At 33.0% G+C, this 72,089-nt stretch overlaps 6 protein-coding genes across 6 annotated transcripts in view; 3 read left to right on the top strand and 3 right to left on the bottom strand.

The window, feature by feature from the left end:
- LOC133193518 (uncharacterized) overlaps positions 1–21,217 on the top strand; it is a 26,683-nt gene extending 5,466 nt beyond the window's left edge. The window contains exons 6-8 of the mRNA XM_061329483.1: positions 18,580–18,655; positions 18,969–19,116; positions 20,453–21,217. Coding sequence (XP_061185467.1) covers positions 18,580–18,655; positions 18,969–19,116; positions 20,453–21,217 — 989 coding nt within the window. The remainder of the gene's footprint in view (positions 1–18,579; positions 18,656–18,968; positions 19,117–20,452) is intronic.
- Positions 21,218–26,551: 5,334 nt separating this feature from the next.
- LOC133193517 (heat shock 70 kDa protein 12A-like) lies at positions 26,552–30,206 on the bottom strand. Its single transcript, XM_061329482.1, has 5 exons — positions 30,143–30,206; positions 29,386–29,465; positions 28,956–29,174; positions 28,110–28,260; positions 26,552–27,605 (listed from the first exon to the last, which is right to left on the bottom strand). The coding sequence occupies exons 1-5, from the start codon at positions 30,204–30,206 to the stop codon at positions 26,560–26,562; spliced, it is 1,560 nt and encodes a 519-aa protein (XP_061185466.1). The 3' UTR covers positions 26,552–26,559.
- Positions 30,207–38,453: 8,247 nt separating this feature from the next.
- LOC133193516 (neuronal acetylcholine receptor subunit beta-4-like) lies at positions 38,454–39,491 on the top strand. The gene has a single exon (XM_061329480.1). The coding sequence runs from the start codon at positions 38,454–38,456 to the stop codon at positions 39,489–39,491; it is 1,038 nt and encodes a 345-aa protein (XP_061185464.1).
- A 466-nt stretch (positions 39,492–39,957) lies between these two features.
- Positions 39,958–59,078, bottom strand: LOC133193775 (probable proline iminopeptidase). Its single transcript, XM_061329706.1, has 8 exons — positions 58,975–59,078; positions 54,054–54,204; positions 53,208–53,331; positions 47,260–47,435; positions 46,807–46,891; positions 45,248–45,435; positions 43,263–43,407; positions 39,958–40,392 (listed from the first exon to the last, which is right to left on the bottom strand). The coding sequence occupies exons 1-8, from the start codon at positions 59,051–59,053 to the stop codon at positions 40,282–40,284; spliced, it is 1,059 nt and encodes a 352-aa protein (XP_061185690.1). The 5' UTR covers positions 59,054–59,078; the 3' UTR covers positions 39,958–40,281.
- Positions 59,079–59,313: 235 nt separating this feature from the next.
- LOC133193774 (E3 ubiquitin-protein ligase HACE1-like) lies at positions 59,314–65,865 on the top strand. Its single transcript, XM_061329705.1, has 9 exons — positions 59,314–59,383; positions 61,223–61,456; positions 61,673–61,755; positions 62,528–62,632; positions 62,765–62,816; positions 62,968–63,084; positions 63,457–63,555; positions 63,650–63,712; positions 64,856–65,865. Exons 1-9 carry the CDS (start codon positions 59,353–59,355, stop codon positions 65,023–65,025), a joined length of 954 nt encoding a protein of 317 aa, XP_061185689.1. The 5' UTR covers positions 59,314–59,352; the 3' UTR covers positions 65,026–65,865.
- A 6,199-nt stretch (positions 65,866–72,064) lies between these two features.
- LOC133193773 (protein Fer3-like) overlaps positions 72,065–72,089 on the bottom strand; it is a 1,301-nt gene continuing 1,276 nt past the window's right edge. Inside the window, exon 1 of the mRNA XM_061329704.1 lies at positions 72,065–72,089. This exon is cut by the window's right edge and continues 1,276 nt beyond it. The gene's annotated coding sequence lies outside the window, so the exon portion shown is untranslated.

The raw sequence follows: 72,089 nt of genomic DNA, 5'->3' as shown, positions 1-72,089 counted from the left end.
CCTATTGAACATTTAAAATAAAATTTTCTTAAGTGTTCTTGCTCTTCTTCTTTCAACTACAGTCCCGCTGGGCACGTCTTTACCAGAGATATTAATACAGTTGAAAACGACGATCAATGATCGATTGATTGTATGTTATTTTAGGTCCCGTTCGAGAATTTTTCACTCATGAAGAGACGTCACCATATACCGGTGAGGAGCTTCAAATTTAGACATTAATTACTCGGCACTCAGGGCCATTGAGCAGTGAGGGTTCTTTATCATGCCAACGCCTACCGTGACACGGGGCCTCGGTTTGTAAGGTCTCAACCGAAGGACCCGCAACTTTCACTTCAAAATGCCGAGCGCATGGCGAAGAAACATTTGCTACCTAATTTTATCGACTTAAGTCTGTCGCTGCCGTGATTCGAACACACCACCTTCCGATCACGGAGCGTGCGCTCTACTGACTGAGCTACCGTGATGCCAAAAACGACGATCTAAAAGCAATCCTCTTAAAAGGTACTAAATACAGGGAGCCCCGATCTTTTGATTGGTAATTAATTGCTATTATTAATTCCTTCGACGATTATGCCAGACGTTGGACTAAATATGAAGGGAAAAAATCTAAAAACGTTGTCAGAATGGAATAAGTGTTTTAGAAACATACTAAAAAATCGTGTTGGAAAGTTAAAAGGCAATATATGAACCATCTCTCCTTCCCGTTTTTAGAAAATCGGAAATGATGAAAGAATTATAAAGATTACCTGGACAATTTGTTATGATTCCAGCAGACAATGATTGTAACAATATCGTCTTTGTTTATAAGACTCATTATACGAGGGTTGATCCAAAAGTTAATGGAATTTCTTTTTAAAATTTTATTGGGACGTATTTAAAGCAAACAAAAGACACATCTATAAAAAAGGGCCATTATACATCAATACTGGAAAATTTCACCACATTCCAATTACCATTAAGGTCACATGAGCTTTTTTAACATGGAAACCAGTAAAATTCGGGGGAGACTTTGACGTAACGTCAAGTTAGGTATGTCACGTTCTAGGAGCATCTCACCCTAGCGTTCAAATCGACTTAGCAATTCTACGAAACACTGCATTCGTTTCTCCATTTTTGCCTTCCAGGAGAGCCTGGGAACAATCTCGCACCCACTTTCTTCTTATTACAATAATTTTTCAAAATACGCTACGTCGTCTCATATGATGATCAGATTTCAGTACCAATGTGAAGCAGAGTGCATCAGCGGTCCACGTCCATTAACGCTCTCAATTTGTCTACGAGGAAAGAATGATCTTCCAAAAGGCGGCTAGACTTTTCATCATCATCGGAAGTTCTATTTTCCTTAAAATTATTACGTCACTTGAAAACTAGTTTGTAACTGTACTTTTGTTCTGCTTGTATCATTAATATATGCGTTCCAAGATTTTCACAAAACTTATTAACTGACCGAATTTCGACGCTGTCTAACTATGTTTTGATGATCAACTAATCATTGATATATAAACTAAATATCCAGTAAAATCGAAAAAAAATTCACAAATAGGTTTATAAGAGTTCAAGTAATCGTAATTATGAAATCATTTTCATTTTTTGTGACACGTAGCGCATCTTTTTCCACAGTGAGTATCAAGAGTTGAAGGAGTAATGAACAAATAAATGTTCAAACATCCGTTTCCATTGCAACTGCCAAAGTGTTACTCTCATGAATTTTTAAAATATTTTTTATTAGGAAAATTCAACAAGCGTATATATTTTCACCTGTTATTTTCAATCATCTCCATTAAAAAACAAAATATAAAGAAATTCCACGAACTTTTAGATCAACCCTCGTAATAACTTTATTTCAGAAGAACTTGGTATAAATTCTACGTCTGGATATCCAACTTAATCTCACAATTCACTTCTGAAGATAGAGTACTTCAAAATCACATTTCCGTCTTAAATACTTTTAGCAATCCAGTCAACCAAGGTGACTTCGATCTACCTTACCTATGCAGAATTCCTAAACTTCATAAAATCCTTACAAGGATATATTACCGTGTCCAGCAGATGCTCTACCAAGCTCTCATCATTACTTCTCAGAAAAATACTAACCTCATCTTCAGACGTTTTATATTAGCATATTATAGGCTACAAAGGGCTTCTTTGAAAAACTATTTAAAGGAATTTTGTATTGATCTAGATTAAGATTACAAATGGTAAATCAGCAATTCAATATTTCATTTTCTTTGTAATCAAAGTCCACGATTTATGAACTGATACGTTATTAAAGCTCTTCATGAGAGATTTTTATTCAGATGATGTAGCCAGAGTTTTGGTCCATTATGTAACTCCACTGTAAAAGAAAATATTCTTTTTAATAAAACTAAAGTGTAACAATCCATTTCTCAACAAATCAATCTTGAGTAACATGGCTCTTACCTTTTATGAGTACAATGCACTCCGTACGCATTTTGTTACAATATTTCAACTATAGGTATCAAAAACTCAAATATCTTTTTCGCAAGAATCGTTGAAGTTGAAACGTAAGTGAAAGTTTCATTTTATAGTGTGAATTCAAGTTTGTTCAAATCATGACTCACGACGGCAGGGTGGGACCGTAATAGGCGATCAATGTTTTTCATAGGAACATATACGAAGAAATCTTCTCAAGAACAGCAAAGTTATGATAAGGCTTTTTAGCTCACCTGAGCCGAAGGCTCAAGTGAGCTTTTCTGATCACATTTTGTCCGTCGTCCGTCCGTCCGTCTGTCCGTCTGTCTGTCTGTCTGTCCGTCCGTCTGTAAACTTTTCACATTTTTGACTTCTTCTCAAGAACCACTGGGCCAATTTTGACCAAACTTGGTACAAAGCATCCATGGGTAAAGGGGAATTTAAATTGTTAAAATGAAGGGCCAGGTTCCCTCACAAGGGGAGATAATCAAGAGAAGACAAAAATAGGGTGGGGTCATTAAAAAATCTTCTTCTCAAGAACCACAGGGCCAGTAAAGCTGAAACTTATATGGAAGCATCCTTGGGTAGTGTAGATTCTAAATTGTTCAAATCATGACCCCCGGGGGTAGGGCGGGGCCACAATGTGGAATCAATGTTTTACATAGAAATATATAGGAACAATCTTTAAAAATCTTCTTCTCAAGAACCACTGGGCCAGAAAAGCTGAAACTTATGTGGAAGCATCCTGGGGTAGCGTAGATTCTAAATTGTAAAAATCATGGCCCCCGGGGGTAGGGCGGGGCCACAATAGGGAATCAGAGTTTTACGTTGAAATATATAGACAAAATCTTTGAAAATCTTCTTCTTAAGAACCACTGGGCCAGAAAAGCTGAAACTTATGTGGAAGCATTCTTGGGTAGTGTAGATTCTAAATTGTAAAAATCATGGCCCCCGGGGGTAGGGCGGGGCCACAATAGGGAATCAAAGTTTTACATTGAAATATATAGGCAAAATCTTTGAAAATCTTCTTTTTAAGAACCACTGGGCCAGAAAATCTGAAACTTATGTGGAAGCATCCTTGGGTAGTGAAGATTCTAAATTGTTCAAATCATAGCCCCTGGGGATAGGGTGGGGCCACAATAGGGAATCAAAGTTTTACATTGAAATATATAGGCAAAATCTTTGAAAATCTTCTTCTTAAGAACCACTGGGCCAAAAAAGCTGAAACTTATGTGGAAGCATCCTTGGGTATTGTTGATTCTAAATTGTTCAAATCATAGCCCCCAGGGGTAGGGCGGGGCCGCAATAAATATTACAAAGGGGAGGTCTTGTGAAGAACAGCAGGGCAAAAGTAACTCAGGTGAGCGTTGTGGCCCATGGGCCTCTTGTTTTTATATAGAAGCATCCTCAGGTATTGTGAATTCAATTTTGTTCAAATCATGACTCACAGGCGTAGGATGAGGTAAAGTGGGCGATAAAAGATTTACATAGGAATAAAAATCTTCTTCACAAGAAAAACAATGCCATGAATAGTCATATGAAATGTAATGAAAGTAATGAAAGTAATGAAATTTGTTCAAATCATGACCCTTGGAAGTAAGTGGGACCACTATGGGCCATCAAGGTTTTACGTTTGAATGTATAGGAAATTTTTTTTTAAAATTTACTTTTCACGATCAGCAAGCCATAGTTAGTCAAATTTATATGGAAGCAATCTCAGAAAGTGTAGATTAAGTTTTGTTCAAACCATGGCCAGAATAACCTAAAATCACAAATTTGTGTGTGTGTGTGTGTGTGTGTGTGTGTGTTTTAACTGGTTCTTGGGGATCAAATTTCTTGATTGAAGAAGTGTTTATTTGTTATATATTTCGAGGGAGACAGGAATTCGAGGGTGTCTTCATACCTCGAAAACAACACCCCCCCCTTCCGACACACACACACACACACACACACACACACACGCGAAAATGAGTTATTTCACAGTACTTAACGAGGCCCAACCTACTCGTTTTAACGCAGCTTTGTTTCAGACGCGTCATAGTACCCTTGATTGCCGTCACAATTGAATACAATAACGTCACAGTTAAAGTGCGCTAAAATATTTTGCTGTTCTTGCATACCTGGTTGGTCTTGATTGTGGATGTTGAAAGCTCTTACATCCTGGCATTTTTATAAATTCTTTTGTTTTAATAAATAAATGTTTTAATTAAAAGAAACTTTGTTATATAATTTAATTTTGAGATATTCTGAATTTCTAATAATTTATAAGTTTTATCTAATCTTATTTTGATTTTTGGATTGAAAAACTACTTCAACCAAAAGTAAACACATGAAGTCTTTCTCCATGTAAATGTTTATTTACCAGTTTTGTTATTAACTTAAATATACATGCGTAGATTGACTTTTTAAAAAAAAAACTTTGTGTCATTTAAATGCGACCAAGAAGAAATATTTTAGTTTCCTACATAAACTTTGTAATTTTATTGCATTTTAACCCCCCTCCCCTTTTCTAATGTTTCCACGTAAAACAACGTTTTGTGTTAAATAAAATAAAGAATGTAGAGAAAATTCTTTCATAATGTAAGGGATATTTAATTTTGAGAAACATATCATTTGTTGATATTATGTAAAACTACTGCGACTTATAAAGTATATTAGATATAATTTTAAGTCCTATTTTCGTGTTTTGATATGCCCCCAATCACTACAATAAAGGCCATCCCCAATTATCTTTTCATTTTTTAAATGATGAATGGATATTGCATAATATGTGTGAAATGCAAAAACATTTCCCCATTTATTTTTTTTAATTTGTCAAATCCATTGTTTATAACGTAGTTTTAGTATATAATTGTGTTTAAAACATATTTATGAAATAGAGTCATCATGCAACAGAACTGGAAATTTTCACCACGCTCAAATTACTATTAAGGTCTTTCTCGAGCTTTCTTAACATGGACGGTTGTTAAATCCGGGGAAGCACTACTGGACGAAAAAAGTGCTGAGAATCCCAAATTTTACTGATAATGTTTGATAATTACTGATACGGTGCTGTTCTTGGTGAGGCGCATGCGTGAGTTTGGAGAAACACCGCTTCATTTCAGAGAGAAAAAAATTCAAGATTTCATCCAAAAAAGTGCATTAATACAGTCAGGACATACGTAAAGAAGGTATTTAAGGTGTTTACAAACAGTATAGAGCAGTTAAATGCCGAAATATTGTGTATTATTTTAGTATTTCTGATCTAAAATTGAACAATTCGGTGAACAATAAAAGGCACGAAGACACGATTACCATTCCGTCCTATAAATAGCACAGGTAAAAGTTAGGTGAATCTGTGATGCATGAGTGAACAGTATAAACAAACATGGCGTCGGACACGTCGAACATTATTGGTGAATGTAGGTCGGTACTATATGGCGATACACTACAAGAGCAAAATGAAAGTGGAGAAGTCACTATAGAAAAGTTGTACAACCTGATGAAATCCATGGGGAATACTATGAACCTAAGATTTAATCAAATAAACACAAATTTTGAACAAAAAATTTCGAACATAGAAAGTAAACTACAAAGAGTTGATGAAATGTTCGAAAAATTCATGAGTTTATCGGCAAAAGTACAGAACATAGAAGGGGAACTCCATGAAATGAACAAAACATCCAATGATTTCCAAGAAAGTCTCCAAGGGTTAAGCAATATATTTGATGGCGTAAAAGAAGATGTGTCGAATTCCAGTAAACAGTTACTAGACATGAAGTCTCGCATAGAAGAAATTGAAAACGATTTCAGTAAATACAGATTTGAAAAAGAAAAAGAAGTAAGAGAAATCACAGAGAAAAACGAACTTCTTTCGGAACAAATCACAGACCTGAGATGCCGTTCAATGAAGTATAATCTAATTTTCACAGGCATAATGGAGGTCGAAGGCGAAAACACTGAGGAGGTGCTGAGAGAGTTTTTCTTCCAACAACTCAGAATCACAGATTACATAGAAATTGCCAATGTACACCGATTTGGAAGGAAACACAGGAATAAGCCACGACCTATAGTAGCAAAGTTCATATACCAACGGGAACTGGACTTTATCATGAAGTCAGCGTATAAACTGAAAAACAAACCTTTCCAAATAAATAGGCAATACCCAGATGAAATAGAACAAGCCAGGAAAACTCTATACCCTGTAATGAAAGAACTGCGACAGAATGGCGAACGAGTGAAGTTAGTGAGAGATATTTTATATGTAAATGGGCATCCATACGATCCGACCGAAGCAGAGATGGAAGCTACCACAGGATCTGTGCAAGACAAACACGGGACAGTTCGAACTCCGGGGGCCCAGGGTTTCAAAAGAAGGCGTGTAGCATCATCACCGGAATGGAAATAGGGGCACGCAGGGGACCATGTTGACACTTGTGAGAACTATCCGTCTGGTGGCAAACTAAAGATCCTATCTTTGAACTGTTGCGGCATCAAACAAAAACTAAAATATCCAGAATTCCAAAACTTTATTGAAAATTATGACATACTTTGTTTTCAGGAAACTAAAACTGACGATTTAGACACACTTTATTTAGATGGTTTTGAAATTTATTTGAAAAACAGAAGTAAACAAGGCAAAAAGTGTTCTGGGGGGATTGCATTGGCATACAGGAAAGAATTCAGTAAAAATATTGTAATTCACAAAAATGATAACGATTTTGTTCTTTGGTTTGAACTATCAACAAAAATTTCAAAAACAAATAAAAATATTTTGATTGGAAATGTGTATATTCCCCCAGAAAACTCCAAATATAGCAGTAAAGATGCATTTAGTTTATTAGAAATTGAACTACAAAACATGTTAAAAAATGACAAACACTTAATTTTAACAGGTGATTTTAATGCCAGGACCGGAACAGGATCTGAAATCCATCCTGTTGTATACGAAACCACAGACAAATTTAATGATATTTTTGAAGAATCACAAAGTGAATTTAATTTAACATCAGAACATGTAGAGCGTAATAATGTTGATAAAATACAAAACTACTATGGCAAATTGTTATTAGAATTTTGTAAGACAAACAATTTATTAATAGTAAATGGTCGAATTGGAGATAATATAAATGGAAAACCAACATGTAAAAGCACAAGTACTGTAGATTATTTTATATGTAACTACGGCTTTTGGAATTATATAGAAACATGCAAGTTTTGGAGCATAGTTCACTGTACTCCGACGTACATAACCCCCTTGTTTTAAGTATAAATAAACACGAATTTATAAACGAAATGAAAACAAATGTTTCTACAACTGATCTAGAAATGATAAAGCCATGGGATCCGGAGAAAGAAAATACTTTTATTCAAGCTATCAACAAAAATCGCGTCGAAGAAATGATATCAGACATAGACCAAGCAATAAATTCCAGTGAAAACCCAGAGAAAATTGTCAACAATATTGTAAATGAACTAAATAAAAATTATATTAATGCAGCTAAACAAGCTTTAGGAGTAATTAAAGTGAACAAAAATAAAACGACTAAAAGCATTCATAAAAATAATAAGCCATGGTTTTCTACAGCTTGTCACAAAGCGAGAAAAAAATACCGAAATAGCAAAGTTTATTATTTCAGGAAACGTTCGCAAAATGCTAAAGAAAATTATAAAAACAAAGAAAAGGCTTATAAAAAAGTGTTAGACAGAGAAATAAATAAGTATAGTGAAGAAATGAGTAAAAAGTTACAAAATATGCGACTCAAAACTCCCAGACAATATTGGAAGATATTGAATAAAAACAATAAACAAAAAAATGCAGATCAAATCGATATTGAAAAATTATTTAACTATTTCAATGAGTTAAATAAGGCACCTGAAATACCAGAGAATATAGAAAAGATGCTAGATAATGAAATTAAAATACTAGAAATAGAAGAATTGAATCATAATCTAAACAAATACATTTCGCAAGATGAAATACTTAGTGCTGTAAAAAAATTAAAAAACAACAAAGCTTCAGGCGAGGATAAAATAAGAAATGAATATATAAAATCATCAATACAAATTATGCTCCCAATTTACGAAAAATTGTTTAATTTAGCTTTTTCAACAGGTAAATTACCCGAATGTTGGCTTGAAGGAAACATCCTTCCAATATATAAAAACAAGGGAGAGAAAAACAATCCGCAAAATTATAGACCTATAACAATTTTAAGCTGTATTGGAAAACTTTTTACATCCATATTAAATGATAGATTAAACGATTTTTCAAACGAATATGAAATATTGCAGGAAAATCAAACTGGTTTTAGAAAACAATATTCAACTGTTGATCATATATTTTCCATACATATTATATCAGAATTATTGAAACTAAATAAGAAAAAACTTTTTTGTGCTTTCATAGACTTCGAGAAAGCATTTGATAATGTATGGCGAAAAGCTCTTTGGTTTAAATTGTGTGCAAACAATATTAATGGAAATATGTACAATGTTATTACGAATATGTATAATCAAATCAAATCAAGGATAGTCTATGATAATAACGTTACTGATTTTTTTAATTGTGAAAATGGTGTCAGACAAGGTGAAAACTTGTCATCTTTTTTATTTTCAATTTATCTAAATGACCTGCAGAATTTTTTCCAACAAAATATGTCAATTGGTTTACCTACTATATCTGTTATGTTTGAACAACATTTAAATGTGTATTTGACATTATTTGCACTATTATATGCCGATGACACCGTATTGATAGCTGAATCTGCCGAGCACTTACAAGCAAAAATTAATTGTTTTGAAAAATATTGCAGAAAATGGAATTTGAAGATTAATATTAACAAAACAAAAGTTTTGATAATAAGTAAAGGAAAGAAAAAAGAAAAGCCTGAGTTTAAATACGGCGAACAGCTGATTGAAGTTGTAAATGAAACTAATTATTTGGGTATTTTATTTAGTACGTCAGGTTCTTTCAAGGAAGCAAAGCAGAAACAAGTTGACAAAGCAAATAAAGCAATATTTGAAATTCTTAAGAAAGGCCGCTTACATAATCTATCAATACGATGTCAGTTAGACCTGTTCGATAAAATTGTTCAGCCTATATTGTTGTACGGATGTGAAGTATGGGGATTTTCGAACAATGCAATTGTAGACAGAGTACATCTAAAATTTTGTAAATTACTTCTTAACCTTAAACAATCTACTCCGGACTGTATGGTGTATGGTGAACTCGGTCGACATCCCATGTCCATTGAAATACAAACGCGTATTATTTCCTATTGGTGTAAACTTAAACTTGGAAAAGAAACAAAAATATCAAGTCTGCTGTCTAAATTAAGTGATACCGTAAATCAAAAGACTAAGAAGATTACTTGGATAAATAATGTCTTAAATATCTTAAACGATTGTGGACTTTCAAATATTTGGAACAGTCAAGCCTTCAATCCAAATTGGTTAAGAGCGAAAGTAAAACTAACTTTAATAGATCAATTTAAACAAAAATGGAATTCGGATGTTCAAAATTTATCAAAGACCCTAAATTATAGAATATACAAAGACGAACTAAAATTTGAAAAATATTTAGAAATTCTATCACGAAAAGAAGCCATAAATTTCTGCAAATTCCGTACTTGTAATCATTATTTGCCAATTGAAACTGGACGTTGGTTAAATGAACCAAGAGAGATTAGACTATGTAAGAAATGTCAATTAAATGAAATAGGAGATGAATTCCATTACATATTAAATTGTACGGCAATGACACGTGAAAGAAATAAATGTTTAACACAAAAACAATTACGATTCAAAAATACAATTACATTTAGAGAAATAATGAATTCAGATAAACAGTCATTTTTAAGAAAACTGTGTATATTTATTAAAAAAATTACTAAAACGTGCTCCCCAAACTAGTAAAGACCTAAACCTATAATTGTACTATTTGTCTATCCTCATACTCACGCATGCCATATATGTGTTTTTATTTTTCATCATTGTAGTTTACATTTATATCTCGCTATACAATTGTAAAATTGTGAAGAGATCAATAAATTCAGTTCAGTTCAGTTCAGTGCTGATAAATACTGATATTTACTGTTATTATTACTGTCGTTGCTGATAATTTTAGTTGTTTCTGATAAATACTGATAATTACTGTCGTCTTTACTGTTGAGTCTGATAAATACTGATAAATACTGTTGATGTGCTGTCGATGCTGAGATTTACTGATAATTACTGTGGTCTTTGTTCTTAAGCTGGGAAGGGCTAAAGAAGAACTGAGGGCTGTAAAAACCTTCAATTATTTCTTTCTTTTAATTAAAAATTATCATTACGACATTTTCACATTTCTTTAAATGTTCTGCTAGTGACAAAAATTACGCTGATCTCATTTACTACAATACGGTTGTGAAAATGTTGACAAGAAATAAATGAAACCGCGTATATTAAGCAAATGTTTTCTTCCAATCTATGAAAATAGTATAATTTACCTGTAAGCAAGGAAAATGGAATTTTATTAATGTACTGTAAATAAAAAGAAAATAAGGCTATCTTTTAAAAAGATTCATCGCCGCCCTCTCCCGACTCCAAGATATTTGGGTAAGGAGGTCGGTGACGTTTTTTTTTCAATAATAAGAAATAGTTCTTAATGGGTGGGAAAAAAATCGGAATAAAAAATATTTCCTGCAGGTTAGAAAAGTTTGATTCGCACGGTTTCACTCCGTCAACTGGTCAAGAGAGGACGACATTTTTTTTTTTAAAGATGACCTTTCATATAGCTTTTTTTGTTTTTTCTTTCTCAAAGACATTTATTTTTTTTATTTTTAAATGTTCGGTTTTCTGGTCTCTGTCAAGATATTTGAAAATTTGCTCGAAAATGAGAAATTTTATGCATTTTTAAATTTAATAAAGAGATGAAAACAGATGTGAATATGTTCAATCTGGAGGCACAGATTATTTATTTATTTATTTATTTATTTATTTATTTATTTATTTATTTATTTATCTATTTATTTGAACGTAATATAGGCATTTTAGATTCTTCCAGAATATCTCTTCTACATCTACATGTACACGATACATACATGTGCAACCGGCAGATTGGGGGCTGATTAAAAATTAGTGCATGGTCAGAATCCCGTGTCAGAGCGAGGGTACACATGTGTTTATGTCATTTTGATGTTGGTCTCTTAAAATTTCATGACACGAAAAATTTTTATTCAATAAGTTTTAAAATCTTTTTAATTTAATTTTATGGAATGTGAAATAAGAAATGAGACCTAATATAATAAGTTCACTTAGTAAAGTACATGTACATGATGAAATTGATCGATTTTAATCTTGTGTGGTCAAAAATTACATGGAATAAATTGATCTTCATTGATCAAAAATCAAAGATCAGTCTCTGATTTGGCTGTATTGTGTACAAGTCTTCCGCCCCGGGGTAGAACGGGGTACAACTTGTATATTACATGTAAATTGTAGTGGTCAGCGTAACAATGGGCACTAATTACCTATTGTTCCTCGTCTGCGGCCACCGGTGTACATAATAAACAAACTACCTACACTGTATATGTACTTTCTTCTTTGAGCAGGAAAATCTTTACGGTCGCACGAAAAAAAAATTATCCTGTAATATTCAATTTGTTGACGAATAAAATTGAAAATTGAAAAAAAAAAAAAAAAAAACTAATTAGCAAAATAGGACATTGCAGTACTAAGATAAAAAAAAAAATGAAGTTATATGCATATACATTGTACAGATTTAAGATTCAATAATTATTTTAATTCACATAAATCTAAGTTTGCTCAGTATTTAATTTTATTTGTTAGTTTAATGCACATTTCCTGACATGCTTCAGATAAATTTAAAAGAAAATCCCGGGGAGGGGGCTACATGTATTTTCAATTCTGAACCTCGGTTAACGATGATTTGGGGCCCGTGAAACGGAGACGAGAAATTGATACGGAACATTTGACTTCATCTTATAATTAAAACATTATGCAAAATGTACATATAAATTTAAAAAAAAAAAATAGATGGTTTGGTGAAAGCAATCATTGAAATTATATTAGCATTAACTGTTCAGAATTCAGAAACAGGGAATTAAACTCCACATCGCTCAGAATCCGTGAAAAAATCTTTTATGAATTTTGAATGACAGTAACATGACGTTGTTTATCGCACTCAAGAATAAATGTTATAGTTCTGAATTTGATATCGTTCATTGATTCTCTAAAATAATTTTATTCATGTATATAAAAAATATGTAATAAGTAATTATAACATGTATGACTTATTAAACATAAAACTTAAGAATCAACCTTGCGCGTATCAGTTTTAAGTTAACAGTATTTCACCCCACCCCCCTTTTTGTGCTACAATAAAGCATAATCAAGTCGGTAAGCACCCAGCCTATACTGTTCGTTTATACAAAGGTCTCCGACAAGGAGAAAATGGAATTAAAAAAACATTATAATCTCTGTACAAAACTATTTTTAATTTTACAAAATTCATGTCGCTCGTACGATACACAGAATGTACTAATAAATGACCCGATCCTCAAAACGAAAGTAGAACTTTTACACGTGGTTGACCTGTGTGGTCCAGAAAAGCAATTTAGCTAGGCGGCATTAATGGACGAAAGTAACTTCAAGTTTTGTTTTATTTTATTTTGTTTTGGTTTTTTTAACTGACTGACCGCGTATAACATGTATGAGCAGTTATTTATTGATCTTCGCGTACGTCCATAGACCAAACGCAGATTTATGTACTATTAACAAAGAATTAAAGAAAGACGTGTATTTCATTGATTGAAAATCACACTGCATAAGATTTATGATTTATAGTGTACTGATGGCTTAACAATTAAAAAAAAAAATTAAAAAAAAAAAAAAAAAAACGAAAGATAGAAAGCGTCGATACTACACAATGATATCAAATTCGCATCGAGGACATAATCAGAGAACTAGAGCGCACTGGCTATATGTATAAAAAAGAGATTATTCTACAAATTAAAGATGTTTTGTTTTTATTATTTAAACCTGTCACATTCTTCAATAAAAGGACATAGTGTACACAACATAAAATCAGAATAGATTTTTTTGTGAGATATATTTAATACTGGCTAAAGTGTCTTCTTAAAATGAGAGTTGTAAGTAAATGGGGGGGGGGGGGGTCTCAACTTATAGAGCTCATACATGTTCAGTTCTCCACACGAAAAAATAAATTGACAATAACAACCATTGACTATATTAAAGATGCCCTCTAAAAGCTTTTGATGACAATACAAATACACGTGGAAAAAATATGAGATGGGAATTTTTTTAACCTTTAAAAATAAAAACTTGTTTTAAAAAGCACTTGGGAAGAAAAACCACTGCAATAACAACACAATTATTATTTTCCGCAGATATTGAAAACTTTGTGAAAGGAGAAATATAAAGGTAAAGAAAAACACAAACATTCATGATCTGATTTTAACATTTTGATGTAAAAATGATTATAATAAAATCAATACATGAAATATGAAAACAAATAAAATGTGACTTTTTTTCTAGAATAATTTTTTTTTGTTAGAATACTGTAATGAATTTGTTGATAAAATACTTTCTTTAAAATAATTAATCATTTCTTAGGCAATTTTAGTCCTTTCCCAGATTAAAAACAATGACCACAGTAATTATCAGTAAATCTCAGCATCGACAGCACATCAACAGTATTTATCAGTATTTATCAGACTCAACAGTAAAGACGACAGTAATTATCAGTATTTATCAGAAACAACTAAAATTATCAGCAACGACAGTAATAATAACAGAAAATATAAGTATTTATCAGCAAGAACAGCACTATATCAGTAATTATCAAACATTATCAGTAAAATTTGGGATTCTCAGCACTTTTTTCGTCCAGTAGTGAAGACGTTGACGTAACGCCAAGTTACGTATGTCACGCCACGTACTAGGAGCATTTCACCCTTATGTTCAAATCGACTTAGAAATTCTTCGAAACACTGCTTTTCTCGATTTCTGCTTTCGAGAAAAGTGTGGGTTCTCATCCCACACCCACTTTCTTCATATTACGACCATATTTCAAAATATGCTTCGTCGTTCCATATGATATTCCGATTTAAGTGGTAATGCCCATCACAGTACGTCGGCGGTCCACTTCCATTAACGCTCTCAATTTGTCTATGAGGAAAAAAAAAACAACCTTCCAATAGGCGAACAGTCTTTTCATAATCCTCATTGGAAGTTCTATTTTCCTTAAAATTCTGACGCCACTTGAAAAAGCAGTTGCTTACTACACTTTTTCTTGCCTGTATCAAAAGTATATGCGCCTAAGTCGGAGTGTTTAGGAGATTTTCATAAAACTTATTACCTGACCGAATTCCGACCTTGTATTACAATGTCATGATGAACAACAAATCATCAATCGAAATTACTATATATCCAGTAAAATGATAAAACTTTCACACAAAGATGTAGAAGAGTTCAGGCAATCATAATGTTGACATAATTTCGTTTTATATGACACTAAGCATGTTTTTAACTCGCAATGAGTACTAAGAATTGAATTGATAATGAACGAATATATGTCTCCCTCGCATTTTCAAGCATCCGTTTCTATGGCAACTGCCTAAGCGTTAATATCATGAATTTTTATAATATGTTCTATTAAGAAAATTCAACAAGAGCATATATTTTTAGTTGTAATTTTCAATTACTTCCTTTCATAAATAAATGAAACACAAGAAAATTCCACAAACTTTTGAATCAACCCTCGAATATCCAATATTCAAAAATATTTGCCGGTCCGATTAACTTCCAACTATATTGGGCCTCGTTAACAAATGGATCCTTGCGTCCTTTTTCGAGATATTACGTCACAAAATATATAAAGTGACGTCACAATACATGTAAATGAATTTTTGCACTCTTCAATGATATCAAAATTATTAACCTTCGTAAAACAGTCTAATTATCTAACTATTCTGAGAACTTTTCAAATGCCCCTTTTATAATGTTTAAGGAAGCGATTGCAAGGGTCCGTGAAAAAAATCCGCTCAATAAATTTTTCTCATTTTTATATATCATTTGCCTTACGTTAATGGTATCATAATATGAAAATTTCAACCATGGTCATCAGGGTTATAAGGATGATATGGTTGCCATGGTAACCGCAGTTTTTCAATATTTTGATATTTATGAGGTGAAATTTTATATATCCCATAGAGGTATCAAAATTGAAACAAAATTAAAAAAAATCCACTGGATATTAAATAATATGCTTTATATTCAATGAAAATAAAAATTGTATCGGAAATTATTGATATATGTAGTAATGCCACCGCTGCTTTGGGGAGTATTCCTTGTAAATTTGCAGTAATATTTTAACCTCAAGAGCAGTTCTCAAAGTCTTGACAAAAAAATTACCCAATGAATTTTCCAAAAACTATTATATTTTGTACAAATTATTATAAATGATTTATGGTTAAAATATGAAGTAAGGTCATCAGGTTCATTTTGAAGCTACATGCATTTCAATACCCCCCCCCCCTTCCTAAAAATATTATTAGATTTTATAAATTTTCGTATGATGGTTTGCTACTGAACCTTAAATATGTATAGTCTGTTAAAAGACTAAAGAAAAAACAATATGTATAGATTAATAAATACTTTTTTTTCTGAAAATCTTGCGTTTGTTGCTCATTTTATATGTAAATCAGAATAACAAAAGTAAAAAAATAAAATCAAGTACTCCAAAAAATAACAACATGCACATTTTTTTTTTTTTTTTATTTTCCCATCTCCAAAACATTCATTCCGTTATTACCTCAATATAAATATATATATTCTAAACCAGTAAACAGCAGTCCAAGGGTTAAATTGTTCATGCGCTGAACAAACATCGAGGTCTCTGCACTGTGACCTGGAATGGGGGGGGGGGTTGGTTGGTTGACACCTGTCTGAACATATTGAATAAATAGGGGTAATTTCATAGAACTTGTATCTGCAATAAATATATAAAAATCCTAATATCTTATTTGGCAAAAAATAGTGATTTGCTAGTGAATATTTACATTTGCTAATATTTTTCCTTCATATTCTTCGAAACATTTTCTCATGAACTAGGTACATGAGTACATGAGGGAGCAAGAATATCTCCATTGTGACGTCATAATTCCACACTTGACGTCAAAACTAGAAACTTTAGTTTCAAAAATAGGCCTAATTGTTGAATGACATAAATTTGCGTCGCTTCGCGCTTATGTGCTTCATTAAATATGCCGGCGTGAAGCATCTTTGTTCATGTCCTGGTGAATTTTCAAAAATTATTATTTTAAAAATTATTTTTTGCTAGATTTGTGAAAACTTTTTAAAAGAAACTTTTCTTTTCTGTCAGAAGAAGTGTGTTCAGTTTCAATTTTTGACAAAATACGACGCATAAAACATTTTACAACAAAATGTTTACACAATATGTACCGATGATTCAATGTTTACATGGCCGATGTAAGTGTTGAAAATGCTCGAGAAGATTTTACAGAGGAAAACAAATTTCCACTGCAATATTAAGGTAGTCCGATCCTCAGGTTCTGAAAATCAGGCATTGAATAATTGATAATGCATAGTTTATAAAGTGTTTCCTATCATTGCAAAACACCATAAATCATTCCTAATTTCATAGCATGCTAATACGTTCTATTTCCACTATGGAAGAATTATACTTAGTGCGCTCTTTTGTGAAAAAGTCGGAAAATGTACAAATCTCGCGGGATTTCTGGGACAAACGTAACATAATCATGTAAACAATATGTTGATTGTCGATGAACAAATCCTAAGAAAATGCAAATGAAATATTTTATTGTTGTGAACCTTATATACATCAAGAGTAGGAATGACAACAATATCAACTTATATCTATTGTTGATCGTATGTATCTATTCATTGCATGGTACCTCTAAATACAATACATATGCCTCGGAAATGTCGTATTTTTTATTAATGGATGATAGATTTAGGGTTCTCGCTTTCTTACATGTACATATGTCTTTTAGTTCTTCTATTCTTTAATTGGAATGACAAATACATTTAACATTTAAAATTGGATTGAGATTGGCATGTTTTGTATTATCCGCAAGCCATGCTGTCCCAGTCATATGACAAAACGCGCCTCTAATTTTGAAGAGTTCATTAATGGAAATAGAACGTATTAGTATCTAAGGCTAAATTAAAAGAAAGTCGATTTCTTTGAATCTGTATATTTAACATACCTCTATAGGGTAAAAATATCAACGTTTTAAAAAACTGTTTCTAAAACTTCAAAGAACCTTGAATCACATTGAGATGCATAAAATGAAAATTGTTGCATGAAAAGAATTCATATTTAAGCTTCATTCTGAGACTTTTTGAATTAAATAATAAATTAAAGAGTTATCCTTCCTGGCTGAGGATCGGATATCCTTAAGAAAAATGACGTTCATGTCCAGCATGCAACCTCAAACTAGTCTATAACGTATATATACTGTGTATCAAAATCGCATTCGTTCATCTGTTCATCCATTTTCATTAATTACTGAGAAAATTATGCCGTCTGAAGTTTCTAGAAAATGAATATATACGTTGATGTAGATCCAATAGTAAATTCTAATATTTTAATTAATTAAAACAAGAGGACATAAAGATCCGGATATAAATTCAATTTATTAATGAAATAGATTTCAATGTTCAGAATTTTATGTACACAAAAGCTAGACGTGTCAAAAACAAAACACGTAGATGGAAAAAAAAAAAATCTGCGTCGACACTCCCCAACACTCTGCAGCGTCACGTCCTATTCTTTCTCTGGTCATGAAATATTGCCACAAGGACTTTCTATCATTGGCGCAATCATATCACGCCCCTTATTCCGGAAATGGTTACCGTAAACTTTCTTTTTTTTAAACATCACAAGGGTCGATCACATGACGCCTTGCAATCACTTCCTTAAGCAATAAAATTCAAACAACATGTACATTTACTCTTCGAATTCAAAATCATATAAATTAAATAAATTCTACCTATTTTTAAAAATATGATTTCAAACGGTAAAACCATTTTTTAAAGATTGCTTTCAAACCAGAATATGCACTTTTAGAATTATATCGTTTAACAAACACCTTTCAGTTGAACGACGGCGTCGATACAACATTAACGACAGAATTAAAGAATTGGCAGCTCTCCTTCCAGCAAGTGTGCCTCAGTAAGCTTTTTCTTAATATAACAATTTTTTTTTCAATGTCAGACACTATATTTTCTTTTGAAGAAAACTCTCTGAATTGCATTATATGGCTTGCTTAGATTTCTTTTCCAAGTTATTTAGATTTGGTATAATGTATGTTTTTTTATGTTGTAGCATGTTTTATATCTCGATTAATTATGCTTGTCATTTGGTCATTTAAAGTGAGTGTTTCTGTCGAAAAAAAATATGCTAATCATACATAAGCAAAGTGAAAGTGGAATGTTGTCGTCAGGACAACGAATGAATAGAATTAAGGAATTGCATTTATTTGCAGCCATCTTAAACAGAACAAAGGATCAATTTTGAAAGCATCTGTGGAATATATGAAGGAATTAATAAGAGAAAAACGCACTTTGCAGAAAGTGAAAGAACACCAAAAGACAATGAATTCCAAATATCAAAAATTGCTCATCAGATTTTTGGTAAGGAGGCACTTACATTTATTCCGCGGGCAGGTCAAGGTTTCCCGTAAAATATCACACTACAGTGTACATTCCTAGGCAGTCACTTCTCTGAACTACCGAAATATTGATCATAATACAAAATATATTAACAACTACAATTTTACATCCTCGATTCTAGTAACATTTAATACAAAAAACGAAACAAAACATTTACAAAGTGACACAAAGCTAACACAAAGCACGCTATCACGCTAACGCAACTATACACAATTCTTTGTTTGTCGGCTTGACGTAAAGATTAAAGTTGCAATAATTTTGAGCGCGTGTTTTGTGTTATTGTGATGGCCTTCTTTTTGTTAGCGCGACGGCCCTGTGTGTTAAATTGCATCAGCACAACGGCATTCGCTGATTATAGTATCTTTGTAAGTCGAGGTTCCACATCAGCTCACCATTTTTCGTTAAGGTGAGCTAAAAACTTGTAAGGAAACTAACTACAAAATGATTTACTAGTAAATGATTTTTCCCGACTGTTGTAGCAGATTAAAAAAAATTCAAAGGTACTGCATATGGTCCTATCAAGACACTATACACATTTCATGTTGCAATATATTTCCCGTAATTTGGTCATTCGCCCCGGCTACTGGAGAAGAAACCAAACATGTCTTAATTCGGCTGTAACTTCCCATTTTCTACATTTGTAAGTTTATAAAAAAGGAAATATGTTAAATAGTTTTTTCACAAAGATCCTGTTAACTTAAGGTTTAACTATGGAATCATGATAGGGTCATGCAGTTCCTTATCCCATCATCGCACCAACGAGGTTTGGGTCGATAATGCGATGACGATGAAGCGATCGTGCGATGACGATGATGCGATCGTGCGATGACGATGATGCGATTGCACGATGAAGCGATAGAGCGATAGCGATGACACGTTGGTGCGATGAAGATGCCGCAATGATTAGATGACGATGAAGCGCTCAATCGTGCAATAGCATCATTGTCATCGCATTGTCGTGTCATTGTATCATGGTTCTTGGGTTATTGAACTGTTGCGTCTTCGTCAGCGCTCCTCGCTTTACCGTCATCGCGCCATTACATCATCGACCCTTTAGATGGTGCAAAAGTGAACTTCTTGGCTCTATTTTTAACCGATAATCCGGGTAGTTTATGTGCTGTTTCTGGACATGTACACTAGCACAAAGCAGTTTTCTGTTTCTCCGATATGTAATCTTTTATCGGAAAAACAAGTAACCCGCTTCGTTTTATTTTTTATAATTAAGTATTATTTTTGTAAACATTATATTTGTAAGAATTACTTATGAAATAAAATGTATAGTTATGTTTTCTTTTAGCATCTGGAATTAAAATTAAACCTTTATGGATTGTCAGAGGAGTTGAACTACTCTAGCTTCAAAAAGAAGAAAACGCCCAAGAAACGTTTATCCGAAATTGATGCTATAGTAGAGGATCACGTAAAACAATTCATTCCGAAAATTCTTGAGCAAACACCAAATATCTCAATATCCCCTTGTAAGAGAACCACAGATGGCTCTTTGCTGACCAAAAACAAACAAAAGCTTATGCTACCTACTAAGTTAAACTTACGACAGCATCTCAATAAGAAAATGTCTGACGGAGGACACTCTTCTGCACAAAGTAATGACAGTATATTAGAAGATGGATTCACTAACCAGTTTCAGCATCTGAAAAAACAGAGAAAAGAAGAACAAAACTCTCCTCCAACTCATTCTGACAATTTAATCGCAGAAAGATCTAACGCGCATAATGATTCTGTTTCATTTCCGTACACATTCAAGAATGACAAAGCAGATTCTGCTGTCAGTGATGAGGAAGGAATTTTGGAATTGTCGACAGAGCAATGCAACATTTTGCTCGATCTGTTTGAGAACAAACAAAACGAAAATGAATCTCTATTAAATACGAACTTCTTGCCTAATCCAACAGATGCTTCTGCGAACCTAGAGTGCTTTTCGCCAGTAACGTCTACCTGCAACATGTTGGAAAGTTTGCTGAGAAAGCAGGACACGGCATCCGAATCCAGCGCCACATCGAGTGGATTGGAGGATTCAACCGAGAGCGCGACGGGGTTACGTTAGAAAATTAGCAAAGAAATTGAAATACGTAAAACAGTTTATTCGTCTGAAGTACAATCGAATACCAAAATCATTGCAAAATTATGCTTTAGCCACCTGAGTTTAATCAGTTGTTGTCAATTTTTATACACTGTTGCTTTGATCAGGGAAAATGAAAAAAGTTTCTTTTATGTAGGTTATTTGAGAAAGTACCATTAAAAAAACAAAAAAACCCGTAAATACAACAGTTCACAAATTAGAACCACTTTAACCACAGTTCACACCACACTTTTTTCTCTATATCATAATCATAAATTTATTAATATTAGTTGATTGATTAATATTAGTTGTTACCCATGTATAATATTTGATATTTAAACATACTGTAACTCTCAAAATAAGCACTATTCAGAATGTATCATTCAAATTTAGCTGTATCACTTCAAATTTGATGCTTGCTTATATAGAAGGAAAATTTAAAATTTTTTGCATATATAACATGAAACAATACTATCTGTTTTTATATCTATGTAAATGATTCTCTAGAGTATCAAATATATCAATTAAATGACGATTTAGAATTTCAAAGTATTTTTTCCTCAGTTTTCTTTGATAAAATGCAATTTATATGGATTGCAGAAAATGAAAGGATTTCACGGGGCAAGGTGGACAGGGTTTTTTTTTTTTTTTATTTTCTTGAGTGCAAAGCACAAATAAATAAAAAAAAAATCTTGTCTCACAAGTACAATAAATTTCATATCAACTACATGACACTTTTGCAGCTCACCTGGAGCTCAAATGACTTTTTCTGGACGGAAAATGTCCGGCATTCGTTTATCTGTCTCTCTGTCGTGTATCGTGTATTGTATGCTTTTTGTAAACTTTTCAGGATTTTGACTTCATCTCCAGAACCACTAAGACAATTTGAACAAATGTGCCACATTGTATATCTATCTAAGGTGGATTCAGTTTTTATTGAAATAAAGGGCATTGTCTTCTTTCAAGGGACAATAAGTCAGAATAAGTTAAAATTTGGGGCATATTTTGAAAATTAAATCTCAAGAAACCTTAGCCAGAAAAGAAGTTAAAAATGTGAAAGCTTTATTACAAAGTGTAGATTAAAGTTTGTTCAAAACACGACTCCGTGGTTGGCCTTGACTACAATAGGAGATCAAATTTGTACATAAGAATATACAGGAAAATAGTTTTTAGGTCACCTGAGTCACTCAGGTGACCTATTGCTATCTGTTTTCGTCCGTCGTCGTGCGTCGTGCGTCGTCCGTCGTGCGTTAACTTTTGAACATTTTTAACTTCTTCTCTAGAACCGCTCAACCAATTTAAACCAAATTTGGTATATAGCATCTATGGGTGAAGGGGAACAAAAATTGTGAATTTCATGGTCCCTGCCCCCCCGGGGCCTGAGGGGTGGGGCTAAAACCACCAAAAATAATGCAATCTTTAAAAATCTTCTTCTTTACTCCCGGACATGAAGCAGTCAAACTGTTGGCATCATTGTAATAAGCATTGAGCCCTCTACCAAAATTGTGAAATTCATGGCCCCAGGGTCAGGGGTTCTGGCCCCAGGGTGGGGCTATATAGATCATATAGTGAAAGTGCATAAATTCTTTGAAAATCTTCTTCTCTGCTCCTGGGTATCAAATAAAGTTACTAAGTACATAGTTATGATGAGCAAGAGTGCCTCTTCCAAAATTGTGAAATTCATGGTCCCAGGGTCAGGGGTTCTGGTGTTAGGGCGGGGCTGTATTGATTATATAGTGAAAATGCATTAATTCTTTGAAAATCTTCTTCTCTGCTCCTGGGTATTAAATAAAGGAACTAAGTACATAGTTATGATGAGCAAGAGTGCCTCTTCCAAAATTGTGAATTTCATGGCCCCAGGGTCAGGGGTTCTGGTGTTAGGGCGGGGCTCTATAAATTATATAGTGAAAAAGCATTAATTCTTTGAAAATCTTCTTCTTTGCTCCTGGGTATTTAATAAAGTAACTAAGTACATAGTTATGATGAGCAAGAGTGCCTCTTCCAAAATTGTGAAAGCCATGGCCCCTGGGTCAGGGGTTCTGATGTTAGGGCGGGGCTCTATTGATTATATAGTGAAAATGCTTTAATTTTTTGAAAATCTTCTTCTCTGCTCCTGGGTATTATTTAAACAAACTAAGTGCATGGTTATGATGCATACGGATGCCTTTTCAAAAATTGTGAATTTCATGGCCCCAGGGTCAGGGGTTCTGGTGTTAGGGTGGGGCTGTATTGATTATATAGTGAAAATGCATTGATTCTTTGAAAATCTTCTTCTCTGCTACTGGAGACTATTTAAACGCATAGGGATGCCTTTTCAAAAATTGTGAATTTCATGGCCCCAGGGTCAGGGGTTCTGGTGTTAGGGCGGGGCTCTATTGATTATATAGTGAAAATGCATTGGTTCTTTGAAAAACTTCTTCTCTGCTACTGGAGATTATTTAAACAAACTAAGTGCATGATTATGATAGACAAGGATGCCTCTTCCAAAATTTTTAAATATATGGCCTCAGTTTTTTGGGTTCTTGAGGAGTGGGGGGGGGGGGGGTAGGGCAACAATGCTTCATCTATCAGTGTATTTAACTTCTAAATTGTTGTATTATACTCAGGTGACCGTTAAGGCCCTTTGGCCTCTTGTTTAAAATAATTTTCTCAAGAACAGCAAAATCATAATTAATCATATTGATGTTGATAAGGTTGTTTAAATCAGTGTCCATGAGGGCAAGTAGAGCCTCAAACGGGAATCAAAGTTTAAAATCTAAAATTTGACTATAAAAAACAAAATTTCTTAAAAACCACAATAGGACCATTAATTCGCAAACATTCCCCAAGTGGTGTAGATTCATTTTTCCCTCAAATCATTAACTCTGGTTTGGAGTAAGCTTAAATAAGGATGAGATTTTTCAAATTGCATGCTGGATGTCCCAAAATGTATGATATCTTTGAACTAACCGCCAAACCCGCCTTAATCAATTTCTTTGGAATGTGTTCATTTATATGGTGGCATATATCTGCCCCCTACATGCAAGATTAATTATGTCTACATGCAAAATAATTATATCGACATGCAAGTTACCAATCGTTTTAGGGAGTTTGATTTTAACATTGGTAAATTTACTTATTTACGCCGTCGCCCGCGTGGCGCAGTTGTTAGAGCGTCTGCTCCAGAGTCGCGGCGTAAGGAGTTGATCCTTACGTCGCGGGTTCGAATCCCACTGTGGGACGTGGAGACCGGTCCTTCGGATGAGACCGTATAAACCGAGGTCCCGTGTCGCAGTAGGTGCTGGCACGAAAAAGATCCCTCACTGCTCAATGGCAGTAAGTGCCGAGTATTGGACAAAATTTGCATCTCTCCACCGGCAAGTGATGGTGTCTCCATATGAGTGAAAAATTCTCGAGAGGGACGTTAAACAACATACAAACAAACAAACAAACAAAACTTATTTACGCCAGTATCAGACATCATTTGTCCGAGATGCAACATAATCATATAGACATTTGACTTATTTATGTCAACGTACGAAATAATTAGTACGCATGCACCTTATTTATGTGAACATGTCAGATGATTATTTGGAAATACGATTTATTTATGTCAGCATACTAGATAATTATGTTGACATGCGATGCCAGTAAATTATTCAACATGCAGGATATGTTTGTTGACATGCAACTGATTATCATGCAGGTTGACATAAATAACTTGCACGTAAACATATACTCGAATGTTGATACATGTATGAATGAATGGCATGTCATAAGTATGTTGCACGTCGACTTAATTACATATATCTGGCACGTTGATAATAATAAGCGCATGATAATATAATTATGTTGCATCTTGCAAGTATGATGTCATATTCTGGCGTTACAAAGTAAATTTACCAACATTAAAATCAAATTCTCTAAAAAGATTAGTAGCTTGCATGTCAACATAATTATTTTGCAATGTGGACATAATCATCTTGCATGATGACGTACTTTTCACGCATGTTGACAATTTTTTTTTCACGTAGGGGGCAGAAAAATGCCACCATACATTTAATTTTTAATAGGTACAAATTTTACCGACAAAATAAACCAGTGAAAAATTCTCATACATTTGAAATTGTCACAAAATTACATAAAAATGTGCTAAAAATGGCCATCAATCAAATTAATTTATCAAAAGAGATAACTATACCCTCATTTTGAAGCAGTAACTTACAATCCCAATCTTGGGTTAAAATGGAATATGAAGATAACGAACAGTGTTCATTCTCGAAAGTCCAATAAAACGATACAAATCTGGAGCAGAGCAAACACGGACCTAAAAATATAGAGGTGGGATCAGGTCCCATGGAGGAGTGAGCATCCCATGCCGACCGATCACACCAGCCGTGTGCTCCTTGTCATGATCTGGAAAAAAAGCCTGGAAAAATCCGTAGACAGTTCAGTGTATAAGTAATGGCCTACAATAAGTATGAAAAAATCAGTCAGCATTTGACTCAATAATAGGTTGTATGTGCTGACAAGGTCATTGTATTGACCGTAAAACTTGCAAAATGATGACACTCAAACAAGACTGTTGATATCCTTGTTTCATCAACTTGTTTGTCAAAAGTTTGCCTCATTTTAGAAAAATGTTCATACGTAGAGCATGCTCTTGCGTATCGAATCAACTGAGAGACATAAACCCCATATGCAGGTGATAAGGGTTTATTGCTACATAAATAAGGGAAGTTGACGATTGAAGAGTCGAAGTTATCACATTTATCCTATAAAAAAAAAACCCGAATCCTTAACGTATCTAAAAAGTTAAATTCTGATAAAAATTTAGAAGATAACAATCGAGACAAGTAAAAAATTACAATATCTAGACGTTGTCCATCTCAATAGGACGTCATTTATAAAGGCCATCATTTAAAAACCGTAACATTTTAAAAGAAAAACTAATTTTTTTTTTGTTTTCTTTTTGTTGTTTATTGCCCGTCAAATTATGTGAATAAAATTGGACTGTATATGTCATGTTTATAATGCACTGGTTATTACTCAACATTTATTACATGTCTCTGCATCACCCATAATAAAATATAAATTCATGATGTGTAATTTGCAATAGAAATAAAACTGTATTAAACAATTAGCAATGCATTCATGTGTACTAGGTTGTGAAATTTCTATTTGATGACAGAGTCATTGATTACAAAAGGTAAAAAAGAAAATTCTACATTTTCTATATACTGCAATAATCCTCGTATATGGCAAAATACAGCAAATTTGCTTCACAAAAACACATGAATTCAATTTTGGAAATCAAAATAAAAGAACACTCACTAAGTGCGGTAGAGTCACAATAAATCCAGAGTTCCTACTTTTTGAACTCCGGTTTCAATTACCTCTGAACAATATTTCATTTCAGTAAGCCCGAATGTAAACGTGCTTTTAACAATACGTGGCTTTCCATTATTTTCTGGAAGAGATAACTTATATCCTTTCAGAAGCTTACATTTTTCATCAACAACAATTGGATTTTCGTTGTCTGTGTAGTAGACTCTCTCTGCTATCATCATTTGTGTTGTGGTGACAGGTTCTGAAGTTCTAATTATTTTAACTCCAGTGGCAGAAACCTTTGTTCCTTTTGATATCAATATGCTAAAGGATCTTTTACATCTAAATTCGCCATTTTCATCTTTATATTTCCTTGCCTTGGGATGTATTCCTTCTTTGAAGATTGAGTCAGATGCAACACCATATGTGTATTTCATTATTCGTGACGTAATTGATAAGGGGCTGTGTCCATATAAGACAGCCCCTTTTAGGACAGCAAGCCCACATTCATTTGGAATAACAAAAGTTTTATCGGCCATTGCTTTTTTGATCTCTTCCTGTAGAAGCTTTGATTCACTGAAACCTCCAACAAGCAGAATACTTTTCACCTTCTCGTGCTCTTGAAGCAAATTTTGAAGATGGCTGATTATCCCATCGATTGGAGTGCAAAACAATCTCTTAATTGCAGAGGGCGAAAACTTTATTTTATCTCCATCTATAGATATAAGATCTTTCATTCCAGATTCGGCAATACTTTTCTTCATTTTTCTAGGTTTAGCCTTAACCCTTTTAAATAACGCTGCAGCTAATTTTACGTTGAAACTCTCAGAGTATTCTTCACATACCAGCCGCTTCTTTGTTTCAAAGTTTCTTGATATTGATAAGTATTCCTCCATATCCATTGCCTTTAATTTTTGCATGGTCTTCCATCCAAAAATTTTATTATAAAGTTTAATATACTCCTCATCCACGTTTGTTCCGGCGTAAGGTCCTCCAGTTGCCATATGGACTTCTGTTAAAGTACCATCTTCATTTACTTCGTGTACACTGAAATCCGCTGTGCCACCTTAAGTTAGTGAGAAAATTTCATTCAGAAAGAAATGTCTTTTAAAATACTGGAGGAAAGTGAGTTTTGACTTTCAAGGCATTTTCAAGTGAACCCCCCCCCCTTTCGTTTGCTTTTCGTTTACATTTTCATTATTTCTGTTTTCAGTTTTTCTGTTACGCTTGAGATAAAAACCTTTTTAAAGCATATTCCAAAAATGAATTACATGATTTTTGGTTAAATGTTTAAAAACCTTGCTTGAGATCATATTTTTCAGGGAATGCGATTTTTAAGAATTTAAAATTAATTGAAATTTAGAGGTCCTGTTCAAATTAAACATCCTAAATTTGATCGACAACATTTATTTATTTTAAATAAAAAAAAAACTGTTTAAAAAAAAATGAAAATTTGTAAAGCGTTGTTTTTTTTTTCAATATGACCATGATAGATCTTCAACATTTCAGTGTCATGTGTTATACTTTGAATATACTTATATTCATGAAAATTGAAGTGGGAATTTCTTACCTCCAATGTCAGCCACGAGATATTGGGTCCCAGGACTGTTAATTCTGTCATCTGTGCCGCATGACATGAACTGACTGGGAACCCTTTGACAATACAGAGACGCTGCTTCAGGTTCAAGTGCTAACACTAACTGATTTGTGTGTATACCAGCCTGTAAATCATTGCAGAAGTCTGATATTATGATTAAAATTGTTTTCCACACCCCAAGTAAAATAAGGAAAAGGCTGATGAATAAATATAAAACCATCCTCTGGTCATAATTTAAAACATTTCCGTTTAAGCAGTGAGATGTCCGTGTCAATTTAAACGATATATCCTAACAAAAAAATTATTAAATGTGCATTTTGAAATAAGAAATAAACTGATACGCTACTGTGTAGCAAATATATTAACACTTTGAGGGTTTAAATATACGAATAAATGTCAACCAGTAAAAAGAAATTGTTTTCTTTGTCCCGATTAAAAGTTATTTAGTATCCGGAGTGTGCCATTTTTAAAACACTGCCAATATTAAATGCACATTTATTTAACAAAATTATTAAACTTTTTGATTCAGAACAAAGTTTAAGGACATTTGCTACAATCAAACATATGACTCATAAAATTGGTATAAATTTTTGGGACTTGTTTGGTTGTAAATGATGTAAATGTCTAATTCCTGAAATTTTAAGAAACCTCTAAGATGTTCAAAATTTTCAGGTTTGCCATTCCCTTCATAAATCTATATCTTTTTTATTACTTTAAAGACTTTATAGAATAATATTAGAAAAAAAGAACTTGATATGGCTTAAAAATTTTCATTTCACTTAATCTTTTTGACAATCTATGTAAATTTTGATTTTGAACCTGTACAGCGGCTTCCCTCATGAACTGCTTTGCGGATTCTGTCCAAATGGCGGGAACTGTTAGAACAAATAATATCTGGCTTGTTTCCATCGGGTGCCCTCTGTCTCCAAGGGTTTGAAACAGATGATCCGTCAAGAATTTTATGGAGGAAGAGAAAACAGATATGGCCGGAAGAGCTTTTCCAGTGACGTCATGGATTTCTGTGTCATGTCGCATATCCTAAATTGTGATCACATGATATTTTTATTTTTTTCAAGGAGAAGGGGTGACTATAAGTGTCTATACTATTGTGTATGGAAGTTTTCTTAAGTTAATCATCATGCATAAAAAGAGATTTTTCTGATTTTTTACATTGCATTAAAATGTCTTTTTTTCAATACACAGTCAGTTTAAAGTATGAAAAAATAAAAGGATCTATTAAAACCCATACCTTCCAATGAAGATCCATTTTAAATCTCGAAAAGAAAAAGTAATCGAGGTTAATTTTAATGATACAATATCGATGGTAGGCTCTTCATCCTTTGACATCGATTTAAAATACCGGAGAAAATGTAAACTAATGAAAACAAAAGAACTGCATTGCAAAATCATTGTTGCAGTAAAGTTTCAAGTTAATGAAATATAAGATAATGAACATCAAATACAGGTAGTATCGTTTTTATCAAGATGACCTTAAATTATTGTGTTCCTCCAAAAAAAGAAGACTTTTTGTATGCATGAGGAATTACACTTTTTTAAAGGGCACATAGAGGATAATTCTTACTATAACTGTATATGATAAAGGGGATTTTACAAACCAATAAGCCCGCGTGGCGCAGTGGTTAGAGCGTCTGCTCTAGAGTCGCGAAGTAAGGAGTTGATCCTTACGTCGCGGGTTCAAATCCCACTGTGGGACGTGGAGAGCAGCTCTCCACCGGCAAGTGGTGGCGTCTCCATATGAGTGAAAAATTCTCGAGAGGGACGTTAAACAACATACAAACAAACAAACAAACCGATAAAGGTACTTAACAGTGTTGTTACTGACAGATTGATAAATAGAGGATATTCAATGTTTTGAAGTTGGATATGGAATTTATTTCACGAGTGGGACAAGTTTTTTTTATGTTTCACGAGTGAAATAAATTACATATCCAACTACAAAACATTGAATTTTCTGTTTATTACATTTTCATTGATTTTCCCTTTACCTCTGTCTTTCCTGAACAAAGTATCATGGGCTATGACGTCACCGTTGAGCGGCTGAGACGTCATAGCTTAGGATTTGTGATTGAAAACATATTAAAATGGATTTCAGCAACATATTTGTGAAGAAATTGGCAGTTTTAGTTTCTATCAAGAATTTATTACTATCTCTATCTTATGACAGGCCAGAAATTATTTTTACTTACTTTGATATCCTTTCACATTGTGAGAGAATATCACTTTGGTATCCTTTCACACTGTGAGAGAATATCACTTTTTTCAATAAATAAATCACAGTATTTCACTGTTGAAAATGTAATAAATCGTTATATAAATTGGTTGAGATTAACAATATTCAAACGACGACTTCACTGTCGTATATAAAAGGTACTTTCATTGGCGTAACAGTTGCAATCATGTCTACAATCCAATGCTAACTTTGATATTTTTTACTAATGATCTAATTATTATGATAAATGTTGACTGAATTAAAGTACAAACAAATTTTTGTTCAATAAACAATTGTGTTCTGTGGTTACTATAGTAAATTTCGAGGTGCTTTATCGACAACAATTTTATACATAGTCTTCCGTATCTTATCTTATTTTATTTTGAGGTCCTTTTACATTTTTTAAACTTGGAAATATAATATTTTACAGCTATTAATAATATTTAGCATATTGCTGTCTGAGATATTGCTTATTAGATGCTTTCATGCTTATCAATTGATATGCTTGCTTAAACAAATCTCTTTTGAATATCCATTGATAATAACTAAATAATATTTCCATTCTTTCCATTGAGTGGGAATGTATACATTTACATTAATATACATTTACTCTATTTAGTCTTAGTACTGAGGTCGTCACTTATTGCATTATATTTCAAAACACATAAAACATTTGGGTAATCAATGAAATCAACACCAATTGTGGAGTGAAATATGTCATGATCGTTTATTAATATTACAAAAATAATTAAAAATAAAAAGTTTAACATAACATGATAGGGGATCAGACTAAAAGCTATTCCACAGTAGACAACAATACGCTGATCCCTAAAATTTACAGATAAACAATACATGCAAGAAATATAAAATGCATAAAGTATACAGCAAAGAGATGACACTTGAAAAATAAAAATGATACAAAATTTGAATTCCCAAACTGAATTTGGCAAACGTTGTGCCATTCAAGTACGATATTCGTTACTGCTCTAAATCGTATTAATAGGAGAGTTTGCATAGTGTCATTTATTAGCTTATGAAGCAGTCTTATACATTGTTATGTTTCTGATCTTTTTTCATATTTCTAATGATCACATTACCTATTTTGGGCAACAACAAAAAAAATCAATATATCTCAACTTAGTATCTTTCAATTTCCGTTTTAACATTGTGTTCCAGCTGAATTCTTCAGTGTTTAGTTTGATTTATTATAATTGATTCTTTTTGTCCAATTGAGAATTTCTTACTCATATTCGGACAACACCATGGCCTGAAAATTCATACCTATGCCTGATAATTATAGACACTGAGCAGTGGGTGCTGTTTTTCGTGCCGACATCGACTGAGACACCTACTGGACTTCGTTTATATACGAAAGTAGGAACAACCCCGTCATCGGGGATTTTTACTGTGCAACGCGGGCGACCTAGGATATATCCGATAAACAGCAAAAACAAAACCGATATTGATCAAAACGTACGACATAAAGTACGAATCTGTTGTCTGTTCTGGAAAATTCATGCATAGGATCAAAAGGAATAAAAACAATAAAATGTGCATATAAAAGCATAGCATTTACTTCAAAGGCACGTTCAGTCATAAACCTATTAAATTTTTGAAAAGACCTTTATAGAAGACAATGAAACAAATTTTACATTATTTCCAAATCATTACCATCTGTGCGTGCCTGTAAACAACTTTTCTTTTACTGTCGTATATATATTTAAGCTCAATATCTTGCATCATCTCATCAAAATTAACTCTCGAATTATAAGTCTATCAGATTTGATTATGTGGATTTACAAATTGTTTCTCATTGCGTTGGTGATTCGGGCATCATTTTCGTTGAGTAAGTACACGTATTTAAAAAAAATATATAATGTAAACTTAAAGTTGTAGGATACTTATTTCATGTACATGTATTTGTGTCAAAATACATTAGTCTTTTTTTAATAAGTAGATATAGTAGTGTGTATTGGTGTCGAGGAACGACACATCACTTTACTTTCAATAGTTACTTATGATAGCAGTACACCATAACAGTGATATAGCTTACCTTGTTGAAACATAGTCATTTATACATACTGGTACATGTATATAAGCCCAAATTCAGTTAAGTTGTGCTTATGACCATGAAAAAGGTCAATTATTATTGATATCAAATATTAGAGAGAACATTTTCGGTAGTTTCCTATTTGTCAACTCTTAATGTAAAACAAAATGATGAAAGATGCCATTAATTAACATATTAATCCAAAGTAGAAATTCGGCCATCGATACAATAAAGTATTAATCAAATGTAACATACACCACTGTAACGTAAATCACTTTAACGATGACTATCAACTTCACAGAATTTTGAAATTGTTATAATAAAAAAATCATGGCATCGTTGATGATTTGTTTTCTTACAGCTGCTGTATTAAGAGTAAACAGATATGATGATAAAGTAGTTCATAAGAGATGGAAATTTTGATTTCCATAAACTGTACTAAAAGTTTTAATTCTATGCATTTGTAGAAAACAGAAAATACATATTTTTCTAATATTTAAGAAATTATAACAACTCGAAACGTAATTCACTGTACTTTTTGTGAGAATGAGATATTACAAATACTCATTTCATTAGCGCTATTATGGCAACTACTTTTTAATACAGTTATTTTCATTTTTTTTAGTTTTGTGCTAAGAATTCATGAAATATATTGGCTTGAATTAAATTTGTCCAACAAAGATACAGTCTTCTATATTAATTCATACAGTCAGTTGGTGAAGCGAGTTTTTATGCACCCGTATCGCAGATTCGGAGGTATATAGTTTTTACCCTGTCCGTCCGTCTAGCTGTTTGTCTGTTTATCTGTTTGTCCGCAAAAACTTTAACATTGCTCATAACTTTTGATTGATTGGAGCTACCGCTTTCATATTTCACATGTGTATTCCTTGTGATCTATGACAAAACCTTTCTTTGAGCACCATCATATTTGACCATTTGAACTTGATCTTGGAGTGTGAACCAGTTTTACAAAATTTTACCAAATTTTTTCCTTTGCCATAACTTTTGAACAGTTGGCGTTAGGGCTATCAATCTTCACATGTGTCTCTTTGTGACAAGTCCTTCCTTTGGATACGAACAAGTTTGACCCTTTGACCTTGACCTAGGAGTTTGACCTACTTATGAAAAACTTTAACCTTGGCCATAACTTTTGAACGGTTGATGCTAGGGTTTTCATATTTCATATGTGTTTTTTCTTGTGAGAAGTCCTTCCTTTGGATACCAATAACTTCCACCCTTTGACCTTGGAATAGAGCTAATTTTGAAAAACTTTAACCTTGGCCATATCTTTTGAACGGTTGGTGCTGGGGCTTTCATATTTCACATGTGTTTTTCTTGTGAGAAGGCCTTTCCTTGGACATCATTAATTTTAACCATTTGAACTTGACCTTGATGTTTGACTTACTTTTGAAAAACTTTATGCTTTTCCATATTTTTTCAATGGCTGCAGCTAGGACTTTCATATTTCACAGGCATATTCCTCGTGACAAGACCTTTTGGGTACCAACATATATGAATTGCATTTGAGAAGGTTAGCCTTCGTTAAAAGTTGCCATACGGGGGCATCAATGTTTCACAAAAACATCTTGTTTTTAGAGTTTCTGTTATATTTTTATATTTAATGTTAAAATTTCCTCTGTAGGTTAATATAACTTTATTCTTTAAAATAAGATTCTCCTTTTTCATATCAAAAGCGCTGAAAATATTGCTTTTTATTTTTGACAAGAAAATGTAAGATTGGCAAACCTTTACTGAATTTTGACAACAATGCAGCGTGTTGATTTGCTAATGTAGTAAAAAAAATGTATATAAGTCTGTCTCGACAATGTGTTTGTTTTAAGTCTCCTGAAAATGCTTTCATTTTTTAAAAGTGCGAATCAAACCAAAAGATGGAACAAAAGTCATTCCTTATAATTCTGATGAAGAGCATTTGAAAGATACAGATGACAAGTATGACAGCGTTTTGAAAGGTGAGAGTTAGATGATTTCCTTTCCTGTAGACTGTGAAAAATACATTTCTGTAAAGATTTTATATATCATACATGCACATTAATGGTATTTCTTAATTTAAAATTTTCAATCATTAGGTATAGGTAAACTATATAAAAACCATATTTTGTTTTTAAATATCTGTAAGCTAGGAAATTAAAAAAAATGTCCAAATTCAGTTAAATTGTACATGTTGAACAAATGATCATGAAACAAAACTCCACTATATTTCATACTCAAAAAGAGGAGATCATTTTAGGTAGTTTTCTGAATGTCAACTCTTGATGAAAAAAAATATTGGGTGAAAGATGTTATTAGATATTTTTTATTATTTGTGACAAGACATTTAAGAGTGGGAAAACTGAATTTGGACAAAAAGGAAACGGATGTACTTTTTTTCGTTGTTTAACCTAGCTTCAAAAGATGTGCTTTTCTCATTTCGTTATAATTCTAAAAAGAATGTTTTCATTAGTTTCATTCTGTAACCTTTAAAAATGTGCTTGATTTCATTTATGTAATATGGCCAGTAACATTTCGAAAAAAAATACTTGGTATACAGATGTAATTTTTCTTCTTAGCCAAAGATACAGTGATTCTGTAAAAAAATAATTAAACGTCATATTTGAAATATCAAAGGAAAAATTAAAGGTAATTCAAATGTAGTCTGGAGACCTTACATTTAAGTTTTAAAATTTGTGTAAACGGGGGCAAATTTATTTGGGTTAGAATAAAATTCCAAACACAGTAAACAAAATTGTGGACATTCTTTATTTTAAATTATGTCTAGAGTCAATATTAGTATGCAAAATGATATTAGTAAGAATATGTCATTGAAACATTGCAGTTTAATTTGTGTATATTTTTTTACCTTTTTTATCGCCTTTTAAATGATTGCATGTTGTCTTTTTTAGGATGCGAGACATTTTGGGATTGCTCCACACCCCCCTGTCACTGGGGCACCTGTGATCCCGTGACAAAGAAATGTAGCTGTATTATTTAACTAACTGTAAATCATAATGTTTTTGAAAAATGTAATTGTTCAAGAGCATACAACAAATAAAATTGAGTGCATACATTTCTATGTATAATGTATATTGTTAGCATGCGCAAGTGAGAGGAAACGGTTGTATTGGCAAATACATCAAAAGGTATTAAGTAAACATTTGCATATTTTGTAATGTAAATTACTTGTCAAATTTATTTTAAATGTAAATATCAAGTATAGACTTCCATTATTTGAAAATGCATTTTACAAGTGTAAGACATTAATTGTAAACTAAGAACTAAACTTTGTTCCTTTATTTACGTAGCTATATACCTTGATCGCCTGCATATGGCGTTTATGTCTCTAATATGTTCTCTAAAATAACATTTTCCAAGCCGAGACAGGCAACTGATAAATAAGTCTAGATATTACAAGGGTATTAACAAAGTCAACATTTTGCAAATTCTATGATCGGTACAATAACCTTGTTTTCAAATGCAATCTATAATTTGTGGACTTTAATATTTTATTACAAATTGTTAGGCCATTATTTTCATACTGAATGGAAAATTTCTACAATTCAAAAGAATAATAGTGACATTTTTACTGTCGGAATATAGATCCATTATTAGACTCTGTCTTAAATGAATAAAAATCTATCTCTAAGGCTAGTAAAAAAAAAGCATTCTGAGAGTATTGCATAAGCAATACTAGTCCCCTACCGGCAAGTGTAATCTGGTTCCCTTTAAAAATTGAAAATGCCGTAATTCCGTCAAAAATCAATAAAGCGGAACGAAATGCAAACTTGATCTATAACTTATCAAGATACACTCACATACCAAAAATCAGCTCAATATCTGCTAGCGCTTAGAAAAAAAGTGCAGAAAACCAAGTGGGACAGACTGACAGACAGACAGAGGGACAGTTAGACGGATAGACAGACAAACGGACGGACAGACTCAGAGGAAACCTTTAGTCCCCTCCGGTTTCTCCAGTAGGGGACTAATAACAATAACCAAAGGCCCATGGGCCAAAACGTTAAACAGAGTTACTTTATAATTAGCCCTGCTGATCTTCAGGTTTTTCTAAAAACAAATTTATACTCCCATAAAACAATTATGACTCCACATTATGGCCCCTTTTTTAAATCTAAGGGTCTTTGAATCAACATACTAAGGGGATGCTTCAATATCAATATGACTAAAATGGCCTTGCAGTTATGGAGAAAATTCTTTTTCTTATGCATGTATACATGCACTTTTAAAATTTGATCCTGATTTTAGTCAACTCTAACCCGGGTCTATAACTTAAAAAAAAGATAATAAATGCACACAACTTGGAAATGTTTGCAAATTAATGGTTATATCGTGTTTCTTTCGAAGATCTAAATTTTTAAAAAGAATTAAAATCTTATATAGTTCAATGCAAAACTTTGATCCCCTACTGTGGCCCCACTCTTGAGTTGAACTTTTTAAAATCTACACTTCCTGCGCTTGGAAGGGGCTTGGCAACTCATTTGAACAATTTAGAATCCCCTTTAGCCATAAGGATGCTTTCTGCTAACATTGGTAATAATTGGCCTGGTGGTTCTTAAGAAGATGTCGAAAATGAGAAAAGTTTAGAGACGGAAGGACAGGCGAAAAGACGAACGCCGGAGTACAAATGATCAGAAAAGCTCACTATAGAGCTTCCAGCTCAGGTGAGCTAAAAATGCATATTTATACATTTTAAAACTATTTTTAAAAAAGTCTTTCGTACCCACATTTTCTCTTCAACCCACGATTAAAAAATTTGGCTTTTACTGTGAATTCCACTGAGGGAAACACATGCAACAATTTAGAAAAAAAAAATGTATTTCAAAATATATTTAAAATCACTGTGCATTTGATATTTTTTTAGCGCTTGTGATTAAAAACTGGAAAGAAAACTTTTCATGGGATACTGTATTATCATAATTTACTAGTATGAAGAGTTAATATTTAGATAGATAGATAGATAGATAGATAGATAGATAGATAGATAGATAGATAATTTTATTAAAATTTATTTATTATACTACATATCCATTTCTATAGTTTGTCAGTGCTTAAAATTTAAAAACAATTATTATATGTAAAGTATACAGTTTACTGGAAGTATTGAAATTTAAATATGTTGGTTGTTTTTTTTTTTAATTTATCTATTTTTTTTTAATAGTTAATTCTTTTTCTTCTCCATAGCAAGGTTAATACACTCTAATAAAGAACACTGGCGAGAAGCTAACTAAATCGTTTATTCAAATGAAATTTTAAAAAAAAAAAAACAAACAAACAAACAAACAAACAAAAAAGAAGATTCAAATGATTTTAATTAAAAGGAGGTAGCTGAGTGTTTACTGGAACGGCAGCCGTTTGTTCTCAGTTTCGGTGTTAATGGTTTTATGTCCATGAACAACACTACAAGTTACCGATATCATAATCAATTGAATGAAAAGATAGGTTGTAAAACTCGAAGCAAATTCCATCAAATTTAGAATTTTCTGTTGATTATAGGAGTTACCTGTATTTCTGGGAATTAATTGTCAAACAAACCAAAGCAATTGATTTGGTTTCAATTATATTATCACCAGCTTCTTCGATTAATTTTGATTCCTGAAATAGATACGGCTTCTCAAAATGTTAGTTTTAGTTAGATGAGGATTATTTGCAATTAATAAATGGGTTTCATTAAGTGCTTATCAAAAGAGACAAATAATGCCCTTTTTTTTTTTAATAGTCGTGTAGTACGTAGTAATTGTGTTTAATGGGACATTTAGTCAGAGTTTTGCTGAACCATACTCAAATTTCGAAAGAGTTTTTTTTTTTTTTTTTTTTTTTTTGATAATAACCGCTATTGCTGTAGATAGGGAGGTTTCAATCTTGCAGTGAACATAAAAATATGAGAGTTTTATTTCTCAGTATCGTGTTATTATTGTTGCGTGTCTGTCTATGTAAATCTTCCTTCGAGAAAAATCTTTTCAGGAACTACAGCTCAATTTTTAAACCAAGGAAAAATCAAAGTGAAACTGTAGAAGTGAGCATTCATATGAGTATCACTTCAGTCCATGAAGTAGAGGAACAGCTCCAGTACATTTCCTTCTATGCCTGGTTCAATGTTCAGTGGGAAGACGAATTTCTGACTTGGAACGAGACAGAAAATTCCGGAATAGAAATGATAGTTGTGCCTTTCCAGAAAGTTTGGGTTCCAGATTTATCCATTTATAACTCCGAAGATAACCTCTATGAAACTGGGGCTCATTCTTTTGTTACGGTGAAATCCAACGGTCAATTGATTTGGTTTCCAGGAGGAAAGTTCGTTGTCACTTGTGAACTTAAGATGAAGAATTTTCCATTTGATAAACAGACATGTACCATAATAGTTTCTCCTTGGCTATTAACCGATTACATGCAAAGACTTATTCCAACACAAAGACCTAGTTACAATTTAAACAACATATCAGAAAATGGAGAATGGGAATTTACGAAGTTTTCATACAGTTTAATATATGATAAAGAGTTTGATCAGACATTGTTGATTTACGAGCTTCACCTAAAACGACGGTATCTTTACTTTGTTCTCACTACATTAGTACCCATCATTGCAATGGCTGTTTTAAGTTCTATGACATTTGTCATCCCTCTAGAATCAGGGGAAAGAATCCAGTATTCACTTACCCTTTTACTGGCTTTTACTGTCTTTTTAACACTATTTGAACAAACGATGCCTCAGAATTCTACAGACGTGCCCTATCTTTCTGTGTATGTTGGTTTCCAGTTGCTTCTTTGTGTTATGTCGACGATTGTTTCCGTTGCAACTACATCAAAGAAGCATAAATATAAACCAAAAGAAACTAAATCTAACAATGGATTGAGTGTCCCCCAGAGTAGACATAAAGCCGTGAATGGTAATCCAGACAACACACTGGACACCAATGTCCGAGAGTTCGACTATGAGGACCATTCTTACAATGAAGCTTCGGACGAAAACGCCTTTGAGTGTAGAACAAACTGTGCAATGATTTTAATCAACAGCGTTCTGCAATTTCTGTCAACTGCTATCTTGTTTGTGTTGTTCTGGATTTAAAGAATAAACAGAAAGAAATACTTCATTGGAATCATCAAAGCCAGATATACCCGTAATTTTACTAATTTATGAAATGTTTCATAAAAAAAAAATTTTCTTGCAATTTTGTGCAGAATCATAAACCAAGGAGGTGAAAGTAAAACCACTTCTTATCTGAATACATGTACATGCTTATATAAAGGATGGTGCTGAAAATTGGCCAAAAATGCAAATTTCTACAATTCAGAAATATGAGCTGGGGATGGTGTTCCAAATAATTTTGCCACTATTTACTACACATCAGATACCAATAAGTTAATTTACGGTTGTGTCCCTTCAATGATTATGTCTGTTGTCTTTTCTTCTGTGTGTATTTCCTAATTCTATTTTTGGAGCATTAGCTTATTTTTCCTTGTGCTATCTAATATAAAAGTTTTTGAATTTAAAGTCCATATTTTTAGGGTAAGCTATTGAAAAAACAAGTAAATTCTGTGAAAATATTTTATTTATTATTCTTTGATTTATACATGTTTATTGAATAAATTAAAAATATACAAACTGAATATTTTAATTTCTGTGATATTAAATGAAGCACAAAATATCACAAAGGTTAACTGCAGACATGTACTGTTAACCATCCCAATACATCTGTAAAATATTCTGTGCAAGAAAGGCTGTCACATTTCTGTTTATAATTATGCACTTGTTCGTAAATTTTAGTCCAAATAAGCTGTGTTTGTTGTAATTCTTTGTGATGCCCTGTAAAAGTTTGGATGTTCAATTTCGAATTTTACATTTGCCTGTATTTTGTTTATAGAGTTTTGTATTTGTCCGTGGCATCCAGTAACAGAGATGCAGTTCCAGACTCCCTGTTGGAATGTCCAGCATCAGGAACAATATGAAACTCAGCCTCGGGCCATTTCTATAAAAAAAAAACATAGGTAATCAAAGATTACAAAGCTCACCTCGGCGAATGTTATCTAAAAGTACAGCAAATTTCACATCAAACTTTTGTTCCTAGTTAGTGTATATCCCAAGATTGATATCCATGCAAGTTTGGTTTAAGTAGGACTTATAGTTACTTGGAAAAAGAACTGCATGCTCAAAAACCCTTCAACCTGTTTATTATCAAGAAAATTTTGGTCAGTTTCAACATCCAAAGCAAGTCTAGAAGTGTTCATCCTTAGATGCACCATCTATGCAAGTTTAATCATAACAGGCCATAATATTATATAGCTACTCCAAAAAATTACCCGGGTCACTCATCTGGAAAATGTTGGTTAGATTCAGAATCCAAAGCAAGTCTGCAAGTATCCATCTCTAGATACATCATCTATGCTAATTTGGTAAAAACATGGCTAAAATTCACACATGTGGAAAATCTAGGTCGGATCCAGCATCCGAAGCAAGTGTGGTAGTGTCCATCGCTAGATGCATCATCCATGCAAGTTTGGTCCAGGTAGGGCTTATATTTACTTGGGAATTGACTTGGTCCTAAAACTTTAATCTGGTCACTCAACTGGAAAATCTAGGCCAGATCCAGCATCCAAAGCAAGTGTGGTAGTGTCCATTGCTAGATGCATCATCCATGCAAGTTTGGTCCAGGTAGGGGTTATAGTTACTTGGAAATGGACCTGCTCCAAAAATTTTAACCTGGTCACTCATCTGGAAAATCTAAGTCAGACCCAGCATCCCAAGCAAGTGTGGTAGTGTCCATCCATAGATGCATCATCTATGCAAGTTTAGTCTAGGTAGGGTTTATAGTTAGTTTAGTTACTTGGGAATGGACTTGCTCCTAAAACTTTAACTGGGATGCCAACACTAACACCGACACCGACCCCAGAGTATAGCATAAGCTCATCTTGACTTCATCGAGATGAGCTAAAAGGTCATTCTTTGAAAAGTTGAATGGATAAAACTCCTAAAAATCCTGTATTGTAAGTTATGCATTCCAGTAGAACAATGATTAGCAAGTGGGGATGGAAGTGGCCGGCAAGAGAGGGACTTTTTCACTCACCCCCTCCCCTAAATAGAAGACAAGATGCCCAAGGTTCTTAATGGCCACCTGAGTACAATACAGCACTAAAGAATCCATAGACAGGCTAAAATTTAGGCGCCAGCTGGTGCCTTATCAAAAAATTTAGTCACCAATGCAAATTTTTAGTTAACAGACAATTTTTTATTAAGGTGCAAACTTTAAAAGTTAATATTATAAATCAATATAGGGACCTATGATGTGACTTAGAAAACAGGACATGTCCATGTCTAAGAATTATTTCCTCTTCTTTTAAATTTCTTTTCATTTTTTCAGAAAAATTGTTAAAAATGTTAAAATTTCCGGAATTTGATGATCGCCAAGTCAATTTAAAATGGTCGCCAATTTGGCGACTTACGGAAAAATTTTATGCGCCAATAAAAATTTTTAGGTGCCATGGTGACTAAATTAGTCACCAATTAGAGCCCTGATAGAAGTATGAAATTAAACGAAATACACTGATAGATGAAGATATGTTGAAATATGATACATGCAAGAGAAAAAAGATAGTCAGGGATCAACAAAACAGTTAGTCTACAACTCGGAAACAAATCATATGGTAGATCTCTTTATTTGCCTGTACTTACCAGTGCTTATACATTGTACACTCCCATTTGTCACTATTACCATGTAGACAAAATATATAAATAGTGCTTGAGCACATTAACTCATCTCATACCTTCTCTGATTGGCCTCTCTTGGTCTTTGAAGAACATTTAATGTACAAACTAAGGTATTTTTGTCTCATTTTATGTATCTGTTATTTACAAGTCTACCTGGCCATTAAAAATTTGAAAGCAATTTTCTTTATCATACACTATTCTTTTTTAATTCTTTTATTCAATTGACCTATGAATTACATTCTGACAGTGATTAATAATCAAAGTTGAAAAGCAAAGGGGCATAATTTCTCTCAGTAGAGTACAAGTTTCTCTACAAGATGTATGATGCATATCGCATGTTGGAGGACTGAAGAAAACAGATGGCAATAGGTCACATGAGTGATTCCAGTGAATTAAAAAAAGGTACAAAGTTAATTATAGTTGTGTTCCCTCGATAAATAAAAACTGCTGATGTCATTTCTAGCTCGTCTGCTCAAGTGAGCTTTTCTGATTAAATTGATCACTATTTGTTGTCATCGTAAATTTTTCACAATTTCATCTTCTCCTCCAGAACCACTGGGACAATTTCAAACAAACTTGCCAAAAAACATCTTTGGGTAAAGGAGATTGATTTCAACTTTACTCAAATGAAGGGCCACACCCTCTTTCAAGGAGAGATAATTATAATTTAATGTCATTTTAAAAAAAAATTTCTTCTCAAGAACCACTGGGCCAGAAAAGATGAAATTTATTTGAAAGCTTCATTACATAGTGTAGATGCAAGTTTGTTCAAGTCAAGACCCTGGTAGTAGAATGGGCACAAATAGGGGATCAAAGTTATACACAGGAATATACATGTATTGGAAATATCTTTAAAAATCATCTTCTCATGATGAACAAAGCCATGATTAGTCATATTAATGAAGAAACATCCACGGGTAGTGTAGATTTAAGTTTGTTCAAATCATAACCCCTGGGGGTAGGTTGATGCCACCACAAAAGATCAAAGTTACACATAGGAAGATGTAGGAAATTCATTAAGAATCTTCTCAAGAACAACAGAGTGATGGTCAGACTAATTACCATGAACTCCAAATTAGGAAACGATGGATATACACTTTTTTCAAAGAACAATTTATTTTCAAAAGAAATTACCTTATGCAGTAACCAAGCTGTTTCTGCTGGACAGACCACATCGTACCTGCCCTGGACTATGGTGCAAGGAATGTGACGAATTTTATCTACATCATCCAAGAGTTGTCCATCCTTCTTCATGAATCCTCCGTTTACAAAATAATGACTGAAATTTTAGGCATCAGAAAAAATTAGTTTTTCGTTGGGATTGCATTACAGTGCATTTTCTTTCAATTAGGAAATCATTTCTAAGTTCCATAATTTTTTTGTTTTAAATTCAAGGGGATATTTTCCAGTATAATTAAAAAATTAATAAAATTCATTAAAAAATATATTTTATGGATTTCAAGCCTTTTTATAGCAGACATTTAATATCAAAAACAAGAAAGAGTGTAATATACTGTATAGAGGGGAATTTTTGCCCCAATTTTAATTTTGACACCCCCTTTTCCCCTTGTTGCAAGTGAGCGAATTCAAAACAGGACATACCAAGAGAAGAAAGATTAATCTCCTTTTATACAACTTTGTCTGGGTGAATTCAAAATGGGGCTACTGAAAGTGTGTGCAGGATTAGATATGCTGACAATAACACAGGGCAAAAATAACCCTGTATACGGTAAATAGACAGAACAAGTGACAATCAAGACAAATTGTGTAATCTTCAATGAACTTTAATCTTTTGAAAATAGTCCGACAAATTAAAGAGAAATTATCCATTCATATTCATGTTCAGAATCATTCTCTTTAGAAATCTTATTCCTGAATATCAAACTACATTCTTTTCAATTTTTTATTGAATGTTAAAAATATGTAAAAATCAAAAGAGGTCTCTGTAAAATCCCAAAAAAGCTGTTTAGAAATATGATGTAATGAATAAAAAAAAGACAATGATATGAAGACTTACTTGCTTATGAGAAGAAAAGGCATGCAATCATGCCAATAAAATTTAAAATACCATTCAAAATAAACACACGTCTACTGCAATGTAGTAAATATTTTCCTTTATTACTTATCTTTCATTCATAATTTTTTTTTTCAAGGCGACTGAAAAAAATGGAAATTTGTGTTAAAAAATGTAGAATAAAGGTTGTTTAAAATTTAAAGTTCTTTAGACTAGCCAAAATAAAAAGTTTAAGAGCATCTGACTGATAGATCTTTTAATATTTCATTCTCTGTATTTTGCACGTATTACATGTTTAAAATTTAAAATAAGTCTAGAAATGTTTTAGAAACAAACCCTCCCTCCCCCTCCCACCCAAGTGGCAATATTTAAACAGGTCAAATTTAATAGAATATCCCTAATGATAGTCAAAATTTAAAAAAAAGAAAACCCTGTAGAAAAACTTGCATGAGAAATCCTGATTATTTACCATAAATAATCGCCTATAAGTCGGTTTTTTGGGAGTTAAATTTTGGTCCAAAATTCTATGTCCGACTTATAGGCGAGTCATAAAAAGATTGACAGCGAAATGTTGTATTCTATAAAAATTTCAACGGATTATTGTTGAACAAAGTCTGGATATATTATATCATTTATGTATTCTAAGATTATACATAAAGTTCAAGTATTTACATATTTTAATAACTTTATTTTTTCTAAAGTGTGCATTTTGTATTTTTCTTAATGATTTAAAATTAAATAACGGCGTCATTTCTAAAAATATTAATCGAAACCAGGTTAAAAGATTGCAGCATTCATTTGAAATTGTCAACTGATTCTGGCAAAAAGTTGCATCGACTTATAAGCGAGTCAATGGCAAATTCCTCCAACATAACCTCAAAAAATACATCCGACTTATAGGCGGACCGACTTATAGGCGAATATATATGGTAATAAAGAATTTATTGAACCACTTGTGACAATCCAGTCATGATAAGGTATTAGTTGAACTCAGCTTTTGGCCTCTGTCAATCATATAACCCAACCAAATAGCCAAAAGTAGATCTCATCAGAAATCATAAAAGTATAATATTACATAAACTGACTCCCCTCACCGATCACTTACCATTCAATTCTGGCAAACTGCAAAGACCACACATCACTGTCTACTTTCTTTAACATTTCTTCATCAATTAGCAATCTTGATGTGGCCATTTCCCAGCCGCTCCAGGCTTTAGCTGCCTGGACACGAGTATTCTCATCCTCACTGGTCAGTCTTCTGTAGTAGGCACTCATTATGTCCCCCCTCTCTACCTACATTAGTAAATAAACCACTACCTACATCATATAGAAAATCAGAAGTCTCTGATGAGACTGTAGCTCTACTGGTCTGTACGTATAACACACAAGTAGCACTTGGATTTGAAACTTTGCAACATGCAACAATAAATAGAATTATGTATCTTAATGTAGTCTACTTCTGTGCCAAGTTATATTGAAATCAAACGAAAACTGTAGGAGGAGTAGCGTTTTGAAAGTATTTCACAGAAGTTTCTATTTTTAGTAACCATGACAACACCGTTCAACATAATCAAAAACCGAAATATATATTATGTATCATAGTGTGTTCTAATTGTGTGCCAAATTAGATTGAAATCAGACCAAAACTGTAGGAGGAGTAACGTTTTAAAGGAAATTCACAGAAATTTCTAGTTTTAGTAACCATGGTAACACTGTTCATCAAAATCAAAAACTGATACACAAAATAAATTATCTTAGTGTAGTCTACTTGTGTGCCAAATTATATTGAAATCAAACCAAAGCTGTAGGAGGAGTGGCGTTTTGAAAATATTTCACAAAAATTTCTATTTTTAGTAACCATGACAACACCGTTCAACATAATCAAAAACCGATGCACTGAATAATGTATCTCAGTGTAGTCTAATTGTGTGCCAAGTAATATTGAAATCAGACAAAAACTGAAGGAGGAGTAGCGGTTTAAAGGAATTTCACAGAAATTTCTATTTTTAGTAACCATGGCAACACCGTTCATCGAAATCAAAAACTGATGCACTTAATTATGTATCTTAGTGTAGTCTACTTGTGTGCCAAGTAATATTGAAATCAGACCAAAACTGTAGAGGAGTAGCGTTTTAAAGGAATTTCACAGAATTTTCTATTTTTAGTAACCATGGTAACACCGTCCATTGAAATCAAAATCCAATGCACTAAATTATGTATCTTAGTGTAGTCTACTTGTGTGCCAAGTTATATTGAAATCAGACCAAAACTGTAGGAGGAGTAGCCTTTTAAAGGAATTTCACAGAAATTTCTATTTTTAGTAACCATGGCAACACTGTTCATCGAAATCAAAAACTGATGCACTTAATTATGTATCTTAGTGTAGTCTACTAGTGTGCCAAGTTAAACTGAAATCAGACCAAAACTGTAGGAGGAGTAGCATTTTGAAAAATTGTTTACAGACAGACGGACAGACACACGGACGATGGACACCTCTCTATCGCATAAGCTCTTCTGGTCTCTGACCAGAGACCAGTAGAGCTAATAAACCATTATCTACATAGTAAATAAACCATTATCTACATCATACAAGCAATCAGCACTACCTAAATATAAGATACGTGGTTTTCATCTTGCCTTTTATTTTTTCCTGAATCAGCCTACCTCAGGAATAGGCTTGATGTAATCCTCCCATTTATCTGGAAAAATTAAACTAGCACCATCTTGGTAGAACCAAAGAAGTTCACGTCTGTAACATTAATAAATACATGTGTACTTAGTTCACATATGCTAAGAGTTTCCCATTTCTAGGTTCCTAATCCCTTTGTTCACTCATATAAAATGATGCTTTATGATTTTCCAAAAGAAAAGTATCTTATTAGTAAAATGCAAGCAATTTTAGCATAGTTTGCTGAGCAAAATTGGCCAGAAAAGACCTTTCAATTTGACAATTGATTTTTATAATTATAAAGGAATTATAGACATTTAAATACAATTCAGTGTTATCTCTCTTATCAGAGTCTCAATGAACCTCAAGCAGAGGCATATTTATCATTTCTTTGCAAATATGACTACATTTCCTTTCAAACTGTTTTTAAAAATTTTTGAAAAAATCACCTTCTAAGAGTAAATATCCCCCTTAAAACAAGGGCTTTAACTCTGTCTGGATGTGTCTCAGCATACGCCAATGAAAGAGTGGACCCCCAGCTCCCTCCAAACACAACCCACTTATCAATGTTATAGTGCTGTCTGATCTTCTCCATGTCTGCCACTGAATCCCAGGTGGTGTTTTCCTAAATTGAAACATAAGTATTAAACAGTAGACAAGAGCTACATGTTGGATAGCAAGATCTCTGAAGCCACTTTTTCACATCTATCAACTTGTAGTACATAAATCCTTAATTAACTATAGTAGTACATATCTACCTACTTCTAGTACATTGTCAAAGATAAACATTAGCTTTCCCTTAGAGCAAGTGAATGCAAAATTTAACTTGGCCAAATGTAAAACTTGGGTTTCCAAAATGTACATGTAGAAAATGAATTTTACATGTAACTCTATTTATAATTTTGATTTCTATAAGCTCAAGAAATAGGACTAGAACACTGAAAAGTGATTAACATTTTTTTTTAATGTTATTACATATACATGTAAATTGTTTTAAGGATAATATATAGGAAGCATTTTTTTTTTTGCTAATGGTTAGCTTTTTAGAAATTTTTCAAAGGTTTCTTCCTCAGGATTTTCTGATAGAAGTTCGCGATTCTTATAAAACTTGATAGTGAAACACTTTCAACATAACTGATTTAAAAATTTAAAATTCTGTTATGCAATTGATGAACCTGAGATCCATTCACAAGTGCATGTAACTTAGGACTGGAACAGTACACTTTTTTCTTTATCAATATGTATCATGATACACGTATTTGCACCACAGACTGACAGTACAATACAAATCATGATATTTTTAATTGGTTATAATATTTTCATATTGTACTAAAAGAAAGTAAATTTCTTCTTTAATAAAAATCATTTATTCTTGGTAGCTATATACACATGTATCTGTAATAAAAAAAAAATTATTTACATAATGCAAGTATAAAAGTAAATTATTACCGTATATATTTCATATTTAAAGTATTTTTAAATTTTTAATAGCCATTCTCTGTAAGCATTTAAACTCTTATATAGGGAGTGTGGCATGCTAGGTCTTAGATTTTTATGAAACTTGGCACACATTCCTATATTGATGTATGAAACTAAAATTCATAATAAAATGGTTGCTATGGTCCATGGTTACCATGGCAACCAACATACATTTTTCATGGCCTAAAAAAAGCTAAATTTTGATGAAAAATGACCCTTTTTGACTAATTAAAAGTCTTTAACACAACAAGATATTTACATGACTTCATCTTTTTGCCAAAATACATCATTTCTATAGTTCTTTAGATAATTTCTAGTATTGGAGCAACTTTACCTAATAGAAAAAATATTGCCCGTTTTTAGGTAGGATTTTTCTGTGGAAAAATTGTAGATTTTAGGCTCTTTTGAAAAGCCTGGTGTAAAATTCTGCGGACATATGGGAAAAATTAAATACATTGGTTTGAAAGTCCATATATAGTTCTAATATAAACTGCAAAGAAACACTTGGTATTCATATTTTGTTTTCGTGTTACCATGGTTACAAACTTATGCTTTTTTTAAAGAATTCCAGACAAGGGCAATAGGTATTTACAATCAGTTTCCATATAAATACCTGAGTATTTTAAAATGAATTGAAACCAAATCTAGTTATGTGGTACACAATAGCAAAAACAAAGAGAAAAATCAATTTTCATGACAAAAGGTCAAAGGTCAAGGTCAAAATGGCTCGATTTAGATAGAAATTTAAGGAAACTGAGCACATTTTTTTCTGTGTCCCAACTAATACTTTTGTTTTAAACAGCATGAATAAACAAAATTACCATTCTGGTGGGCAATAACTACATGTAGCATCACCTGAATTGGTAAATACAGACAGAAGGTCAAAGTTCAAGGTCACAATGGTATATAAAAATTGCCTTTTTGTCCACCGCTTTCACTGAAAAAGGGGGATATTGATTTGGGTCTGTCTGACCGTCCATCTGTCCGTCAGTCTGTCTTTCTGTAACACTTTAGTTTCGGCCCGATGTCTCGAGAAGCCTTTGAGCCTTTGCAATTAAATTTTGCATAAAAAATCCCTGTGGCCTAGGGAAGACTCCCATTGATTTTAAGGTCAAAGGTCAAGGTCACGAATTCATAAATTCAGTATGTTTAAACACTTTATTTCTGTGCGATATCTCGAGAAGCCTTCGAGCTTTTGCATTGAAATTTTAAACCACAACTCCCTATGAACTAAAGAAGACCCCTATTGATTTCGAGGTCAAAAGGTCAAAGGTCAATGTCAAAAATTTATACATTCTGTTTGTGTGTAAAACTTTCATATTTGAGCGATATCTCATGAAGCTTTTAAGCTTTTGCAATGAAATTTTATATCATAACTCCCTATGGTCCAGCCCGCTCCTCTGAAAGTGTCCCGTCCCCCACCCCCACCATCCTACGACCACCACCCCTCTAGATCCGTACATGCTCTTTTTTCCTTAAGCAGGGGACACAGATTCTCTGAATTAGCTTGTTAGTATTGCATTTATACTTGGATATTGTGAAAGCGTATCCTGTTTTATACTGAAACTGGTAAATAAATTACATTCTCACCTTTAGCTTGATGCATATATAATGTGAAAATGCTATGAGAATGTTTTTTAAAGGTCATTTATTGATAAAAATGTAGCCAAGTCAAAATATTGAAAGCCTATACACTTACCATATTGAATGACTTGTACGTAGAGAATTGTGCTACATGCATGTAAGAACTCTTTTGTTGTTTTTGTAGACTAAGTCCTTAATCTAAAATGTACATTTTTGACCCTATTCAACAGCCCACTCTTTTCCAGTGACAATCAAATTATGTTTTCCTGTGACTTTTTCCAGAGAAATTGACAGAAAAAGCCTAAATCCATTTTTAAATTACTTTGCAATATTATTCTTAAAAACTTGAAAATTTAGAGACATTGATGATGAATATTTCAACCCAAATATGCATGGGTTTACACATAATATATCTGCTTTTTCCCAAAATTTAATCAATAATAATCGGTTGTGAAAATCTGCTGAACCTGTCCGGATAATCTGTTTTTGTGCTTTCTTGAATTTATGTTGGTTGCTTAATTTGAGTTGGTTGGTAAGCTTGATGGAATCGTACACCTTATGGTGTGTAATGTAAACATAATTTCAAAAGTTTAGTCCTTGAAAATGTTGAAAATAAATAATCTGTCCCTGCCTTATTCCTACGGTTTTCATTTTATTTTAAAAAATGAATATAGTAAAGTAACCAATGGCCAGGACTTACTCCACCCCTTCCAGGAACCATGTAAAAAAAAAAAAAAAAAAAAAAAACCTTGTAAAACGTTAAGAAGCGTTATTTAATTAAAGGATTCCGAAGTGGTTCATTCATAAGTGATTAACCCCACCCTGCCCCCATTCCCGGGGTATAGATTTTTTAAATTTAATTTTATGATTTTTTTTTTGGTAGAAAGGGGGGGGGGGGGGCTTGTCAGAAATTTATTTATGTTTTCGTTGTAAATAAAATACAGCTAGACAGATTTAAAATTAATCTTACTGCTACAAGGCTCAATCTAAATGTATCTTAGTCTAGAGAAATGATAAACCGTTAACTTTAAATAAGATTCAGACAATTTGTATTTCTATGCACCCCCCCCCCCCCCAAAAAAAAAATGAAAGTATAATTTTGACTGTTCGACAGGAATCAAACAAAACATTTTTATTATTGGCCTTAACAATTTATCCTTTTTTTTTTATTGGGTAAAGATCTTTCCTTTAAAGAAAATTCTTGCTTCAGCAAAATTATCAATTTCTTTCTAAATGTTTTCAAAATCATTTAATAAAAAAGCAAAATCTGAAATATACACACATAACTTTTCTCTTTCTTTGTGATACAGATAAAGGCAAACAGTAGGAGGAATTAAAAAGATTGAATTTTCTGTTACATCCTTCACTAAAAACTGGTTTTTAGGTGTGGATTTTTTTCTACATGCAGCCTTTAAATAGAGATAAAATATACTTTTTCGTACTTTAATTTTAGATGGGGGTGTAAAGAGCGTTTGTTTTTTCTTAGTCAGATTATTTATTTTCGTGGTAGTGAAATCCTTATTATTTATTTCCAAGATGATCCTGGACAGATTATTTATTTTCTGTTTCACCTTAAAAAAAAGTCTGAAGAGCCCCCCCCCCCCAAAAAAAAGGAATACGCCCAAACTCTATTTCGTGGGAAGGGGGGGGGGGGGTGGCACTTGTTTTGGTAATAATTTTTTAACCCATAGTATAATAATAATACTTATTATACTATGGGTTAAAAAAATTATTACCGAATTAAGTGCCTTTGGGTGGGGGTGGGGTTTGTATAGCACTTATCAAGGATAGATTATTTATTTTCCTGTCTATTTTCCTGTCAGTAGAGGACAGATTATTTATTTTCAACATTTTCAAGAACAGATTATTAGTTTCTAAAATCTGTCAACCCCCCCCCCCCCCCCAAACAAATCAAATGGTCCTCCCTTTAATGACAGGCATCAATTTACATCACTTCATTCAATATAAACTTGATACACCTGTACTTTGTTGTTGCCAAGTCTATTTTTTATCCAACTTTCAACTTCCAGTTTTGTATGATCATTTAAATGTAGCTTGAATCTAATCATTTAGGTAAAATCAATAGCCTACTTCTCTCACATTATAGTGTGATCATGTACATTTCGCCATTGTTCACACATCAAAATTACTCTTTTGCATCCAGGAAATAAACAAAGAGGTTAAAAATTTGTATGCACATTAAATAAACAGAAAAAACACTTGATTTTACTTGAAATCCAGGATATATGTTGACAATTGTACACAACTTCCAGTCAGTTTTGTCCAATGATTTTTTTTATCTCTCACACTAAAGAGCTCACAATTATCAAAGGGAGATAATTCAATTTTTAAATGAATGTCTGCTATTTTAATCATAGATTTCTCATATTTATAGACTGAATACCAACAATGTTTTTAAATGTCTTTTAAAATCAGATGTCATACTTTTTATTTCTGTGAGTATCATGAATTGAAGTAGCCGCATTTCATTGAATAACATTCCTAAAAATTGCATATTTTCAGAAAAAATCAACTTTAGACACCGTTTCCATGGTAACTACTCAACATTCATATGATCTAACAATATTTTTTGGAGTAGTTTATGAGGTGCTAAATTCCAGCCAAATTTGAAAAAAAATCTATGACCATGCGTGCCACAAAAGTTTAAGTGGTTACAGAGAATGGCTATTAAATCCCAATGTTAAGTAAACCAAAGAACGAAATATCTGAAAATTTGTGTTCTGTATTGATTTTTCTATAAACGTATTGATTCCCTAATCATCTTCACGCAGAATCAATCTTTCAATACATAGTCTCAGCCCTACATTGTAATTCATACCTTGATAAATCTGCCACAGCTAGCCATTTGATATGGGGATGCATACTGTTAGTCATTTTCCAAATCATACATATGATTTTTTTTTTTTGATGAACAATCAATTTCTATATTATCATAAATCTCTGTACCTTAATGATTCCATCCTAGAGTGAATCAAATGTCAATCCTGACAGAAAAATTTCTTGTATATTTTGAAGAGTTACCTTTCTTACAGCAAAAATACACTCCTGCACTGAAATGTGTATTATGCACTCGCTTTACACTTTTCCTTTAAGCTGAAGTTGTCTCCCTGCTTAAACACTCATGCACTGTAACATGTATTATGCAATTTTTTTTTATTCTTTTTCTTTAAGCTGAAGTTGTCTCCCTGCTTTAAGACAGCCACACACCTCAGTGAAAAACATTTTCTTATCTGTTGACAACTATTTGAATGGGATACATGTAATTGTTGTGATGCAGCACACTTTTGAACTGACATCTTTCAATGACACAAACCTTGAGTTCTGCAGATGGGGTGCTTTTTCCACTTCCTCTCTGGTCAAACAAGATAATTCTGTAAACATCAGGGTCAAAAAATCTCCTGTCACGTGGACTTATCCCCCCTCCTGGACCTCCATGTCTAGTCAAAAGTGGATATAGAAAGTTATGAAAAATATACATGAAAACCGAAACAAATATATTCATATCTGTCAAATTTGGTAAGGAATAAATTTTCAGTGAAATTTATGTACATACATTTAAAGATATTTAGAAGAATATGTGCGCAGCTGATAATTTTGTCATATTTTGGTTCAAAGTAAGTGAAAAGTGCACCATGGAAATTACAACAGCCTATAGCTTCCAAAATGACAGCTTTTACCATTTCCTGGAAAACCATAATCATGGTTCCTTAAAAAAGATTCCTTTAAAGCATGTTGCTAGCAAAATAGAAATCTATGCAATTTGTGTAAAAGTACATGTACAGTTCAATAATTTAACCTTTTCATATCATAAATTCTGGAAGCCTGTTACAATAACAAATTAAGAATGTTAAACAGGTAAATGTACTATTAAATAATTCTATTAATTTCAAAAACAATGTTAAACTGATAAGGTGGGCTTATCTTGTCAATGTTGCCATTTTGAACAATATATCTTGGTATTATACTTTGTATAGTACATGTACTAAATTTTACAGTTTAAGATGATTTATTATGCATTTTAAAAATATTTCAATAGATATTGAACTTATGCTTCATAATTCTGAGATTTGTAGCAGAAAATGCAGTTAATTATGACATCTTTCATGCTGCAATAATGAATTTTGTACAATACTCTGTATGCTTCCATGCCTATACTTACACAAATATTACAGGTTTTCCAGACTTTGATCCACACTGCTCTACATAAATATTATGTAGATCTGACACCTTCAGATGCTCTTTAGCAAACGGCTCTATTTCTGGATACAGCTCACGTAGTTTTGTAGACATGGTTCTAAACACAAGTGGTTCTGGAAACAAAGTACAAAAGTAAAAAAAATTATTTCAGTAATGGGTTTTTAAAATTTTCTTAATATACAGTAACTGTGATTTATGCACAGCAGATTGAAGAATGTAACATCTGCAGTGCTAGTGGTACTGGTCCAGCACAATTTCTTGATTAAGTTTGAATTAGCTACATAGCTTTTTTAGCTATTCAGAATAGCTTGATTTAGCTATTTCATGTATTTCATCATACTCTTCTAAAATGTGTTATTTTTTTCAGCGTGTGCAAAGTTGCATGTTGGTGCATTGATAGTATTCAAACTTTGAACTCTTTTGAAAACAATGTATGTAAAAATCACTCATCAAATTGTGTCTTGTTGAGAGAATTATGTACTCAAAGTTCTAAAAGTTTTGAGGCTATACAAGTAATTGATTTTGACCACACAGTTACTTCTTGAATGAAATTATAAACATGATAAACGGGATTGATTCGATCTGGTCAACAAGATAATTGATTGTTAGTAATTCAGCAAAATATGAAGCAATCATACTTATCCATGCCTCATTATGCACACAAGGTGTTGTACAGTTATCCAAACAATGGAAATACATCTTTTGATTAAAAGTATTCAAAAGCTGCAATGTTAGAACTATCTTTAACTTGGGTTTTTTTTTATAGTCTATAGTATATACTAATGGTCAAATACTTTTGATATTTTGTCTATTTCTTATAAAAAAAAAAAAATTGTAAAAAACTGTAGTGCATATACATTGTAAATAGCTTTTAATTATCAAGCTATTCTGAATAGCTTAAAAAATTTACAAGTATAAACCTCATTCAAGTTATATTTTACCTACAAAGGGGCAAGAGATTGTGTTGGACCTGTAGTAGTACCCATAAATTTATTAGATAATAGATTGACCAAATGATGTTTTAAAGGGACCATTTTCCGAGAAGTAAGACTGACCATGGATTTCCAAAGATGCAAAGGTACTTCAGTTTGTGTCAACATTCATTTATCTATCTATCTCTCGATACTACTCGCCCTCAAATATTGAGTATTCTGAGTAGGGTGCGCAGCTGGTTAAAAGATATAAAAAAAGTAGAGGAAAGTAAATTTCAATAGGGTGAATAAGGAAGTAGTATTATGGTTTTAGTGAGGATAAAAGTTTAGAAAAACAGTATTCACAATTAAAAGAAATAAAAGGACTTTTTTATAATTAAGGTCTGAGGTGATTAAGTTTGCCCACCTCCAGTTTGAAATGTTCAACATCTGGAAGTGAGACAACACTGCCTGGCAATCTGTTCCACTGAACTATCGTAAGTGGAAAAAAAGAGTATTTATAAACATTTTTTGTAGTAATTTTGTATCTGTCGAAAGGTAAGGGAGTGAGATGAACGAGTAGTCCTACTGGGGGTAACGAATTGAACTGAGGAGATGGCAACCAGACCATGTATGATCTTGTACATAAGTACAAGCCTTGCATCCACCCTCCTTTGTTGTAAACTTCGCCAACCTAGGGTGTGTAGCATATATGAGACACTTGATGTCCTACTATAATCTGACATCACCCACCTTGCAGCTCTGCGCTGTACTGCCTCAATTTGGTTAATATGTGTAACCAAGTAAGGATCCCAAATGCTGGCAGCATACTCAAGCTGTGGACGTACCACGGCCTTGTATGCTGCTGATGGTTCCTGGTTGGTATGTTTCTACGTAGAAAGCCAAGGGAGCTGTTGGCTTTATTTGTAACCCGGCTGATGTGCTTACTCCAATTCAGGTCATCAGATATATCGACACCCAGATACCGAGCTGATGAGGTACTCTCTAATACCTGACCATGAAGTATGTAGTTGGTACAAAAGGGGTATCTGGATGTCATTACATGGATAACCTGACACTTACTTGGATTAAATTCCATATCCCACAAGGTCTCCCAGTCCTCTAGTTGCTTAAGGTCCTCTTGGAGCATTGACTGACAACCTTGTCCGTCCATAGTGATATAGATGACAGTGTCATCTGCAAAGAGTCTAACCTGGGACTTCACATGCTCCGGCAAATCATTAATATAGGCGAGAAAAAGGATGGGACCGAGGACTGAGCCCTGAGGGACCCCAGATGTAACGGGGATGGATGTAGAAAACTCGCCGTCTACCACTACTCTCTGGGAACGGTTACTGAGGAACCCCTTGATCCATGCTAGGTTTCGGCCTCTAACACCAAACTGATGTAGTTTGAAAAGTAGTTTGTTGTGTGAGACCTTGTCAAACACTTTGCTGAAATCTAGCAGGATCAAGTCGGTTTGCTTACCGTGCTGGATGTTCTGGGCAAGCTCATCTACTAACATCACCAGCTGGGTTTCGCAACTGAGTTGCTCCCTAAATCCATGTTGGAGATCATATAAGATGTTGTTCTGTGTAAAATGCCTTACCAAGTTGGATGCAATAATATGTTCCATAGTTTTACACAGTATACAGGTAAGGGATATTGGTTTGTAGTTGGCCGGTTTTGATCTGTCCCCCTTCTTAAATAATGGACTGACATTTGCTGTGCACCACTCTCTGGGTAATGTACCTGTATCATATGAGAGCTGAAAGAGGATTTGAATTATTGGACTTACCTCATGGTGCAGTTCCTTTAATAAGATGGGAGGGATCTGATCAGGGCCAGCTGCTTTGTCTGTCTTCAGGTTTTTCAACAATTTCTCTATACCCTCTGTGCTTAGTACATTGTACCTGTATTTCAGGCATGTGGCTTCTTGCTGGAGAGGGTTCATCAGTAATGGAGATATACTCAGTTGAGTGGGGGAGACTATTATGTTGGTCACTCACCTTCATGTTACATAGCTGGGAGAGGGAGAGAGGAGATTTGGGGCTAAAAACTGACTGAAACTGTCGGTTTAAAATGTCAGCCTTCTCTACTGGTGCTGATTTGAGAGTACCGCCCTCCTTAAGTGGTGATACACCACACGAGTCCCTCTTTGCATGCTTTAGAAAGGTGAATAGTTTTTTGGGAGCATAGGTTTGTTTGGAGCTTACTTCTGAGTCAGAGACCTGATCCTCCAGTATACCCAGGATGTTTTTCACATACCTGTTATATGAAAGTCTTATTTGCTGCTGTACGAGATGTTTAGTACTTTTATAATGCTGTTTATCCTCTGGTGTTTTTGTTCTTCTCTGTCTGTAAAAGAGTTTATCACGTTTTCTAATCAAACGTTTGATGTGAATATCAATCCAGGGTAGCTTGTTCTTACCTCTGGTCCTTATAGATGGTACAAAAGCTGATAAACCCTCTGAGATTTTTTGTTTGAACTCATTCCATAAGTAATCAGTATCTGTATATGTATGTACATTCATGAGAACATGATCTTTATACTGAGCAATATGGTGTCTAAACCCATCCCAGTCTGCCTTTTTGTACAGATGGACATTTCTAGGCTTAACTTTGCTTACCTGGGGTTTTATGTTTGACTCTGTGTACACAATATCATGATCACTCAAACCAGGTAAGGGGACCACTTTACTTACCAGAGTTGGGCGAGTTGTCAAATACAAATCAAGAGTATTTTCACCTCTAGTAGGGAAATCTACCATTTGCTGTAGATTATTGTCTTGTATGAGCTCTATAAAGTACTCATATAAAGCTGTATTTCTACAACTAGGGTCAATACTATTTCTAACCCAATCACACTTTGGCATATTAAATTAAAGTCACCCATTAGCCAGATGGTGCCACCTTTATGAGCAAACTTGGAAAGCGAGATGTTCAGCTCGGCTAAGCTCTGTTCATCTGCTTCCTCTGGTTTGTAATAAGCACCTATATGTAATGATTTGCTACCATGCAATACAACTTTGACCCATAACAACTCACAGTCAGTTTCCAGTTCAGAGGTTCTTGAAGCTGTAAACTGTTTATGAACAAGTATAAATACGCCTCCTCCTCTGGTTGTAACTCTGTCCCTACGAAATACAGTATAACCCATGTCTACTGGAAATACTTCACTGTCAGCTATATCGGGTGTCAACCATGATTCAGTACCTAAAGTACTACAATATCAGGGGAAACAGTATCTATAAGATTTTGGAACTCACCTTTTTTATTACAAATAGACCTACAGTTGATATTTAAGGTCTTTAGTCCTCTACTAACATTATCCATACTACTGGTACTTTGTTTTCGACTGCCCTTTTTTGGTGTTGATGTAATTCGCGGTGGACTGGATGGTAGGTCCATACTAGGTTCTGAGTTTTCTTGATTAAGAGGGGCATAGGTGTTTTCTGACTCTAGGTAACTAAAGGAGAATAGGCCACTGCTGAAGTTTGGCATACCACACTGAAAACATACCCATGAACAATTTGTATTGTCAAGGGCTTCATAAACCTTTGAGTTTATATTCTGACAGGAGGCATGAAACCATGCATCACAAGAGTCACAACAGACCCCTTGGTGGCTCCAAGATACCTCTCTATTACATGTGCCACATGGATATTATGGACCAGGGTTCAGTTCAACATCACATGCCAAAACAATGAGCATTTTGTCTCTAACAGAGACAAATAAAAATGTAAACACCTATCATTGTCCAAGACTTTATCTGTTGACTTTTGACCATGGCACTGATGGAAGCAGCTTAGTATTTAAGCATACTTATGATTCATTTTTGTTTTAGAGTAGGCCTAATCCTAATTAGAAAAAATTCCCTTTGTCCATGGGTCGCTCTGGTATTCCTCCTGTCAAACTACTGAAAGGAACATACACAATATATTTACATGACGGTATCAAAGTGCCACCTACTTGCTGTTATTCCAGTAACCGATTCTGTCACAGTAAAGTGCAATCGGTACAAATAGCATACCGTGGACTTCAATCTCATAAAATCAGGTGGTCTGTCTCAACACAGGAAATACTGCTCTGAAAACTAAAACTAAAACCCATCCGGTATTTGTTCACTGTTCCGGAAATGTTCAAATAAGGTTCATCTTTCTCTCTCTCTCTCTTTAAGAAAAATATCTCAATATTTCTCAGAGAAAGAGAGAATGATAATAAAAAAGAATTAGCTTGGTTTCTGTCAAAAGTAAAGCAGGAGTGATTAGGACAAGAACTTTTCCGGAAATGTAGGATTCTTCTGATATGACGTCATTAGCAAAACATTGAGATTCGTCTGCTTGTCACATGAATCTAATGGATCTGAAAAATTCAACAGGTATGCTTTTTTTTCGTGGAATTATAGCTCAACAATACAATAGCCAAACTATGAGGCGATTTTTTACAGACTGGAATCAGCAATTTTATCATCTGAGTGAGCTAGGCTCACCCTATCATATGTATCTTAGCATGTCAATGTGGAAAGTTTGGTCTATCTACGAAAATGTTGAAAGGGGGGGATAAAAGTAAAGTTTAAAATCCATTGTATAATATGTTAATTATTATTAAACTACATACGGGTTAAAAAATTATTTATGTACCAAAACAAGTGCCTGTGGAGGGGAGGGGGGGGGGGCATTTTCAATGTTTTGTACAATATTTCTTCTGCATTCTGGAGTTAACCTCATGAGGGTGCATCAAATATAAAACGGTAACTCTCGATAACTGAGCGAAACTCTCTGGTGGTGATTCATGCTTGTTTCTTACTCAGAGGAACAATATTTAGTCTCTCTTTTTTCCGCGGCACGTGTTCTCTGTCTCGTTTTTAACTCACCTGAGCTGAAAGCTCAAGTGAGCTTTTCTGATCACTTGTTGTCCATCGTCTGTGGAACACTCGCACAGAGCATCCTTGGGTGAAGGGCACACCTTCCTTACAAGGGGGGATAAGAAAAGACAAACATAGGGTGGGGTCATTAAAAATCTTCTTCTCAAGAACCACTGGGCCAGAAAAGCTGAAACTTATATGGAAGCTTTTTGGGGTAGTGTAGATTCTAAATTATGCAAATTATGGCCTCCGGGGGTAGGGCGGGGCCACAATAGGAAATCCAAGTTTGACATCGAAATATAAAGGCAAAATATTTTTAAAAAATCTTATTCTCAATAACCACTTCGCCAGAAAAGTTGAAACTTTAGTGGAAGCATCCTGGGGTAGTGTAGATTTTCAATTGTTTGAATCATGGCCTCAGGGGTAGGGTGGGGCCACAATAGGAAATCAAAATTTGACATTGAAATATAGGCAAACTCTTTGAAAATCTTCTTCTCAAGAACCACTGGGCCAGAAAAGCTGAAACTTATATGGAAGCATCCTTGGGTTGTGTAGATTTTAAATTGTTCAAATTATGACCCCCCCCCCCCTCGGGCGGTTGGGTGGGTCCACAATAGGGAATCAGATTTTTACATTGAAATATGTAGGCAAAATCTTTGAAAATCTTCTTCTCAAGAACTACTGGGCCAGAAAAGCTGAAACTTATGTGGAAGCATTCTGGGGTAGTATAGATTCATCGTTGCAAACCACGGTTTTGAGTCCACAAGCTACCTCAAACAGAGAACCGATATGAATCACCCGTGGGTTACTGACGATGGTGTATATTCTAAATTTTTAAATTGATTCATGGCCCTAGGGAGTAGGGTGGGCCACAAGTCAATAAGGAATCAAAGTTTGACATTGAAATATATAGGAAATTTTTTTGAAAATCTTCTTCTCAAAAACCACTTTGCCAGAAAAGCTGAAACTTAATTTGAAGCATCCTGAGGGTTGTCACAGTAGATTCTAAATTGTTCAAATCATGACACCTCGGGGTAGGGTGGGGCCACAATAAGTATTACAATGGGGAATCTGGTGAATAGCAGCAGGGCTAAAGCAACACAGGTGAGCGTTGTGGCTCATGGGCCTCTTGTTTTGCTTTTGTTTTAGAATTTGACAAATAGTGCGATGACTCCCACCCCTGGAAGTCATCGCAAAAACTGTTTTCCTAGTCCTGTGTTGATGATAATTAAATTTCTTTTTAAACCCCTCCTATCTCCCACCTCCTATCCTCCTAAAAATATGTCTCATCTGAAAAAAATATCTAATTGCCTTATATTCATATGTTAAATGTAAATTTGATTTTATATGCAGAATCTGATTGGACAAGGCTGATTTTGGACAAACAGTACATCTTCTCTCTAGCTGTTCATTATGCTTTGTTACTCCACCGTAGCGGAAGTGAAGCAGTCAATGGGATTATGGAGTTTGTCGCCAAAACTTTGGACCACATTTCACAATTCCTGCCTACACTAGAGCTGGAAACTAAACTCATCCTGATTTTTTGCACAATTTCGTTATTTACTTGTTTGGTGACATGCGTGAGAGGTTAATTCCAAATTTCAAACTACTTGGAAGAGAAATATTTTTTTTTTAAATATGCATGTAAAAACATTTATGATTTTGTTTTTATATATACTTTCTACCGGCAGTGCCATTTCATAGTTTGAATTTGCAGTTTAACTATGATTAAATTATTATTTTTATTATTAATGATCTTTTCCTTCAAATTAATATGAAAAAATAGCATTTTTATTTTAACAGTGTCCAAATATCGTCGTGCTCACATTTTCCCTCCTGCTGGTTCAAAGTCCATGTACGACTGGAATGTGTTCGATTTAGCAAAGGTAAATCACATCTGTTTATCTAAAAGAATGTCTCAAATAGAATTCCTTTTATTTTCTGATAAACTTAAACATATCATTCAGAGAGAGAGAGAGAGAGAGAGAGAGAGAGAGAGACATTTCACATATTGAATTTACTTTTTTACTGGGTGTAAATATAGCACCTTTGCAAAGCTGTAATGCTTCCCTGCTAACCTCTGCATCTCAACATGTATTCATTATTACAAACACAAAAGGCTGGTCTATCATTAAGGTTCAAAGTATTTACGCTACCTTATCTTCCATTTCTTTTAGCGATAATATGACAATATTATAACTAACATTGTCATTTGCACTTGATATCGTAGTGCAGGCAAAATGGAAAACACCCCCATCCCTTCCAGAGTCACACTCATCACTTTTAAAGTACATGTAGATAAAAATGAAAGCTAATTGCGATTGTCGCGACTGTAAGATCAACAATCGGCAGTTTTCAAAAACTCTCGCTAGAACATCATTTGACGGAGAAGTCTTTTTAAAAAAATACCGGGCAAAAGTGGATAATTTTTAAAAGACTTTTCCGTCAAATGATGTTCTAACGAGAGTTTTTGAAAACTGTCAGTTTGACAAATTTTACTGACAAAAATTTATTAGGATTGGCAGTACGTTTCTTTATTCAGAAAAATATGATTAACAAATAATCATTCACCTTAGGAAAGCATTTCAAGAATTAAAATTCTTGCATATATACAGTAATTAAGTTATTTAAAAAAAGAAAGATTTTCTTTCTAAACAGACTGCGTATGAGCCCGGTCATACAGAGGCTGTTGTCAAATTGGTGGAGCAGTACGGATATGATATCAACTACGTAATGCCAACTAACGGGCTCTCCTTATTTCTGGTCAGTGAATATTGATACTTCATTTGTCTTTTCTTATAGTCAGAATATAGTATCTGTTTACATGTATATCTAACGTACGCTACTTTATAAATATGAATTTTATCTTCATCGGTCCTGTCGCATTTGTTACAGTGCGCTTGTCTTAGTGGGAGAAGAAATTTGATTTTGTACATGCTGGAAAGAGGTAAAATTAAAGTCAAAGATTTTAAAAATTTCCTTTGTATTTTTTTATTATAAGTTTTTTTTTCTCAAAAAACAAAAACAAAAACAAAAAAAAACCCAAATAAGATTAAGTTAGTTCTGACTGTTTATGATAAAAAAAATGTTATTTTTAGGAGCAAATGTCAACGTGACGACATCATCAGGGGACAGTTCGCTCTATTTAGCTACTTATGGTGTCCTAAACTCTCCCCAAAAAGAACTAGAAATACTCTCCGATTTGATCCAGTCAGGTACATTCAACTACATGTATCCAGTCTATAAAACAGTCACTGGTACCAAGCGTCAAATTGAACCTTTTTTCGAAGTTGCTAATTCATGTAGGTTGATAATATTATAAATACAAAATATTATGTAGTAAAAATTGGATGCTTGATGTGACATACTATGTAATATAGGTCTCCACGATCTCTGTTTTAGTGTAATACGTGTCACTACTTTGCTTTAGGAAAATATCTTGTTTCATGTTCACGTGAAATACTTACTTGAGGTCTGCTATCATAGTTTATTAAATCTGCGCACGGTGAATAATATCGAAACAGTTCTTTTGTAGATTTATTTAATTTTTTAATTTATAAGTTTATTCTATTTTTTGGTATGATCAGGATGTGATGTGAATAAACAAAATCAGAAGGGTTACACCCCTTTACATCGCGCGGCCAGCAAGGGGAATATGCCGGTCATCAAAACTCTCCTCAAACATGGTAAGTTTTAGAAGATACCTTCAAAATTATTTTAATTCTTAAGTACATTTTAAGTAGACAGGATTGATTAAACAGTTTTTATTATTATCTCCAGGTGCTGATCCTTACCTCTGCAGTAAATCTGGAATCTACCCTATTGACAGCGCTATAACAGCAGGTAGGATAGAATACACTTTATTTCCTTTATAACGATAGGAAGAGAACGTCCCAGTACTTTGTACTTACCTGCACAGTGCAGTTGTCTTAGTGGGTTACCCGGTATTACATAATATGTATCTGAAATATTATAGTATCCTGCATGATTTCAGATATATATGCATCGCCGTAATTAGGAAATTACAACTGTTTAATATATAGAATCGGAAAACTCTTATCAGATAAGAATATGATTGAATTTCATTTCACATAGTGTGAAGCTTCAAACAATAAAATACTTTCTTTGTTAATACAGGGATAACAGTTGCGATATTGCAGAAAAAATATGACCTGTGCAAGTTGGTTAATATATACATGTACGATGTTTTACCAATTAACAATATTCATTTTCTACGTTGATTCGATATGATTATACCTTTGAACTTGAAGTTTGAACTTTCAAGACACGTACCACAGAGTCTGATACATCTGTTTCATATCTGGATATTTTACAAGAAAAACGTTAATGGTAAACTAACAATAAAACTTTATGATGAACGTGATGACTTCAACTTTCCTATCGTCAACTTTCATTATTTATGTAGCGATATACCATTACAGGTGTATCACCTGCTTATGAATTTTATGTCTCCCAGTTGATTTGATAGGCAAAGGGCATACGAACAATTTCTAAAACAAGACAAGCTATTGACTAAATAGTTGATGAAACGAGGTTATCAACAGTCTTGTTTAAGTCAACATTTGGCAAATTCTATGTTCGATACAATGTCCTTGTCAGCAAATATAATCTATCGTTAAGTCAAATGATGACGCGTTTTCCGCACAAATTGTTAGACCATTATTTTCACGCTGAATTGTTTACGGATTTTTCCGTTTGCCCGATCATGACAAGTAGCATACTTCGGGTGTGACCGATAGACAGGGAATGCTTACTCTTCCATGGCACCTGATTCCATCTCTTATGTTTTAAGAGGTCCATGTTTGCTCTGCTCCCAATTCGTATTGTTCTAATGGACTTCTGAGCTTGATTACTGTTCATTATCTTCATATTTCATACATCTTATTTTTTGCAATGATTACATTACATACAATGTCATCTATTACTGTACGTAATCTATTGCTGTATGTCATCTATTACTGTAAGGTCACGTTGAGGCTGCGGAACTGCTGAAAATCAATGTCAAGAACCCTCATGTTTGGGACGTGGTGGATCCCCACACCCCTCCCCGGATACAACTGGGTCTCCAAAGCCCCCCAAGACGCCACCTTATGGAGTCCTCATGTAAACGTACCCTACACCAAGTCCTTAATTAGGATCAGCTGCTAATTTTAATATGAAGGAAAAAAAAACCAAGCGGACTCTCATACAGGAAAGTTCTAATACGTTTTGTTTGATATATAAAGTTCTGTCAAGTCTCCGTAAGAATAAACACATAAAGCCATCAAAATAAAACAGTTTAAATACTAAAATTACACAAAAATGTTTAGATTTTGAAATAATTTTAAATTAAGATATTTATTTTTTTAGTGAGGATTATTATCTGAAAGTGTAGTTTTATCATAAAATCAAAACTTTTTCTGGGTTAACTTGAATAGCTTATTAAAACATAGCTGAAACCATAGTTGAAATTCAAAGAAAATCTGAAAAGAATGTGCAGCTTTTGAAACATAAACATTCAATAAGCAAAGCACAAGTTTAGTAAAGATTAATTGAATTAACTACTTGGAAGGCATTTGCCCCCCCCCCCTTTTTTTCAACCAAGGCTATGCATAAGCCAAACAGCCGTCCTAATTTTCTGCAGTTTTTTTTCAAAACGTTTTGTATATTTTTTTGTACTTGACAGTGCTTTTCAGCAAAGGAATGTTACCTTTATGAATTGGATTTAATTTTCTGTAACTTTAATAAGCTCATCATATTTATGGGTTTTTTGGATGTTGACTGATAGATACAAGCAAATGCCCATGTATATTTGCACTGTCTTAATGTATCGCATTTCCTTAGAAAATCTGATCGAGAATGTTTTGATTTTGTTTTTCAGTTTTGTTTATTTGTTTTTGCTTATATTATCAATTTCAGAAATATTCGGTCAAAGAACATACCTGTTCTCTGATCAGGTAGTTCCTAGCTAATGGAGAAGGTCCCTTTAAAAGTCAATGACAAAACCAAATGTATGTAAAATATTTTTATGTGCATAATATACGTTCATTCCTTTTGTTTTATATATCCTTTATTTTGTAATTGTCTAATGATTATGTAATCTGATAAGCCATGTGGCTTAAGGAATGAATTAACAAATAAAACAAAAATCGATAGAAAAAAAACAAGAAAAAAATTAAACATTCGGAGAAAGGCGGTATGATTTGTTGCAGAGAAGCAGATACATGGAAAGGTGGAACAGCAAGATAACTGCATTTCGTCTGAGAACCTCTTGTGCTCTCTCAACTGATTGCATTCTGCTAAACATAGTGTTCCCAGAAATTATTGAGACTCATAATATAAAATTTAAAGTTACTATTTTATTTAAATACAATACCCCTTATTTTTTATGATGCATGCAGTTTTTATGAATAACCTTTTTTTTTTACTTTATATAATTGATATTAACTGCTGTTGTTCAAAATTCCCGCTTTTGAAAATAAAAAGCATATATGATATATGTATCAGTAAGGGATAATTGTTAAACCTGGTGATATTTCAGAAACACCAAGTATTTCACAGTTTACTTATATTGAGCGATACAAAATATTAAAAAAGAAGAGGAATTCAGTTAAGGAAAAGAGTTGATAGGCCTAGTAAAGTAACATTTACAGATCTAAGAGGGCTTGTATATTTACCTAGTATTCATGAACTAATCTAAGTATAGAAAAATGGAATTATTTTTCCTTATCCTACCGCTCTTTCCCTCTGCTAAATTCTTCCCCATTTTCAATTCTTAGTCCCATGTGAAACAAAAGTAGACTGTAGAATACACAGTGTTTTCAGAAGCATGACTAGTTTTACAATGATTTGATAATGTACATCTACAACAGGCTTTCTTTTTTTTCATTTTGAGCATTAGCTATTGGCAGGAGGTATAAAAAGTAAACGATTTACTTACTAGTTGTTCATAAAAAATGTACATAACGTTAGAAAGTACAAAGTATTGCCATTTGATAAAAAATTGATTTCAAACTATATATATTTTTGTATTAAAATCTTTTTTCTTAAAAAAAAGAAGAATATCTCGAGAAAATTGACATTAGTTTTTGGGAACACTGAAACACATACAAATCATTTTCTGGGAAATACTTAAAAGCACACTTGGTACTAACATGATACTCTTTCAGAATCTGTTGTTAAGCAGGAAGGAGAGAGAGTTTCTAAAATGCAATTATTGCACTTTCTACGCAAAGGCAGTCGGGAATAATCCCGACTGAGACTTAATCGAAAACATTAAAGGTGAAATTCAAGTTGGAAAAAGAGGGCTAACGGCTTAAAAAAAGACATGACACTTTTGGGGAATTTTACTCAATGTCAAAAATGTTCTGATAAAAGTCAATTCATAGCAAACCTAGTGACATTTAAGCTATTATTCCTGCAAAAAGGGAACCAACTCAATACTATAGAAGAAAATACAAATCACAAATGTGAAATCTATGATGAAATTGCGAAATTTATCATGTCTTTTTTTTTGGGGGGGGGGGGGGGGAGCATTGTTTATAGTAGCTGTGTATTTATTTCCAAAATATGCATTTAATTAGTTCACAAAGGCATTTAAGGTTAAAATAAAAATGAGCTGAATGTTTAAAGAAAGTCATTTAAAAACAAATGAAAACATGTACAATGTAGAACATGTATACTCAGCGTATCTAGAAACATAGGCTACTTATAAACTGATAGTACCAAAAGAATTCACTATGAAAGAACTAAGCACGGTAACTCCCGATTCCCGCCTACATTTTACAACCATTTAATTCAATATTGATGACAATATGGCCATAAAATCTTTGTTTAATACAAAGAACAGTTCAATGGTAATTGATTAATTATTTTAATTCCAGTGCTAAATAGTAAAATATCCCTAATTCCAGCTCTTGAAATAAGGGGAGTAGACGATATTTTCCACTGAAATCGGGCTATACAGCATCACCAAATTCTGAAATAGTCTTGGATATGAATAAATGTTTCTTAAATCTTTTCTTATGTTTTATGCATATGAAATTAAGCATATATATTAGTTAAATATAATGTTTCAGTTGTAAATCACTTGGAAATTGCTGAAAAAATAAGCATTTTTGTCGTTTTTTGTATATAAACATATGTCCCCCCCCCCCCCCCCCCCCGTGAAACACAAAAAGCTTTGGTATGAATTTTTGAAATGACAGTCCATATTACCCGTAAAAAGGAATTTTTGTTTCACGGGGGGGGGGGGATGTTTTCAAAATATTTTTTCCGTTTCCATTGATTTCTATAGTGAAAAACACGAGTTTTACCAAAATTTTAGAGTTATCTCTCGTTGTTTTCCCAAAGAAGTAATGTTTTATGAAAATCCAGATAAATATCAATATAAATATTAAAAATCATTCGAATATCTTAACTTTTGAAAATTGACTTGGAGGTAGGCGGGAGAACAATGCTATCGTTCGCAGTTCTTACAAAATACACAAATAAGCAAGATTGACAAACAGTTATTTAAAAGATTTTTCCCCATTGAGTAGACCCATGCTCATTTTTTAAAACATGATAATATACGCTGAATATAAAATGAAAAATTGTAATTTTGATTCATAAAATCATGAAGGAATGGCCCGCGACATAATAAAAGACTTAAGTACACATTTTAAGGTAAAACAGTTCTGTTTGAAATTAAAATTCATATCACAAAGATTGATTTAAAAGAACTATTTTTTATGAAATTTATTGCTTACAGGATGCTCTGTATCATAGAGGAGTTATTGAGGTCAAGATTCCTTCTGTGCCACCTTGGCTCATAAAATACGCATTTTCCTTTATTTACCAAAGAAAAAATTATGCAGACAAAAATTTCTGTAAGAAATTTAATGTTTAGCATAATTTTATCCCCTACGTAAAATATTATATATAATAAAACATTGCATTAAACTCGAATTTCAAAAAATCGGGTCTTAATGGGATAAATTCGAGGTTATGAACATTAGCTATATCTTGTTCCCTCAATGTTTCTTTAGTATTAGATGCTATGTGGTTATGAAAAGTTGACTATATACGATACACTTTTCAAATTCAGTTTCTTCAAATGATTCAATACATTGTCTTAGATGTTAAAGAAAAGTAACGATAAAAAATAATACAGTCATGTACAAGTCCCTAGTAAGTTTTTCTTCATTTTTATTGCCATTAAATGTTATTTCAAATAGATGAATTTTTGCAGGGCACTGTTTTACTTTGCATTTAATCTTATATTTTTGTTCTTTACTGTTATCAATTTTTCTGTTTTATTTTCCCATTCGTTTCATATTTCCTCATGTAACAGAAATTAAAGAAATATTATTCGTAATCCATTGTCTATTGTCCCTATATAATAAAGAAATGAAACAGTTTAAAAATAAATTTTACGCTGTCAATATTACCAGCTTTGTAAACTACTTGCAATTAATACCCATAGTGTTAAAGTATTTAATGTTGTGGAAACCCAGAGAGAGAGAGAGAGAGAGAGAGAGGTAGCCGTTATGAACACGTGTTGCAATTTAATTTTCCTTGTCCCGAGATGTACGTTGCACCATCTGGGAGTTATAAAGGAACCTCGGCTCAATACTATCCCAAATGTTGCAGTGTAGCAAAATCTCCAATTAAATTTAGCTCCAATTTTAATTGAGAGAAAAAAATACAGTAATTTAAAAGTTAGTTTAATTCAAAATTTACATTTTAAACATGTTAAACACAGCTTGAAAATCAAAAGATGGATAATTACAGCCTAGTTGAAAAAAATTGATTGATCTTTCTGATAACTCGAACGTTTATGCCTTCTAGCTGATTAAGTTAAAAGCCGAGAATAAAAAAAACTCGTCTTTTATTGCATCATGTTTGGCTTTTTATATTACTAGTATCATAATTATTCATTAGATACTACTTGTATAATTAAACTTTACCAGGATTACCATAACTTCAGTGACATCGTGATTTGAACTTAACAACATTAGATTCCTTCAGATTAAATTTACGACCGTGGGGGCATTTCAGCTAAACTTCGATTTGATTCTTGTAGAGATATAAGTTGTTTTGCTAAAAATAATATTAAAGCATGCAATTTTGAAGATGTTGTCATAGGAAACATTAAATATTTGACATTTTTAGCACACTTTCATAATTTGCATATCTCTTGCATTAATACAAATTATTTGCATAATTAAACCCTACTGTCGATTTTTTCACTAAAAATACAACAAAAAGATAAATTAGAAAATAACGCATATAAGATTGATGAAAAAAAGCTAGCCAAAGCCGAATTGCAGAATTGAACCCTATTGTGTCGGAAAGCAGGTCCAATATTTGAGATTCATTTAGATGTCTGCTTACTTGGCAGATGATTCCTAATTGAAATGTTATTTTTACAAAATACTTTGCTATCGGAGTGTTGTCGTGTGTTTTTAACATTTTAATTGCGGCATATTTTAAACTACTGTAGAAAATGTGAGAAAGTTTTTTTTTGGGGGGGGGGGGGGATAAGATTGGAGCCTATGCATACCTTATAAATTCCAGTATAAATTGTTACAATCATTTTGTTGAAGCAATAGAAATATAATTTTTATTTTGTCATTTAATCATATTTAAATAAAAGATGCAAGGATTAAAATAACGAATGCGTATTTATCAGTATTATTTATTTAACCCGAAAACAGTCTGAAACACAGGTAATAAATTTCTGTCTGACTCAAAATGAAGCAGAGATGATAAATACATCACAATATGTTACCCCGCTGAAATACTTTAATCAATATTCCACCAAATGTTACCTAGACTCACCATTGACGAAAGAAAACGTTTTGAATAAAATCAATTGCGAAATAATTGTAGCTTGAAATATAATATTTCATTTTTTTATCGTTTGGTTTATCTAACAATATATACATAAAACTTAGAGAAATTATGTTTATTTTTACCAAAGTTTGAAAAAAAGAACACAGAATGTTGAATTTCATTTTGATTACTTTCATTTGATTAAAAGCAGTTTAAAACAATCCAAATAAGGATTATTTAAGAAAGAAATATTCAAGTCTTTAGTCAATCGTAAAATAAGCTAACATATCCCTAAGATCTACGATTTGTTAGCAAAAAAAGGATACAATATTTAAAATTCCCTGGCAAGAAAAACATGCTTGTATTCGAATAATTCCTTATCTTTGATATAATTTATCTCTGTTATCTGTTTCTTTTAACATCCAGACCAATTATTGACCATAATGATCCCTTTCCAAATATTTTATTGTATATATAGATATTCATATTCATTCTTATACACCGTACATATCAACTAATAAACCTGGTCTTTTTCTTTCTCTTTGTTTGACATACAAATGTTTCTTTGAATGACAAAATAAAGTTAGACATTATCATCTTTCCTTCTTTTTTATATTAAGTTTTAATAATATTTTTAATTTTACGATTAAATATATCAGTTCTGTTAGTCGGTTATTTTAAAGCGTTTCGGGATTTTTTGTCTATTATGTCTAATATCAAAAGTAGTAGCTTTATAAAAACGGTTTCCTCTTTTTATTCTTTTTTTTTTCTCATTTAGATTTAAAAATATCCTTAAATAAGATGTCAGTCAAGTAAATATTAATGTTTAAACTTCAAAGTCGGATGCTTACATAGACATCCACAATGATATTTAGAACTCGAAGTCAAATATAGATAAGATGCACATGTTCACTCAGTTTCATTTCCGATTTTCATTTACCAGGAATTTCTTGTTAATAGAGATGAATGAGTAAAATTTTGCAAGAACAGATATTTTAAGCTTTTATCAAAACTCATTATAATTTATACTTATGTGTTTTAGATTAAATGTTTTAAAAAAGATTTAAAAGGAAATAAAATCAATCATAATTATTAGAACAGAATATTTCATCGTTATTCTTTATTGTACCTGTATCCCCCCCCCCCCCCCCCCAAAAAAAAAATGAGTCAGAAATGATTAGATCATTATATCCATTCTTTTATTTGTGAAATAAAAAGATGGAATTTATCAATTCGAGCTTAATTTTACCCCCCCCCCCCCCCAAAAAAAAGTAATGATTTTAAAACAATTAACATTATATATGTTCATGTAGTTTTATTTTGGTTTATATATATGTATTTGGTATGTTTAAAGACTTCGAAATAAAGAACAAAAAGTTAAAGCAACACATGTTTTTTTTTA

Source organism: Saccostrea echinata, unplaced genomic scaffold, assembly GCF_033153115.1.
Source record: "Saccostrea echinata isolate AGI-Se365-2 ecotype Australia unplaced genomic scaffold, CSIRO_AGI_Sech_v1 ptg000028l, whole genome shotgun sequence".
NCBI classification, from domain to species: Eukaryota; Metazoa; Mollusca; class Bivalvia; order Ostreida; family Ostreidae; genus Saccostrea; species Saccostrea echinata.
Note: the sequence above shows the minus strand (reverse complement) of the source record. Positions and strands in the feature narration are given on the sequence as shown.

Coding starts and splice junctions, on each gene's coding strand:
- LOC133193517 (XM_061329482.1), bottom strand. CDS start 30,206: ATGACGTCTCAGCCGCTCAACGGTGACGTCATAGCCCATGATACTTTG. Junction 28,261..28,955: donor TGAGGGAAGCCGCTGTACAG/GTTCAAAATCAA, acceptor AATGATTTACAG/GCTGGTATACACACAAATCA. Junction 27,606..28,109: donor TCTCGTGGCTGACATTGGAG/GTAAGAAATTCC, acceptor CACTAACTTAAG/GTGGCACAGCGGATTTCAGT.
- LOC133193516 (XM_061329480.1), top strand. CDS start 38,454: ATGAGTATCACTTCAGTCCATGAAGTAGAGGAACAGCTCCAGTACATT.
- LOC133193775 (XM_061329706.1), bottom strand. CDS start 59,053: ATGAGATTGAAGTCCACGGTATGCTATTTGTACCGATTGCACTTTACT. Junction 54,205..58,974: donor GGTTACTGGAATAACAGCAA/GTAGGTGGCACT, acceptor CTTTGTTTCCAG/AACCACTTGTGTTTAGAACC. Junction 45,436..46,806: donor ACATCAAGCCTATTCCTGAG/GTAGGCTGATTC, acceptor TTACTAATGTAG/GTAGAGAGGGGGGACATAAT.
- LOC133193774 (XM_061329705.1), top strand. CDS start 59,353: ATGAATCTAATGGATCTGAAAAATTCAACAG. Junction 59,384..61,222: donor GGATCTGAAAAATTCAACAG/GTATGCTTTTTT, acceptor TTTTATATGCAG/AATCTGATTGGACAAGGCTG. Junction 62,633..62,764: donor ACGGGCTCTCCTTATTTCTG/GTCAGTGAATAT, acceptor CATTTGTTACAG/TGCGCTTGTCTTAGTGGGAG.